The sequence below is a fragment of the Apium graveolens genome, chromosome 9 (assembly GCF_009905375.1).
Source record: "Apium graveolens cultivar Ventura chromosome 9, ASM990537v1, whole genome shotgun sequence".
Taxonomy (NCBI): Eukaryota; Viridiplantae; Streptophyta; class Magnoliopsida; order Apiales; family Apiaceae; genus Apium; species Apium graveolens.
This window is the reverse complement of record NC_133655.1, coordinates 203081191-203153279: the sequence shown is the minus strand read 5'-3', so window position 1 is coordinate 203153279 and position 72089 is coordinate 203081191. Positions and strand designations below refer to the sequence as shown.

At 37.5% G+C, this 72089-nt stretch overlaps 1 non-coding gene and 1 pseudogene across 1 annotated transcript; both read left to right on the top strand.

The window, feature by feature from the left end:
- Positions 1-54874: 54874 nt before the first annotated feature.
- On the top strand, positions 54875-54981 carry LOC141688580 (small nucleolar RNA R71). The gene has a single exon (XR_012562014.1). It is a non-coding gene; the product is annotated as a small nucleolar RNA R71 (small nucleolar RNA).
- Positions 54982-68560: 13579 nt separating this feature from the next.
- Positions 68561-72089, top strand: part of LOC141682834 (chromatin remodeling protein EBS-like) — a 7489-nt pseudogene continuing 3960 nt past the window's right edge.

The following is a 72089-nucleotide window of genomic DNA, read 5'->3' as shown; positions in this document are numbered from 1 at the left end:
AGTAGGATTAAGGTATTAATATTGATTAATGCTCCTTGATGCATGGTAATAATTCGTGGTTATCTTTTATAAAAATGCATATCTTGTTGTTTCAAAAACTTCATGATTTGTGAGTTGTGTAGTGTAGTTTCTTTTGTTTTGCCATAATTGTACCATAGGTAAAGGATGATCTCCACCAAAGTTATTTTGAGAATAAGGGAGTTAGTTCAGTAGATCACCATGTTTAAGTCTTGGTTTGGGTATTTGGTTGTTGGTAGTTGAGTTTGTCAAGTCAAAACCTTGGAGAAAGGAGAGTTATAGTTTCTGCAGAAAATCAGTTTAGTACCCTGAGGTTTGGAGTGAGTTTTTACCATGTCATTGATGTGCACTTTGAGGCCCAAGACACCAGAAGTTATTATTGGGAGTATATAAAAGGTTTTAGGTGTTGGTTGGAAGTTTGCATGTCATTTGGTTAGGTGCACAAGTAGAATAACAAAATCTGTCCAGCAGGGGACAGTTTTGCTGCAACTTAGAAATAGGGAGATTTGACCATGTCATGGGTAGGCCCTCATTAGGCCCTGTTGGGACTTAGTTAGAGGGAGTGTCAGAGAAGTTTTTCCAACCATAGTTCATAGGATATGAGTTAGAACCATGTGTCACAAGTTAATTCAAGTCAGGGCGTTTTCTGCCCAGAAAAATAGGGGAACCTTGGACTTTTAGCTTAGGCCCAAGAAGGCCCAAGCCAGGTCCTTGAGCCAAATCAAGTTTGTGAGATGCCCTTAGGTCAGGAGATTCTTGTGTAAAAGTTTTGAAGGAAAACTTGTAGTTTAAGAGTGTCTAATGCACTCAAGAAACCATAGTTGTCATTCTGAAATTTGCACCAGTGAGCACTTTCACTTATCACATAGTTTTAGAACACTTAGGAGTGAGATTTAGGTTGACCACCATAGTTGTAAGATAGTATTAGGTCAGTAGAGCAAAAGGCGCAAGTGAGGGTCAATAGGTTTTGGATAGTTTAGTAAAGGCACATCGAGTTAGGAAGCCAAAATTTGAAGACTTTGTCTAGTTTAGCGACCAAGTGACTTAAGTTGTGAGTCGAGATCATCCAAGCCTAGTGTTGTATTATGGTGTATATGGTGTTATTTGGTATTAATATATGATATGTGATTATGTGGCTATGTGTGTACAATTTTAATTTAAAGGTGAATATAAAATTAAGTGCATATAGGCCTAAGTGCCATCCGTGTTTAATTTCGGGTTGTAAATAGGTTTAGTTGGTGAGAGTATATTATAATGAAGATTATTATTATTTATGTAGGATCTCGAGTCGAGGGAAAACTTGCCATAAAGGTTGAGTGAAGCTCCAGTTGCTCCTACCAGTCAGACCAGACCAGCCTTTCTCAAGGCAAGTGATTCAACTTGTCCTTCGTATTTACTGCTAATAGTTCATACATTGCTGCAACTATCCTGTGTCATTTGATATATTAAATCAAGCGTATCTTATGTTTATCTTTGAATTATATAGAGATGCCATGAACCCTCGAGTATGTATGGCAAAGTAGTCTTATCATGATTGTATATTAAAGTAATTCGAATGCCTTGATAAAAGAAAATGGCAGTTATAACTCTTGGTTGATTCTCTTGATTAATATGCTGATGATTCCTAAGTATTGATATCTCATCCTGATACTTGAACCCCTATAGAACTTTACCTTGAACCCTGAAAGTCAGATACTTATCAAAGTGATTCCTCATTGATTGATACCCCTCTTTCTTATCCTAAAGCTTGACAATTCTGATATATCCTGAGCTAAAAATCATTTCTTCATACCTTAACACCCTTAGTATTCATGAAGCTTACCTCCTTGATGATCCAGCACTTGAACCTTGATGAGAAACCATTGCTTTAAGCCCAATTTGGCATTTCCCTTCATGATATCCAATAGCTTCACTAAATTCCCTTGTCCAAACTTTGAAATATGAAAACCATTCAGTTACCCTAATAGAGTATAGTTTTGTGACTCATGGCTCTGAGAGTTAGTACCATTTCCCTGTGTTTCGAGTTGATCTATAATCCCTTGATAAAGATGTTTACTGTAAAAAGAGATTTTGTTATAATTCGGCATCAGTTTTTGAAATAAATAAAATGTGGGTTTTCAGTCCCAAAGGGGGATAAATGTTTTCTATGAATAGTGGATCTGGACTGAGACGCGAGTCCTTTCCACACTTATATTAGGCTTAAAAGTTGCCTATGGATTCCCACTAATGTTTTAGAACCCAACGAGGTTCGGGATTACTTCGCGGCTGATCATCGGCTGTAATCCGTAGCGTCATAAAATGATTTTGATTAAACGGTATGATTTTGAAATTGTTTTGATACAAACAAAATGATGCCATCACCCAAAGTTTTATCCCTCATTATCAGTGGTTATGTCTTTCCATTGTCATTCTTTAATGTATATCTTGATTTATGTTTTGTATCATATTGTTTAGCACTTGTTGAGCATTTGGCTCACTCCTTGCTTTACCCTGATATTACAGCTAGCAGCTATGTTTAGATTCAAGCAGACTGCCCGTAAGACCTGTGATGCTGATGCTTATGTTCGAGCTCAGGTAGAATAAGTGATAGTAGTTTGTGTGAGGACTCGGTATTTAAAATCAGATGTAATAGTTGGTAGTGTCGGGCTGTTCCAAACCCTAAACTGTAAGATCTTGGATTTGGTTATGTTATTTCTTTTAAAATGTTGTAATAGCTATATTTAATCTGCTGTTTAAGTTGGGGTGTGACAATTAGACTTTGATGAAACTTTTGCTCCTGTTGCAAGACTTGAAGCCATCATAATTTTCTTAGCCTATGCAGCCTATGCCAATTTCAAAGTCTATCAAATGGAAGTCAAAAGTTCCTTTCTGAATGGAGATTTGGAGAAGGAAGTCTATGTCATTCAGCCTCTTGGTTTTGAAGATCCAAATTTTCCAGAATATGTCTACTATCTTTTGAAAGCACTTTATGGATTGAAGCAAGCACCTAGAGCCTGGTATGATACTTTGTCAAAGTTTCTCTTAGAAAATCACTTCACAAGAGGTACTGTTTACAAAACTTTATTCTTTAGAAATGTTAATGGCTCTAGTATACTTGTTCAAATTTTTGTAGATGATATTATATTTGGCTCTACAGATGCAAAACTTTGCAAAAAGTTTGCCAAATTGATGCAAAGTAAGTATGAAATGAGCATGATGGGAGAACTAACTTACTTTCTTGGTTTACAAGTTAAGCAAGTTAGTGATGGAATATTTATTAGTCAAACCAAATATATTTATGATCTTTTAAAGAAGTTTGATCTAATGGATTACACATCTGCAAAAACTCCCATGGCCACTGCAACTAAACTTGAATTAAACACTATTGAAAAGTCTATGGATATTTCAAGCTATAGAGGCATGGTTGGCTCACTTCTGTACTTAACAGCTAGTAGGCCAGATATAATGTTTGCTACTTGTCTTTGTGCTAGATTTTAGGCCGATCCTAGAGAATCTCAGTTAGTAGCTATTAAGAGAATTTTCAAATATCTCAAAGGCACACCAAAACTTGGCATTTGGTACCCTAAAGATTCTGGTTTTAATCTAACTGGTTATTCAGATGCCGATTATACATTCTGTAAAATAGATAGAAAAAGTACAACATGAAAATGTCAATTTCTAGGAAATAAGCTAGTATCCTAGTTCAGTAAAAAGCAAAATTCAGTTTCTACTCCTATAGCTGAAGCTGAGTATATTGCTGCTGGTAGTTGTTGTGCACAGATTTTATGGTCTACAAGTGGACAGAATTCCTATTTTTTGTGATAACACAAGTGCAATTGTCATCACTGAAAATCCAGTACAGCATTCAAGAACAAAGCGCATAGACCTCAAGTACCACTTCATTAGGGAACATGCGATGAATGGTACTGTGGAACTTCATTTTGTTCTAAGTGAAAAGCAGCTTGCAGATATCTTTACCAAGCCACTTGATGAATCCATCGTTACTAGGTTGGTAAGTGAGTTAGGTATGCTTAATTATTCTTAAATTATTTTTGATAATTTTGCAAGTTGTAATGCAGCCAGAAACTTAATTGACTTCTCTGTTTTAGATGAAATCAATCGACAGATCTTCATTATCCATCGAGTTTGATCATCCGTCGAAATAGAATAACTTGGTAAACGTCAATTACTTTTCTGGATTATTTTAAACCCAACAGATAATTGCTTTATTCTCATCTGTCAAATTGTCTACATCTTAGCCATTAAAAGTACTGAACATTATCCATCAGATATACTTACAGTCTGTAAGTATATCACGACGGATAATTGACATAATTTTGACAGTTTATTTTATTTTTAAAAGGCTATTTTGGGCAATTCTCATTGGGTCTTTAATTTTTATCTTTAATTGTTATCCCATTTTATTTGAGAGTACATAAAAACCTAACTTCAGTTTATTTTTGCTTTTATCTCTCCCTACTATAATTAACTATTCTCTTCTCTCTCAAAGCAAAACCCCCTTCTTTTTGCAATTTCCTTGCTTTAACAATGGCACCAGTAGTAAAAATCATGTCTATGTCTGGATTCATATATGAGAAGAACAACTTTGTGGCACTAGTGAACAAAGAGATTCCAGCATATGAGGATTATCACAAAATGATGGATTTTGTGAAAAGATGCAAGCTTAGCTATTCCATGCTGGAATCACTCACAATCTACTATAAAGTTATGGAAGAGATGTGGACTACTACTGTGTACCAAGCAACTGACAAAACCATCACTCTCTCCATTAAAGGTAAAGAACATTGCATTAACAGTGATATTATCAAAGCATGCTTTAAAATTCTTGATAACACTACTACTAAGCCACACACGAATGTCGATATAGTTAATTTGCTTAAATCTATGGGCTATGCACTTCCTACCACTAAGTTAAGTGAGATTAGGAGACTAGGTCTTAGAAAAGAGTGGAGTTATCTGTGTGATGTAGTTACCAAGGTGTTCTCTGGTAAAATAAGTAACTTTGATTCTGTCAACACTACAATGCTTAACATGCTTCTTACTGATAAGTACTACAATTTCAGTGATGCTATCATGTTTGAGTTAGGATACAAGCTAGGGGAAATTAAGAAGAGAACTAAAAATGTTTAGTATGCTAGATTCTTCATGATTATTGCTAACCATATTTGTGAGAATCTTGTAATTGAGAACCCAACCAACAAACTGAATTGTTGGGTTCAAGAAAAAAGAGTGATTATAGATTTAAACAGGGTTGATCACCACAAAGAGGTGCCCCTTGTCTATTTGCCTATCATGGAGAGCCCTCAGGTAAGTGAGGTAAGCACCACTATCTCTACTATCTCCACTTGTCAAATTTCTTTTCCATTAAGTATGGCTATGGCATCTGTGTCAATGATCCAACAGATGCCTACCCAAGCCACAAAATCTAAAACTGCTAAATCCAAGTCAAAGAAACCACACTCTGGTGTCTCTTAAAAGATGCGAGTTTCAAAATCCACCAAAACCAAAGAGGGGAGTGTGAAGGGTGGTAAGATAGGTTAGGGACAGGGTGAACATAAAAGAATCCCTAAGAATAAGGTTGGAGAGGTGAGTGAATCCCAGCCTAGCCATACTGCAGTTTCCCAACAAACTGTAGTAATTAATAAGGGCAATAGCTCATTGCTAGTTGCATCCTCCCAAAAGGATGTGACTATTGAACAAAACTCTCAGCCAAGAGCACAGGTCAAAAGGGTAAGGGACACAAGTTCACCCCAAACTTATGCCAGAAAGAAGAAATCTAAATACACTGGGGATGCACAGGGATCACACACAGTGCAAACTGCAGCTAAAGACTCAGTCACTGCACCATCTCAAATTCAGGTTAATGTGGCTCCAATAAATGTGGAGTCACAGCCAAAATCTCTAATAATAGAAGCACCACACACACAAAAATATCCACCAACTCTCTAGATGTGGATATGATCAATACATCAATCCCTAATTCTCCTTCTTTAACTCTGTTGGATAAGCCAAAATTTAATGCAACTGAGCATCATCTTTTAGATGATTTGTTGGCTCACTTGCCAATTCTTTCAGAGTCCACAATAGTTTCCACTCAAAACTCTTTCATTTTTTCTATACCGGTCGATATTGTTTATCCGTCGGTTATTGATTGTATCCCGACGGATATGCCTAACAGCAGTCATCCGTCGGCTATTTCAACTACTACCCTGATGGATGTTCCTCATCCGTTGGTACTCACTACACAAGCTGAATTATCAAAAATTGTTTCAAGTGTAGATGAGTTATTGGTTGCACAATCACTCATAGGTTTGGGGGAAGGGAGTGAACAGAGTGAGAGGCTGAGTTGCTCTCAGGTAAAAGGAGAGGAAATGAGAGAAAATATGCAGGCTATTTCTGCCAGCCTAGCAAAAGTGAGTGAGGGGAGTTCCACCATGGTAGGTGAAGGTGAGGGTGTGAGGGTGGTGAGCCAAGGGGAGCCCTTGATGCAAGAACAGAGAGAAAAGAAGGTATAGCAGAATGAGAAGAGCCCATTGTAAGTGAGTTAATGGATGTCAATGAGGATGAAAAGAAACAACTAATTCAGCAAGAATATCAAGTTGTCTTAGATTTTGTTTCTTATGAAGCTGAGGCATTTACTCACCCTGTGGCAGCATATCAAGCTCTAGTTGTACAGGACAATATGGCTGTAGAAAGAATGCTAAATCTGGTGCATACAACAGCCTCCATGCAAAGAGCCAAAGATGCCATCTCAGCCATGCCTCCCACAGCTAGTGATGATGTTGATTATGGAACTGGTGGTTCTGAATACTTCTTTGGAGATGAAGATGATAATGAAGAAGAGCTAATGGACATAAGGGGAGAAGCAGGCCCTAGCTGAAGATCAAACATTCCATCTTGGGTGTTTTCCAAGGAATGTGATGAGCAACACTTCAAGACTACTCTCTTTCATATCATTCAACAAACTCAGACAGCCCTTCAAGCCACCACCAATGCTAACACCAAGAAGCTTCATCAAGCACATCTCAACTCTCTTCAACTACACCAAATTCAATCTCTCCAACACAATCTGGATGTCACTGCACTTAAGACAAAGATTGATCAAGTCAAGAAGGATGTTTCTGAGAGATTGGATGCTAAATTTCCAATCACAACCATGCTTGACATCAACAGACAACTGAAGAAAAACTCTAATATTATACAAGTCAGTCAAGTAATTGTTCCAGAAATTACTTATCATAAGCCACAAGTTTTAGACATCATTGATCTGATCCAGATAGCAGCTGCTAAGTTGAATTTAAAGTCCGATTTCAAAAACTTGATGTTGTAGCAGCTGAAAAGGAATTAGATGATAAATGGAAAAAGATTGATGAAGAATTTTAGAAGAAATTTGGTCAGATAAAGAAACCAGACAAGATCTTTCATCACTACTCTCAAGTCAAGCAAATCTCCGTGAATGAAATGAGTCTGACTTACTTGGAAAAGGGTCAAACTTTATTCATTAAATCTCCAAAAGCCAACCTGGTTTTGAAACCTAAAAGGAATTATCCAAAGTCATCAGACTAGAATCCCTTGGATCTCATATTTGAGACCCCAAAACCAGATGATAAGAAGCTATTGGCAAGGTCCATTGCATTCTTCAAAGATCTAACTAATTCAGCATAAAAGAAAAGAATGGCCAAAATCTACAGGAATGGAAAAGAGATCTGTGTGGTGGCTGGACACCCTCAGTTTGCAGCAGCTAAAAAGGAGGAAAAAGAAGGAATCAAGAAAGAAAAGAGGCAAGCTGCTTTTGATGCTAAGAAGCTCAAACAGAAGAAAGAGCAAGCTGCTATAGTAGCCAAGCTTTAAGCTGTGAAAGTTACAACTGAAATCTCTGAAAAGCAACATGTAGTAGCTAAAGATCAGGATGAGAAAATGCATAAGAAACCTCAACAGAAAAGGAAGTTCAGATACAAGCTCCATTCCAAAAGAAAATTGGACTTCAGTGATGAGGAAATGTAAGATTACATTCCCAAATAGTCTACAACTTCAAATCAAACATCCAAGCCCTCAGTGGTACATGAGGAATTTAAGGTGGATCCAATAAAGAATTTTCATGGTGAGCCTATAGTCCCAAGGATGAGCCTATAGACCGGGAAAGTTTGCCTATACCTGAGTTTAATTTACCAATTTTCAACAAAGCAAAGAAGACAAAGATAAGAGCAATCAAGAAGATCAAGCCTGTGACTCTCAGAACCAAAACCATAGCCAAAGTTCAACCAACTGTCAACAAGAGAGATCTTCAATATATCTATGACATCAAGGAATTTTCAGATATAAATCTCTACTTGGATGAATTGAAAGAAGTAAGAGGGATTGAAGCTCACAGACATCTCCCTGAGAGACTGGTATTCGAATACAAAGGTGGTAGAGAGATCATATGGCCCCTTCACAGAATTATCCAAGAAAGTTGTAATGTTTTGATAAAGATCTTCTCATTCTTCAAGATGAATTTTGGATTCAATGTGACAGCCAAGAAATTGGTTCTAAAGAAGATAGAAGAACTAAGGAGAAGAAAAGCCTCAAATGCACTTCCAAGAACTCTAACCATTCCCTTCACAGGAAGTACAGTGCACTTGAGGCCTTACTGGCTGATGGAATTCATGGATGACAAAGGTGTGAGAAGATTCTTCAGATTGGATGACCAATTGAGCATCTCAAGCAATGAGACTCTACTGGAAATGCAAGAAAAGCTAGATCTATCAAATGCTGAAGAATTTGAATTCCATAGGCAGCTCCAAAATCAAATAGAAGAAAACAACTGGAAACTTGGGAAGAAATCAAGACCTTCAAGGAAATTGAAAACATCTGCTCAGACTAGAGGAGCACCTTGATAATGATTGTGAGAACTCTTTGTACATTTTACTTTGTCTAATTTTCAATAAATTGTAGCACTTACTAGTTTTATATACTTTTATTCAATCTATACATTTAGGGTATTTTGTTATCATCAAGTTTCTCTTAATTTATGGCTACAATTCCAATAGATATAAATTGGGGGAATTGTTAGGAATATATTGTGAACTTGATGATAAGTTAAATAAAACACCTTAGTTTTTTTGTAGCTCTCGACGGATGTTCTAATATAGTCCCGATGGATGATCTTTATAGTCCCGATGGATGACAAGTGAACATCCATCGAGAGTGTAGCTTATGTAACAATAAGTATTGCAGCACATTTCTGCAAACAACAATGGTTAGTCTAGTAGATTATGTAGGATACTCTAAGTCATGTTGACTACTAGATTGATATACAGAATAGGTTGGCTAATTGTAAATATGAGATGTCTTGTAATTCTGTATAAGTGAAATGAAGTCAAGTGACAGAAAGGCTTCCAACGGATAATCTACAAAGACTACCGACGGATAATTAACAAGGCTCCGACGGATGATTAACATAGTCCCGATAGATGATCATAATTCAAAAAGAGCAGTTGATAGTAACAACGTAGTCACATGCGTCAGGTGTTTGCAAATGGAATGTGGCAGCCTAATTACAGGTTTTAGAGATCAAAGAAGCATGACCATTTCCATGCAATTATGAAGATATTCAAAGATGCTGGAATAGAGTAGTGAAACAACATGGAGTTAGACTAGATATACTTTATCTTATTATCTTGTCTTACAGTCATGTAACTTGGTAATATATAAACTAAGTGTAGCAAGTAGAACTAATAACTAAGCATAATTTTCATAGAGTTAGAAAAAGCTATATTTGTTAAGAATTTTTCTGTAAGTTTATAATTTCTCTTATAAGCAGTTGTGTGTTATTCAAGCATCACAGAGTTCTCATACTAATATATATCTCTGGTGGATAAGTTCAAATCCACCAGAAAGTTTTAAAGCTATTCATTGAGATTATTGAAATTGAGATGAGAAAGCTTCTTGTGTCAGTTCTAACTTTCATCTACTGATGCTTTGCTTATCAGACAAGTTTCAGGGCCATCAGCATTTGCATGAAGTTTGGCTTCATAGATGTTTTTTATGTCTATATCCAATCAAAACAAGTTTCTTTGTTATTTTATGAACTACTTCACAATGAGTATCATAAAATACAACATGGTATCCTCTTTCAGTAATTTGACAGATGCCCAACAAATTGTGCTTTAGTCCATCTACTAGAGCTATATCTTGAATGATGACATTTCCAATGATAATATTTCCATATTCTAGTGTTTTTCCTACATTTCCATCATCATAGGAAACCATTGGCCAGCTTTCACCTCATATTCTGATAACATTGATTTATTTCCAGTCATATATGCAGAACAACCACTATCAAGTACTAGCACAGTTTTTCTGTTTCCCTGCAATCAGAAATAATGAGATCAATTAGCATTTTTAAGAACCCACACTTATTGGGTCCTTTTTGACATCTTATGTTTTTGTGCAGCAGGAGACTTCCTGACAGGATTTGGACTATCAGGATTTGATCCATCAGGATTTGCTCCATCATGATTTGTCCTGTCATTTTTAATTCTATAAGATGCATGAGTATATAATTTGGTAGTTCTGTAAAAAATAACATTTTTTTTAAACTTGGGCAAAAGATCATAATAGTTGTAATACATACTATGATACGCATTACAAGTATAGATGGAATGCCAAACACTACCACATCAAAAATAAGGGTTTTGTGGTTTATAAAATACCGATCTACCACTAACATCAGACTCAGAAATAATACCAGCTTTCCTTTTACTCTTCCGACAATCAATAGTAATATGATTAGTATGACCACATTTAAAGCAAGTCGTTCTGGGAGCATCAGGAATATACGTATAATTACTTGATTTATTAATACCCTATTTTTCATTCCTACCTCTTTTTACACCCTGTTTGTGAGACTTATCAGTTACCTCACAAATTTTCTTTTCCAATTGTCCTTTAGAGAAAAGACCGATATTTTTACCTCTCTCTTTATCAAACTTTCAATTCAACTTTCTTTTTATCAAGATATTTAGAGGTCGACTATATTTCATAGACTGGCTTGATTCCATTTTGATTAGTACTAAAAAAATTAACTATTGTTGTGTTGGTGATAATTTTATTAATGTTTTTATCAGTGTATTTATTATAACCTAGACACTCTTTCCAGTTTTTATCATTAATAAAGTTATGAACTTTTCTTTCTGAACTTATTCAAGTTTTATTAACTTCTCTTTCTTTTTCAAGAACTTCCTATAACATGGCATATTTAATATGTATCCGAGTTTCATTGTGCTTAGCTCTATTACATGCACTTTTAGTTTCATGCACAAAAATTAGCTCAACTTCTAAATGATCCTTTCTCTTTCTGAGCTCTCTGTTTTCAATAACTAAACCATCATTTTCAAAAGACTTATTCTTAAAGTTAACATGTAGAGATTTCAAAAATCTTTTTAACTCAGATATATTATCAGTATGTATGGGAAAAATAGTCATTTGTACATTTCCAGTAGAAGACACATCTTCTCCATGATTTTTCATTAGAGCATAGCATTTGTGACGCCCTCCAAACCCGGGGTCTAGATTTGGGGGTCACTCGCCAATAAACCAAAATAAAATAATCACAGCGGAATAATATAATAAATACGACCCCTTTACCTACACTGGATCGATCACAGGTTATAGTATGGAACAGGCACTAATACAAATCAAATGTTATTACAAACCATAGTCTAATTAGTTTTACAACTTATTCAAATTTTATTACAAACCTCTAGACTAATTAAGCATCTCAAACTGTCTACCTGGAAACACACCAACTATTTACAAGCACAAAACCTCTGATCAGACCTGGAACTTAAGCTTGCCCTGGCCTAGCTGAAAGAATCAAGATATGAAACAAGTATGAGCGAAAGAAATGCTCAGCAAGTAATAAATAGCTTATGATTTGGAATAACGACAGTATATCTGATGAACAAAACCAACTACAATAACTGAACAGTATCAAAACTGATATAAATTTGATAATAATCAACATTTGCAATATATTATGTTTTGGGATTGGAATCCTCGAATGACGGTGTGTTGCCGCCGGTGATCAGCCGCGGAGCAACACCGGTATGCCGAAGCATATCCAACTAAACAAAAGGTACCCAAGGCACATATCGGCCTAGCAAGGTGTTATATCCTGTATAACACATAGCTCACACTGGACCGCCGCCACGGTCTCTTACGCAACCATCCAACCCATAAAACCATTTTCCGTCAAAGGAGTCGAATCAAATGACATCCTTAACCACATAACTCCCCATTTCTCATGGTCCGGAGTTTTCTCAACAACCCATGGCGAAATAACCAGAACAATTAGTTATTCGCTAATCTCAATTCAAAGCTTCACTGTATAGAGTAAGTTATAGCGAAATGTAAAAATATTTAACTATTCTGAACTTAGAATAGTAGAGAAATTAAAAGGATAAATTTAGAGTCAATAACACTTGAATGGTAGGTGAACATATAAATATTTGCATAATAAGATTCAAAATAAACGTCACTGGAACAATAAGTGAAGTTAGGGTTACTTGCCTGGTATGCTCAATAACCTCTTACTTTAACTCTGTTTCTAACTGCTGGCTACTATCTCCATCTAACACTTGACTGCGCTCCTTGCTACTCGATTCTATAAACAAAAGGACTATCTTAATTGACAGAACTAAACTCAATCGACGTAACTATACGTTTTGACATCTACCCGACCGTTTATAACTAACATGGCATTTTTAAAACTGTAACAGATAACATATATATCACGTAACACGTAATCATGGTATTCATATAACACGTACTCACATATTTCATGTGACACATAAGTCAGATCATTAAAAGGTATGTCTCAGTGCGTTCAGAATGAAAATTAGGATATTAGCATTTATCGACCAAATACCGACTCCAACTGATACACAAATCAAATGACATTGCAATACAAAAGAAATTAGGTCTCAAAAGTATTTTTATTAGAAGCGCAATATTTTTCTGAGTCTGTACGCGTTCGTTTCATATTAAACGGACGAACGGTTTAATTATTAAGAATAAAATAAGAAATAAATAGATTTAAATCAATTAATAATAATATTGATTGATTTTTATATACCAAAATAAAATTTTTAAAACCTTAAAAAATAATTTTTAGGAATTATTTGAATTAATTATAAATAATTTACATTTATTTAACTATTTATAAATAAAATTAATTGATTAATTCATTTTTAATCAATTAATTAAATTGATAAATAATTAACAAAAATAAACTATAAATAATTAAATCAAATTGTATTTTTGAAAATAATTGAAGGAAATAATTTTAGGAATTTAAAATAATTCAGAAAATAATTTTTTTGTGTTTAAAAATAATTATCAAATGATTTTTGAAAACAAATTAAATGATTTTTAAAATAAGAAAATAAATTTTGAAATAAAAGTAAAAGAAATTAATCAGAAACAGATTATTGGTTTTGCATTTGGGGAAAATCAGATCGAACCCGGGTCAAAAGACCGGGTTGAAATTGGGTAAGAAAATCAACCGGGTCGGGAAGAACCTCCCACCGGTTTCTGGGAAATCCCCAGATTCCGGCGATGGTTCAACCGATTCCGGCGATCAACGGCCCCCCTAAATCGACTTCCTTTCTCTGATTTCTCCCCTTGAATTCATTCAACACCTCTCCAGCCACCCAGAAAACACAACCACGGCCACACACGCCGCTGCAACTCTATACTCCGGCCGAAAGCTTCAGTTTTCCGATGAACACATCAGAAAAACGGAATTCATTCGTTTTCAAACCAAACTCAATCATTCTGGTCTCGAATCAAAGCTGGAATCACTTATAATCTATTCATGTACTTTATACGCATCAAAACAGAGAAACAATCCACAAAATTTGAATCAAAAAAAACTGCTAAACTCAGGACCTCGAGCTTCATCGATACTTGACCAAAATTAACAAAATAAAACACTAAATCACTCCTTAGAACTCCAAAAACAATAATCAATTGACAAAAACATCGAACAATCGTCCTATGATCAAACCGACTTTAAATAACAAAGAAATTAAAAAAAAAATGAAGTTATAGAAGAATCAACCTTAGTTAATGATGTTTATATCGTTAGCTAGAGCTCGAAGAGAGCTTTACATCGACTACTTGAACGTCCCAAACGGATCCCGGAATCACCTTCAACTTTGAGTTTTAATTGCTGCCCTCAAGAACACCCCCAAGAACACTTCCTAATTTTTCTTTTATTATATTATTTTTTTGAATTTTTAATAAAATAAAAATAATAAATAAAACAGGAATCAGCTATTTATACTTACAACAAATTATATCCCCAAAATTATTTAAGGGTGTTTTATCCCTAAATTACAATAATTAAGCCCCAAAATAATAATTACGGGGAATAATTTTAAAAACGATAAAATGCAAAATTAATGTCAAAATTTCCCAAAAATTGCGGATAATTCGAAAATACAAAAATAAAGGGTATTTGAAATACAAAAAATTTTATAAAAATAAAAACATCGATTTTGTGGGGTTTGACGTCCTGGTGGGGTCCCGGTCCGTTGCTTTTTGAAAAACGGAAACGATCCCTAAATTATCAGAAAATCCCGAAAATACGTAAAATACATTCAAACGTGAATAAAATCAAATGAAACAGGTATCTTAATAAAGACGCTAATAAATATGCGTCCCGATTGCAGATAAGTTCATATAATTGCAATTTAAACATATTTTTAATCAATCGAAAAAAAATTCTGACCCGCACAAAAACACACATAACAGTTATAACATCTCATATCATAGCAACAATTACTTTAAATTTATAAAACACATAATATTTATTTATTTAACATATAATATTCACATAATTTTCCCGGATATTACAGCATTCATCATCACTGTTAGATCCTGATGTGTCCATCGAGTCCTTGTTGGAGATTTAGGTGATAAGTGCCTTCCCAGTTGACTTAGGACATTCAGTGGCAAGATGCCCCTTTTCATTTCAGTTGTAGCATGTCACCTTGGCCTTGTCAAACTTTATTCCCTTGGAATACTGACCTTAATTCTTCCTAAACTTTCCCTTTCCATCAACAGAGTACTTCTTATTGAAACCACATTTTCTATAAAGCTTTCTAAATCTCAGTCTTTCGAAATCTTTCACCAACATTGCATCCATCTGAATTACTTGAGGATCATCCAGCTCTATCTTAGAGTCCTCATCAGTATCAGTGGCAGGATCTGATGACTCATCAGTATCTGACATTTCAACAGTGTTCCTTCTTCTTGAATTCTCACTGGTCCTTTCTTTGAACTTGTGAGTTTCAGTATTGAGTGCAATGGATGTCATTTTTTGTCATTTCATATTCTTCCTATATTGAATCTCCAAATCATGGTTCTTCAGCATCCATAAATTTCATTTAGTGAAAATTGATCCAAGTCATATTGGTGCCTAATGATGGATGTCTATGTATCCCATTCTTCAGGTAGAGCTCTCAAAAACTTAGTATTGCGGTCTTCCTTGTCATATTCTTTTCCAACTAATGATAGATCATTCAATAATGTCAAGAATCTGTCATAAGTGTTAGTAATGATTTCATCATATTTTATCTCAAACTGTTAATACTCATGAATAAGAATAGCCCTTCTATTCTATATGATTGGTAGGGCTCCCTGACATTAAGTTTCCAATGCATCCCATATAGCTTTGGCAGTTTTTCAAGCAATCACCTTGTTTGACATAACATTGTCCAAACTACTGTGAAGAATATTCCCGACCTTGACATCCTTAAGCAATGCAGCATTTTCAATATTTGACCATTCAGATTTTTCTTTCCTTATATAGTGTTCGGGAACTGTTGGTGTCATTGGAACAGCCTTCTCAGGATAGGGAGTTCCATTATTGATTATATCAACATAGCTATCATCAATGGATTCAAGAAATATAAAAAATCTTCACTTTTCATGTAGAGTAGTCAGCCTTCTTCAGGATTGAGATCTTCACGCTTTAATACTTACTTTCTGGCATCTTTGATATTTTCTAATTCGTATCAAATTAGTCTACTCTGATACCACTTGTTACCCAGTAAGAAGATAATTATTTGAGGGGGGTTGGATATAATTATCTAAACAAATCGATATCAGGATGTAAGAATAGTAAAATCAATAACATTTAATTAATTCTGGTATAAACTATACAAAACTCTCTTAAAAAATTCTGATGTTCTTAAGAGCTGCTAGGTTACAATGATACTCAAGTAAAAACCTATCAATAATGATAACTGTTATGGATTAAAAACTAAGATATATAATTATTGTATTTATTACTAAGGAACGTGAGCTTCGAGGCTCGATTTGACTGCTCTTGTGTTTCGTGACTCAATCTGCCTTAACAAGATGCCTACATACCTTGCTGATTGCCAAGGATCAAGTCAAAAAATGTAGTTCTGATCTATGGGGCGAGGCCCTTTATATAGATGTTGAGAGTCCTTGAATTAGATTTTGGTTAGGAGACTTGGTGGGCAAGTCTCAGAATTAGAATGGACTTTTGAGTCCTAGGAAGTAGGAAACTGATTCCTTATCCTACCAGATTCCTTGGAGACCAATCTACAAGGATTTATTTCTCCACTAGGACTCATCTTATCAGCTGACTTATCCCTTATTAATTAATTACGAAATTAATTAATATTCAGGGTTTTGGACCTTCTCACATGGGCCTAGTTGTTGGCCCAATTCTGATATGATTAATGCAACATTAATTATATACCCATGCCTTATTTTCTTCCCTATCATTTGCCCCCCAACTTTTGGGAAACAGTGACTAGGTTTCGCAGAAGTTAAGTTCATTCGTTCCCTTACAGGGTGTCATTTTTGCGTAAAGTGTGGAGCGACCTACACATTTACAATGATTTGCTTTCATCCCTATTATTTAGGAATTATCTTAATTTGCAGGAATTTTCCCTGAATTCTGGGATTTTCCTTTCGATTCTGGGATTTATCCTTAATTTTCAGGAATTTTTCCCTTAATTCTGGGATTTTTCCTTGATTTTCTGGATTTTTCCCTTAATTCTGGGATTTATCCCTAATTTCCAAGAATTTTTCCTTTAATTCTGGGATTTTTCCTTGATTTTAAGGATTTTTCCCTTAATTTTGGGATTTATCCTTAATTTCCAGGAATTTTTCCCTTGATTCTAGGATTTTTCCTTGATTTTCTAGATTTTTCCCTTAATTCTGGGATTTATCCTTAATTTCCAGGAGTTTTTCCCTTAATTTTGGGATTTTTCCTTGATTCTCTGGATTTTTCCCTTAATTCTGGGATTTATCCTTAATTTCCAGGAATTTTTCCCTTAATTCTGGAATTTTTCCTTAATTTTCTGGATTTATTTCTCATTTTCTGAAAATATTTATATTTTCTGAAAATATTTATATTTTCTGAAAATATTTATATTTTCAGAAAATATTTTAAGGAATTTCCTCGATTTTCTTTTTTTTCAGGATTTTTCTTCCCTCCTTTTTTTATACCTGGTTCGACCAGGAATCCTGTTCGACCAGGATCCTGGTCGAATTAGCTATCACATTGCCCTGGTCGACAGGATTTTGAGGAGGAGGGGTTCGAGCAGGAATCCTGGTCGAATTTCGGCCAGGATTTTCTTTATTTTTTTTTGGAAAATTTCGATCAGACTTTCAATCCTTTCGGTCAGGATTCCTCGTCTTTTGAACGAATTGGCCCTCTTTTATGTTCAGGTCGACAGATTTTCGGACAGGATCCATTCGATTAGGATCTCGCCTTACTTTCTGGTCGACAAATTTTCTTGGTGTTAGGATTCTTCGATCAGAATCCTGACCTTTTCGGTCAGGAATTAGGATTTTGACCGAATTAACCCTTTCTCTCAGCCTTGGTCGAAGCCTTTTCGACCTCAATTAATTCGACGAGGAATACAACATGAACCCTGATCGAATTGGGTCAAGAATTTGGGATATATCATTTTTTGTGACTCCATATATTTGATTTGGGCCCTAAGTCTGGGCTGGATTCTCTTGGGCCAACCCTTTAGTGGGTTTTAACTTGGGCCCATTTTTTCAACTAGACTTTCTTTGGTCCATCCCTTAATTGGGCTTTAACTTAGGCCCATTTTTTCAACTAGGCTTTCCTTTTTTCAGGCCCAAAAAATTTTCTGGATTTTGTGGATCCTTCCAGAATTTTCTTAAAACACTTATATTTTATATTTTCTCAAAATCCTCTAAACTATTCTAGATCCTTCCAGACTATTATGTTCTTGGGCCCAAATGGGCTTTTCTAGGCCAAATTAGCCTTCCTTGTGGCTATATAAGAGTGAAGTATGGGGGGTGTGATTTCACACTTCTCATTTCCACTCTCTCCAATTTCCTACAACCTTCTACTCTCCTTTCTCTAGCCTTCAAAACACCTCCCTCTCTAGGGATTTTCCGGCCTTCCTCCAGGTCTTCAAGTCTTCCCTACTCTCCGCTAATGGCAGATAAAGGTGTTGAGAGAGCGGCCAAGATTGCCTCAGCTTCAAAACGAGGTAAGGATGTCGAGATCCGCTTTTCTTACATGTCTCTGATAGATATGATCAACGCTAGGGGGGACGAATATCCCTCCACTGCACATCTTGATTCTTTTAATCATTGCAACACTTGGCACAACATAGATTATGATAAGTTAAATGCTCGTTATAACGTTCGTCCTCCCCTTAGGCTAGTTCCTGTTTCTGGTGGCGACCGTACTTGCCACTGGAAACCCGATGCCCTTGATGCTGGGCTTAGGTTTCCTTTTCATCCCTTCATTCCTCACCTTCTAGATGATTTACAAATTAACCCATGTCAACTTCCTCCAAACACTTGGAGGAACATTTTATGTTTTATGGTTTGCTGTCTTAGGGAAGGTTTTCCCCTATCTGTAGCTAATTTTAGGAAAGTTTTTCAATGTTACAACAGTTCTTCTGTTAATTGTGGTTGGGTCTATGTTAAATAAAGGCCCAAGTGTAAGCATATCTTTAACAGCGCCTCCATCCCCGATAATAACCAAAATTGGAGGAACAGTTTTGTCGGGTTAAGGTGGGAGAATGGCGACTGGGGAACACTCTTCAGATCTTCCTTTGGGAAGGTTAGTGATGGTAGCCTCAAATCCATTCACTTAACCCCCGAGGAAACTATCATTTATAATGAGCTTACTCGGGATGACGGTACTACTACCAGCTAGACTCTTTTATAGGAGTTCTCCCTCATCCATGTGGGGCTATCCTTTGTTTCTCAATAGGGTATTTTTATTCCCTTCTCAATTTTATTTTATTTCATGCATTATTGACACCACTTATTTTATTTTTTATCTTATTTTGCAGCTTCTAAGGAGATCAACGAGGATAATGTGCCTCCCATTGAGGAGACTGCTAGGATGAAGAAGGCTCGTCTTGCGGGCCTAGATACTCGAGGAAAGGCTACGGAGCCTAGCTTCCTACGGAAGCAAAAGGAGCCCATGGTGGAGGTTCCAGCCGAGGGAGCTGAGGGCCACAGTGCCCCTATCACTACTGCTGCTCCTGTCCCTGCTGCTACGGGCGCCTTTCAGCCTCTGTAGGGATTCTGCCGAGGGGATACCGTGGTTGGATCCACGAAGCACGCCTGGGATTGGTCTTACCACGGCGTAACTCCCAAGGACTTTACCGATGTGTTGGCTACTCCTGACTTGGAGAGGATCAAGCTCATGGGAGCTCAGTCCTTAGCCTAAGTATGATTATTTCTTGGAATTTATCTTTCTTACTTGTAGCATTCACTTGCATTACACCTTTGTTTATTGTTTCATTTCAGTCTAACGCCTATTTTCAAGGCGCTGTGAGGCAAGTCGAATCATGGAAGAGGGCTTCTGACAAAGCCGACAATACCCTCAAGAGGCAGCAGAAGAAGTATGTTGCTCTAGAGAGGAAGTTCAAGCATAAGGAGGAAGAGCTCGGAGAGTCTAACATCGAGCTGGTGGTGCTTCGGGCCGAGAAAGATAAGGTGATTGATAACTATCTGGACTCGGAGGAGTTTACCCAGTCCATGAGGGTAAGGGACGACTCAGTCTTTCCCGGGTTTTTTAGGACTGGTTGGGACACGGCCCTTGGGACCGTGAATGAGGCTTGTCCTGATATTAACCCAACGGACTATGTCTGCCCTGATGACGAGGCTTTGCTACAGAGGTTTCGTACCCGAGTAGCTGTCTCGGATCATATCCCTCAGGACTCGCTTCTTCTTCCTCCCGAGTCGTCTTTCAGGCCTACTGAGGATGATAGCTCTTCCTCCTTCGAGATGACAGAGACTTCCAGTGAGAGCGGAGGAGATGATGATATGGATGTCGAGGGCACCTCCGCTCCTTAGAGCTTTTTTTAGCCCTGCGTGGCTTATTTATTTTATCTTGTCTTCGAGACTTAGTTTATCAAACTTTGTACTATTTATTCAAACCAGTTTTATTTATCGCACTTTATGCTTGCATTTCATGCACTTAGTTTACTTGCCATGCCATAGAGATTTAAACATATTTTGAAAACTTTCTGAACTTCACAAATTGTTGGGATTCATCCCTTACACATGTCTTAATAAACCTTAAAACAAAACTAAAATATGTAAATCCTAAGTAAGCAAAGCTTCAAGGTGCTTTTCAACCTACTTGTCATCTTGATAAGTGAGAATCATTCTCAATCGTATCATACATAGTACACCTTTAGGTTTTGTACATGCCAAGTCCTCGGGACTTCAAAGCCATCCACAGTCTCGAGCTTATAGGTTCCTCTACCTTGAACACTCCTGACCTTGTATGGCCCTTCCCAATTTGGGGCAAGCTTCCCTTTCTGCCCTACACCAGAAGTTTCCACCTTCCTCAAGACTAAGTCACCCTGTTTGAAGAACCTTTCTTTAACCCTTAGGTTGTAGTAGAACGAAGCCTTTTTCTGATATTCCACTATCTTCGCATGTGCCTCATCTCGCACCTCATCAATCAGATCCAGGGCTAACCTTTGCCCTTCCTCATTTTCCTCAGCATTGAAAGCTTGAATCCTAGGGGAGGAATGTGATATCTCTACAGGAATAACTGCTTCTGCCCCATATGCTAACATGAAGGGAGTTGCTCCAGTCGTGACTCTACATGTAGTCCTATAGGCCCATAGTATTGGGAGTATTTCATCCACCCAATTATTCCTCGACTTCTCGATCCTCTTCTTTAGTCCATCCAGGATTATTCGATTCGCCACTTCTTCTTGCCCATTGGCTTGTGGTGAGCCACAGAGGTGAATCGTAACTCAATTTCATTCTCCTCACAATACTTCTTGAATTCCTCATTGTTGAATTGTATTCCATTGTCAGTGACTAGGATGTGGGAAATTCCATACCTGCACATGATATTTTCCCACAGGAATTGTGCAACCTGCTTAGTTGTGATTTTGGTCAAAGGCTTGGCTTCAATCCACTTAGTAAAATAATGGCTACAATCAGGAACTTCCTTTGTGCCGTGGCCATGGGGAAAGGCCCAAGTATATCCATTCTGCACATAGCAAAGGGGATAGGTGAGTTGATGGAGGTCAGCATCTCGGGGGGTTGCTAACGATAGGTGCATGCTTCTGAAAGCGGTCACACTTTTTTATATACTCTTTGGCATCAGCCATCATTTCTGGCCAATAGAAGCCCAAACGGGTTATCTTATGAACTAGTGCTCTGCCCCCCAAGTGTTGCCCACAGATACCTTCATGCACTTCTTCAAGAGCCAAGCGTGGCTCATCGGGCCTAAGACATCTTAGGTAAGGAATTACATAAGATCTTTTACACAAGATCCCATCTATCAAAGAGTATCTTAGTGCTCGAATAGCCAACTTCCGTGCTTTAATAGCATCATTTGGCAACCAACCGGTTTGAATATGGGTCGTAATGGGATCTATCCATGACGTCCCCAGACCTATAGGAGCTATGAGCTTAACATCAATGCTCCGTATCTTCAGAACACGGAAGTATACACTTCCTGAACTTTCCTCTATCTCGGATGAAGCAAACTTTGATAAGACATCTGCCTTAGCATTTTCCTCCCTTGGAATGTGCTCAACATGGCATTCATCAAATTGGGTCATCACAGCCCTTACTAGGCAGACATACTTAGCCATTATATCATCTCTTGCCTCAAACTCTCCCTTCACCTGGGATATGACCAACTTCGAGTCTCCACAGACCTTCAAGTTCTTGACTCTCAGTGTCTCTGCTAAGCCGAGACCAGCTATCAGAGCTTCGTATTCTGCCTCATTGTTTATGGTCGGGAAATCTAATTTTATAGCATACTCAATCAAGAACCCATCAGGGCTTTGTAAAACCACACCTGCTCCACTTGAATTTGTTTTTGATGCTCCATCAAAATAGAGGACCCAATATTCCTTGTCCTTATCATCCTTTTCTTTGTCTTGAGGTATGGTATCCTCTTGCCCCCCGACTTCTTGGTTGGGTATGGTAATTTCCACCACAAAGTCAGCCAATGCCTGGGCTTTTATTGCCGTTCATGGCTAATACTTGATGTCGAATTCTCCCAGCTCTATTGCCCACTTGATAAACCTCCCACTAGCCTTGGGACTATGAATGATATTTCTCAGGGGCTGATTTGTTAGCACCTCAATTTGATGAGCTTGAAAGTAAGGACGTAACTTTCTTGAAGCCATTACCAAAGCTAAAGCAAACTTCTCAATAGTTGAATAATTCAACTCAGATCCATATAGAATTTTGCTGACATAATATACGGGTTTCTGGATTTTCAGTTCCTCCTTAACCAATACAGCACTCAAGGCACTCTCTGAAACGGCCAAGTACAAGTACAAGACTTCATTCAAAGCTGGATTGGCCAACAACGGGGCCTGGGCCATATATTTCTTTAATTCCTCAAATGCCTTCTTGATTTCCTCACTCCATACAAAATCCTTAACCTTCTTTAAGGACTTATCCCCAGACTTTGAAATGAATCGTCCTAATGCAGCAATCCTTCTGGTGAGCTTTTGAACATCTTTGATAGTTTTTGGGGGCTCCATGTCCAGGATTGCTTTAATTTTATCAAAATTGGCCTCGATTCCTCTCTTGGAGACCATCAATCCCAAAAACTTTCCAGACCCTACTCCGAAAGCACACTTCGTAGGATTTAACATCATCTTATGATATCTCAGGACCTCAAAAGCTTCCCTCAAATGGGTTATATGTTCAGTCTTCACTGGACTCTTGACTGACATGTCATCAACATAAACTTCCATGGTCTTGCCAATAAGATCCTTAAAAATTTTATTTACCAACTTTTGATAGGTGGCTCCTGAATTCTTGAGACCAAATACCATAACAAGATAACAATAAACACCAAAGTCAGTGATGAATGATACCTTTGAGATGTCACCCTTGTGCATCTTGATCTGATTGTATCCACTAAATCCGTCCATGAAGCTCAGCATCTCATGCCCAGCAGTGGCATCTATCAAAGTATCTATCATTGGCAACGAGAAACAGTCCTTAGGGCATGCGTCATTCAGATCAGTGAAGTCCACACACATCCTCCATTTTCTATTGGCCTTCTTCACCATTACAGGGTTTGCTAACCATTCGGGAAATTGTATCTCCACGATGAAACCAACCTCTAAGAGCTTCTCTACTTCCTGTTTTATAGCTTCTTACCTCTCTGAAGTAAAACCTCTTTTCTTTTGCTTCACTGTCTTCCGATTTGGATCCACATTCAGCTTGTGAGTAATTAGTTCCGGGTCTATACCTGGCATATCAGCTGCTGACCTTGCAAATACGTCACTATTTTCTTGCAAAAATTTCACCAACTTCACTCTAAGGGGCTCCTCGAGCGTGGCTCCAATAAAAGTCACCTTCTCAGGATCTTCGGGGGCTAAAGGAATTGAAACCAAGTCTTCTCCCGGCTTTCCTCTTTTCTCATCATTCTCTCGGATATCCGGATCTTCAATAGGAAGAACCTGTCCCCCAACTCCATATGCCCTCAAAGAGGCCACATAACAGCTTCTAGCCATTTTTTGATCTCCTCTCTCTTCTCCGATCCCATCCCGGGTGGGAAACTTCATAACTGAATGGTAGGAAGAAGGGACTGCCTTGAAGGCATGTATCCATGTTCTTCCCATGATAGCATTGTAAGTCGAACTAGCCTTCACCACCACAAAGTCCAACATCTATGTTGATTGCCTTGGTTCTGGACCTATGGTGGTTGACAACTTGATTATCCCTTCCATGGGGCACTCTACTCCAGTAAATCCATATATCGGCATATCGGTCGGGGTTAGTTGAGAATCATTATAACCCATCCTTAAAAAGGTGTCATGGAGCAAGATATCCACCGAAGCACCATTATCTACTAGGACTCTCTTGACCGGGCTATTTCCTATTATCGGTGTTATGACCAGCGGGTCGTCATGAGGAAATTTCACACCCTCTAGGTCAGAATCATCAAAAGCCAATGTTACTTCTGTCCTAGCCCTCTTCGGGGCTTCTCCAACAATATACATAACCTCTCTAGTATATGCTTTCCTGGAGGTCCTGGATAATCCAGCAGCAGTTGGTCCTCTAAAGATTGTGTTTATCACAGGCCCTCGAGGTCGTGGCCCTCCAAAAATTGCATTTATAACCGGTCCTCTAGGCTGGGGATTCCGCCCCTGATCGTCTTGGTCCCTTCTACGATCTTCAAAGTTCTTTCTTCCATTGTTATTTCTATCCCCTCCTTCTCTAGTGTATTTGTTCAATCTTCATTTTCGAATGAGGAACTCAATTTCATCTTTCAGTTATCTACACTCATCGGTATCATGACCAATATCTTTGTGAAATCTGCAATACTTTCTCTTATCTAGCTTGGTAGGATCAGCCTTCAAGGGATTAGGCCAACAAATATCTCGATCTTTCTCGATTTCCATCAAGATCTGGCTTCTAGGAGCATTCAGCTTAGCGAATTCAATGAACTTTTGCCCAGGTCCTCCCTTCTTGGGGGTTAAATCAGGGTTTTGCTCAGTTCTAGGATACTTGTCCTTAGCGATATATTCCAGGTCAGTTTTATGCTTCTTGCCTCCAGTGGGCTCATTACTCACTACGGTCTTCCTCATGCTCTCTTCCACCTTGATGTACTTCCCGGCCCTATCTTGGAGCTACAACATGCTTTCAGGGGGCGCTTAGCCAAGGACATCTTGAAGAACTCATCCCTAGTTCTTTGTTGCAGTGTTATCATGGCTACCTTGTCATCAAGGTCCGAGACTTTTAAAGCCTCCTTTGTGAAATGATTCAGGTAGTCTCTCAAGGATTCCTTTGTTCCCTGCATAATGCTCATGAGGGATGCTGAACTTTTCACATGCACTCTCCCGCTGATGAACTGCTTAATAAAAGCCTGACTTAATTCTCTGAAGGACCCGATAGAGTTCGAGGGCAAACAACTATACCATCTTTGAGCCATACCCGACAGGGTTTGAGGAATGGCCCGACACTTAATAGCGTCATTCACGGGCTGCAACAACAGTGCATTAGAGAATATCCTGACATGATTAGCGGGATCTCCCGTGCCATCATATGTAATATCCGGGATATATCGTGTAATTATTTTTGCTATTATATAATTATTATGTGTGTTCAGTATCTATTCTGTGAGTTAATTGTTAAAGTGTTATCTGTACTTGGTTATTCAAAAATAATATTAATTGAGTATTTTAATTTTTATATGTCCAAAATAAAATATAGATAATTGTCATATCTTCCTAATTATTTTTATGTTGGTTTATGGATTTATAAGAATCATCTGAAATTTCTAAAATCTTTTTCCGGGTAATTAAAATCTATTTTATAAAAACGGGAACCAACCGACGTCACCCGTTGTTACATTTTGGAACCCGAAACTCTTTCGAGAACTCCTTCCTAACCTAATTATAATATTCCGAGCATTTTCCATGTTTCGACTTTTTCGATCCGGCGTACGGTTTGTCCTGCGCGGATCCCGGCGCAACATTTTCGAAACAATATTCGTTTCGGTAAATCAATAAAACCCGTATTTTCGATAAACGGGAGCTTTTTATTAAACTATCATAATTATCACTTCGTAATACTTGTAACCAGGCGCTGAGACCAAGACCGCAGTACAAATTGTACTAATTTGGATAATTATCCCGAAAACCGATACCGTTTGGATCAGTTTTTACAAATAAACGTACCGTTTTATATCCGGAATGATCCAACGGGATACTAATTTTCCATAATTATAAATAGCCTTTTACCGTATTTTATTTCGTATCAAAATCAATTGCAGACAGATAATTATATAATTTTCAGAGAAAAACCCTAATTTCCTAAAACTGTTCTAAGAATCAAACAAGCATTTGGAGGTGTTATTGAATTTGGTTTGGAAAGCTCGAGTAACCAATCTGAAGGTCTTGAAGAGCTCTACCAGATTCTGTAATCCATACACCTGCAGAAATCAAGGTTATTTTTCTAAAAATTTATTTATTTTTGAATTTATTTTATTAAAAATATGAATTTTTGTTCAGATGATTGTTTGTATGATTTGATGATTGCATGTTGTAGAGCTTATTTTCCTGATGATTTTCATATGTCATACGTCTGATTTGGAGTTCAATAACATGTTCAAATTTGAGTTTGATTTTCAAATTTTAAAATTAGGGTTTATAACCCGTATGAATGTTCTTAATTGAAATTTGGGGGTTTCTTATTCTGTGATAGATTGATGTTGTGTTATAGTGGGTTGTGTTCTCTGTGAAATTTGCAATCTAGTCATATAAGTTTCATGAACCAACGAGGTCTGTAGAGAAGGGAGTTGTGTTTTGAAGTTTTCCGATGTTCGCCGGAAACTGGAAAATTTCACGGCCAAATTCCGGCCAACTCAGGGATTGTTAGGTTGTTTTGATTGCATGGTTGTGTTCCTGGTAACCTGTAGATGTGATCTGGAGGTGTTGGCGGGGTGAGGACGCCGGGAACGTGTTCTCCGGCCATCCCCGACTGTTTTCCGGCGACCCCCTGGAAAATTACGTTTAGTACCTATAGTTTTGAAAACGATGCAGTTTGGTCCCTGTAGTTTCCAGACTTTGCAAAAATTGGATTTCTGTTTTAAAAATGTTTAAAAATCATATTTCCTATTTATTTTTATTATAAAAATTCGTTTTTAATTTCTGAAAATTCTAAAAATTATTATTTTAATTCTGAAAATTATTTTTAATTCACAAATAAATCTAAATTAATTAGTTAATTAATTTCAGTTAATTTCTAATTGATTAATTGGTCAATTAATTCGAAAATTAATTGATTAATTGATTTAATTAATTATTAATTGATTTTAATTAATTATTTAATTAGATTTAATTATTTAAAAATGATTTAAAAATTCTGAAAAATAGTTTCGAGCTTTAAAATATTATTCTAAATTATTTCCAAGGCTCGATAATAATTCTAAAATTATTTTGGAGCCAGAATTGGCCAACCGCACCCTGTTTATTAACCCGAAATTGATCCAACAACCCGTTTTAATTCTGAAAAATGTTTTAAAAATCATTTTAAATACCAGAAAGCCTATTTATGACCCGAGACTTCTTTATAAATGATATATCATTGATTACGTGATGTATTATATGCTATATATGACTTGTTAATTGACTATCGGTCTATATATTCTGTGTTTACTTGATTATTGCATAACTTTCAATCCGTTAATCGAATTTGGGTAAAACGAAGGGTAGATAGAAGTATGTTTTGAATAGAATTCCATGAGTGAATTTATTGATAGATGCTTATGATATGTGAGTAGAAGAGGCAAGACGTAGGAAAGGGAAACAGATAGTTTATGAGTAAGACGCTTGTGATTGGAAGCGAGTGCAGTGTAGTAGGCTAATATCAGGCAAGTATTCCGAACTTTCTCGAAATATTGTAATACGCGATAGTCTTGTTGATATTGCAAGTGCTTTGAAGCTCTGAAACCTAAACTCTGATTCTAGTTATTGTTCTTGAGCCATGAACCTTATTCTTTCTAGACCATTGATTGTTGTATACCCAAACACGAACCTCAAGTATACGATACTACTCCACAAATACATGCAAACAAAATCCCAAACACTGAACTAAACTACTTGTACATTCAATCATTGTATCCTATGCATTGAAAGCCCAAATCTTTGAAACCCTGAAATGTTGATTCCTTTGTTATCCAATTCTTTCATTACCCAGCATCCAAGCTTTTAAATTGCCTTATTGATCCTTACAAGGATTGAAACCCTTTCATTGTTAAACATTTATTATTGTTAATGATTTCGGTTATTGTTTATTATTGCATATTCTGTTATTATGTTAGAATTGGATTGTTTTTATAAAATTATGGACCAGATTCGTGGTCAGACCATATAATGGTCAAGTTAGGCCAATGTGTGCCTTGGATCCAGTAGTTAGAGCAATGATGTCTGCCTTGCTCGGGGTTAGTGCGTGACTGATCAGCAGCCTAACCTTGGTTTTTAAATTAAAAGTATAATATCAAATTCTAAATCATAATCCAATGTTCACTTGATATCATAATCATATTCACCTGATGATCATTATTCTCAGTTTTGTCATTGTGACTTGCTGAGCTAGTTAGCTCATTTGTGCGATGTTGTTTATATTATTTCCAGTTAAAAAGGAACCAGTTGGTAGCGAGGATCCCCAGTGCAGCGCGAGAGCTAGGGGTTCAGGTTGAGAAAGCTGAGCTAGTAGGCTTCTTTTGGGATAATTTAAGTTTGTAAAAGTTTGTAATAATGTTTAATACTCAGTTTGAGTTTGAAATAGTTGGGATTTGAACGGTTTGTAATATATTAGTGTGTTTGGCTTGTGTGCATACTTTAACCTGTTGCGGTCCGTGGTGGTTGGTAAGTAGGGTCACTGCATATATTATTATTATCTTTATTATTGTTATAAGCAGGTTATAATTAAGGTGTGTGTGTGGACCCCAAACTTCTGACCCGGGTGTGGAGGACGACAATAAAATACTCCTCAATTACTGGGATTCTGTAAATCAGTAGATCATGATTTATCCTTTGATCTAGTCATGCCCTGATTATCTTCATCCTGATGCAAATCCTGACTATATACAAATACTGATTAGTGACAGATCCTGATCCAAGTAAATCCTGATTCTGACTTAGACAGATTCTTCTAATAGTGGATCTTGTGGTCGTGGAGGTGGCGGTGCTGCCTGATTCTCACCAGGAGGTACAAGTTATTGATTTGTGGCCTAAGCATCTGTCTGACCTCCACCTGGTAACAACGAAATCTCCTTATTTTGACCTTGAGTTTTGTTATGGATAAAAAGCTAAGGTTATTACTTGCTGTATTTATTACTAAGATTCGGGAGCTCAAGGCCTTTAATGGCTGCTCTCGTGTTTCGTAGCTTAATTTTGCCTTTACGAGATGCCTACGTATCTCTGTGAGTTAGAGAATCAAGCCAAAAAACGTAGTTCTGATTTGTGGGGTGAGGCCCCTTATATAGATGTTGGGAGTCCTTGAATTGGACTTGGTATAGGAGACTTGGTGGGCAAGTCTCATAGTTAGAATGGACTTTGGAGTCCTAGATAGTAGGAAACTGATTCCTTATCCTTTTAGGTCCCCTTGAGGCTAATCTCCAAGGATTTATATCCTTATCGGGACTCTTTTCAACATCTGTTTTGTCCCTTATTAATTAATTACGAAATTAATTAATAATCAGGGCTTTTGGGCCTTTTTTATTCCATCAGGCCTGATCTGGTCCATCAGGCTTAACCTTTCTGGTCTGAGTATCATATACCTTTTTATTGGGCCTAGCAGCCCACAGCTTGTACAATTAATGCAGTATTTAATAATACAATCATAATTTATTTATCCCTATCATTTGCCCCCCAACTTTTGGGAAACATTGATTAGGTTTCGCAGAAGTTAAGTCTATTCGTTCCCTTACAGGGTTTCATTTTTCCGTAAAGTGTGGAGCGACCTACACATTTACAATGAATTTTCCCTTTTATTCAGGAATTATCTTAATTTCCAGGAATTTTTCCCTTATTTCCGGGATTCTTCCCTTATTTTCTGGATTTTTCCCTAATTTTCTGGGATTTTCCCTAATTTCTGGGATTTTCCCTAATTTTCTGGATTTTTCCCTAATTTTCTGGGATTTTCCCTAATTTCTGGGATTTTCCCTAATTTTCTGGGATTTCCCTAATTTTCTGGGATTTTCCCTAACTTTCTGGGATTTTTCCCTATTTTCTGAAAATATTTAAGGAATTTCTGGATTTTTTCCCTAATTTCTGGGATTTATCCTTTAATTTTTCTGGATTTATTCCTAATTTCTGGGATTTATCCTTTAATTTTCTGGATTTATTCCTTATCTCTGAAAATATTAACATTTTTCAGAAAATATTTAAGGAATTTTCCTATTTTTCTAATTAAATAATCAGAAAAACAGAATTTTTGTTGCTCAATACATCCTAGGCGTTGTTGATCCACGCCTAGGAGACAGTTTCCTAACAACGTCTAGGAAAACTTGCGTCCTGGGCGTTGTTGGAGGCTGATGCTTCCTGGGCGTTGTTGATCCACGCCTAGGAGACGGTTTCCTAACAACGTCTAGGAAACTTGCGTCCTGGGCGTTGTTGGAGACAGATGCTTTCATAGATCCTAGACGTTGTGCACCCCCGCCTAGGAGACAGTTTTCTAACAACGTCTAGGAAACTTGCGTCCTGGGCGTTGTCGAATACAGATGCTTCCTGGGCGTTGTTGTACCACGCCTAGGAGCCACACTTCTAACAACGGCTAGGGACGATGTATCCTGAGCGTTGTTGAATACAGATGCTTCCTGGGCGTTGTTGTACCACGCCTAGGAGCCACACTTCTAACAACGGCTAGGGACGATGTATCCTGAGCGTTGTTGAATACAGATGCTTCCTGGGCGTTGTTGTACCACGCCTAGGAGCCACACTTCTAACAACGGCTAGGGACGATGTATCCTGAGCGTTGTTGAGGCTGTTCGAGCCTTGATTCATTCATTGAACTTTGATTTTAAATCTTTTCAAAATTCAAATCTTATGGGCTTCCCGCCTTTTTATTAGGCCCAGGCCCGTTTGTGCATCTTTGAGCTCCTCTATATAAGAGGTGGAGTGTGAGTTCATTTCTCACACTTCACTTTCATAAAAATTTCTAAATTTCAACTCTGCAATTAGTCTCTCAAGAATCGCCACCTCCAAGCGATTTCCGGCTTTCTACTCCGCCGCTTTCTGGGCTTATTTTGAAGATTCCGTTTGAATCTTCATCTTCTTTACTTACTTTCAAGAGCTTCCTGGGTTTTTGTCTTCATCCATGGCGGATTCCGATTCATCTCACTCCCATGTCCCCCAAGCTGTTGCCCGTCCCTCTAGGGCCAGCCGAGGTAAAAAATCTCTTGTACATTCCTCAGTTATTTCTCTTAGGGATCTTTTAACCGAATTTGGGCAAGCCTTTCCTAACATGTTACACTTAGATGCATATAATTATCCTTCTAGATTTGGTCCAGATCAAGTAGGTACAATAGCCCGCCTTTTTGGCATTTCCCATCCTTATAGGGCCGAGGCTCCAGGCCCAAATGATAGGGCCTGCTACCCAAAACCTGGGGCCATTCGGGTCTATAAGGAAACCTTCTATGCTGGTTTTCGCCTACCTCCTCATCCTTTTGTTTTTCTCCTTTTGGCTGAGGCCCGAGTCTGTCCGACCCAACTCACTCCCAACTCTTGGCGTTTTATTCACTGTTATATGGCCAAATCTCGTAAACACGGTTTTGAGCCAAATGTTTGTGTCTTTCGTTATTTATTTAAATTTGTAAATGCTTCTGAGGACCAAGGATGGGTCAAAATAGTTCATAGATCCTTGGCTCGTTCCTGCTTTATTTCTGGCACCAATCCCGACTCGTATCCAACATGGAAGAGTGAGTGGTTTTATATATTTCTGGATTCCGAGGAGGGTTGGGACCATTTTTTCAGGCCCAACTTCTCAAAAAGTATAGACGGGTCTTTAAGAGACCTAAAATTGGGGATAGATGAGGATGCGGCCATCAAGGCCATTACTGCTGATAACTTGCACCATTGCGCTCTCATCCTTTCAGAGGGTAATTTGCAAGGTGTAGGTCTAAGTGACCTTGGTCCCGAGGGTATTTCTTTCCCCTTTTTGTTCCATTTCCTCCATTTTCTATTTGTCCTTTTTCTTACGTGCTTGTATTTGCATGCAGCTAGGGCCGCTTTGGACACGATCTTCAAGAAGCGGGAGGCCCGTGCCGCCAAGGGCTCTGCTGTTGAGAGCCACCGCGACAAGCGGGTTAGGATTGGTGACGGCCCTTCAGTCACGGTTCAGGAGGCCGTCCCTACTTTTTTATCCCAGAGGCCTCCTAGCCTTGATGAAGATAACTCTCCCTTCACCGTCACTTGGGGCCTTCAGAGGAGGGACACGGTGGTAGGGAGTTCCGAGGCTGCCGCCGTTTGGTCTCAGAGTGTGATCACGCCTCGTGACAGGGCTGAGATCGTCGAGTCTTCTGATGACCTACAGATTGAACGTCTGGGTGCTCAGGCCGTGGCTTCTGTAAGCCTCTTCCTTTTTTAACTGTTTTTTTTTTTGTTTATTATTACTTACTGTACTTTGATATGTTCGTGCAGATGAATACCTATCTCCAGGCTGCCCTTCACAATTTGAAGGATGTGAGGACCAGCCTAACTATTGCTGAGAGGGACAGGGATAGGTACCTCAAGGCTTCCGAGGCCAACTTCACTCGTTTTCGTGAGGTAGAGAAGGAGCTGGCGGACGAGAAGGAGAAAGTTCGTAAGCTGGAGCTGGATGCTCAAAGGGCCCGAGCTGAGGTGATAGCTGAGTATAAGGCATCTCAGGACTTTCAGGATGTCCTAAATGCTGAGTACGATGCTAACTTCCCGGAGACCTTTTCTAGCTGTTGGGAGCAGATAGTAGAGGAGATTGGGAAGAAGATTCCGGAGGTGACTCTTACTGCCTATCCAGTCCCTGATATTCCTGGGAAAGAGCCTCTTCTTGATGACATCCCTCTTTCTCCTATTCTTGCTTCTTCTGCTGAGGCCGAAGCTGTTTCTCCTCGAGGTGCTGATCATGTTCCAGTTCCTTCTTCTGCTGCCAATGAAGGAAACATCGATGATGACTTCTTCAAGGATCTTTGAGTATTTTGTTTTTCTTGTTTGGCCCATTGTGGCTTTCTATGTATTGACTTAATCGCATTCAGAACTTATTACCCTTCGGGGCTTGTATTCTATATGTTGCTTTTCTTGCCTTTTTCTGTTTTATCTTTACAATCTTAATATGCATTTGAACCTTAAACATCCTTAGATAGAAATAATTTCAAACTCTTTAATATGAAGTCTGGTTTTCCAAAACCTTACATAGCATGGGTTCGACCCTAATCAACAATAACTAGATAATGTAAATTCTACTGGAATATAAAATCCTATGCAAGCAAAGCTTCAAGGTGCTTTTAAACCTACTTGTCAATGACAAGTGAGAATCGTACTTCTCCTATCTTACACATAGTAAACCTTCAGGTTTTGTGCGTGCCAGGTCCTCGGGACTTCAAAACCTTCCATAGTTTCCAGCTTGTAGGTTCCTCTACCCTGAACGCTCTTGACTCTGTACGGCCCTTCCCAATTCGGGGCAAGCTTCCCTTTTTGTCCTACACCAGATGCTTCTATCTTCCTCAAGATTAGATCGCCTTGTTTAAAAAACCTTTTTTTAACCCTTAGGTTGTAGTAGAATGAAGCTTTTTTCTGATATTCTACTATCTTTGCATGTGCTTTATCTCGCACTTCATCAATTAAATCCAGGGCTAATCTCTGCCCTTCCTCATTTTCTTTCTCATCGAAAGCCTGAATCCTTGGAGAGGAATGTGATATCTCCACGGGAACTACTGCTTCCGCCCCATATGCCAACATGAAAGGAGTTGCATCTGTCGTGACTCTACAAGTAGTCATGTAGGCCCATAATATTGGAAGTATCTCATCTACCCAATTATTTCTTGACTTCTCGATCCTCTTCTTTAGTCCATCCAGGATTATCCGATTTGCTACCTCCGCTTGCCCATTGGCTTGCGGGTGAGCCACAGAGGTGAACCGTAGCTCAATTTCATTTTCTTCGCAATACTTCTTGAATTCCTCGTTGTTGAATTGTGTTCCATTGTCAGTGACGAGGATACGGGGAATTCCATACCGGCACATAATGTTTTCCCACAGGAATTGTGCAACCTGCTTAGTTGTGATTTTGGCCAAAGGCTTGGCTTCGATCCACTTGGTGAAATAATCAATGGCTACAATCAGAAACTTCCTTTGTGCTGTGGCCACAGGAAAAGGCCCTAGAATATCCATCCCCCACATAGCAAAGGGGATTGGGGAGTTGATAGAGGTCAGCATCTCGGGGGGTAGTCTAACAACTGGTGCGTGCTTCTGACAGCGATCACACTTCTTCACATATTCTTTGGCATCAGCCATCATTTCTGGCCAATAGAAACCTAAACGAGTTATCTTATGAGCCAAGGCCCTGCCCCCCAAGTGTTGTCCACAAACACCTTCATGCACTTCTTCAAGAGCTAAGCGTGCCTCATCGGGCCTGAGGCACCTCAAGTAAGGAACCACGAAAGATCTTTTATATAAGATCCCATCTATCAAAGAGTACCTTAGTGCTCGAACAGTTAACTTCCGTGCCTCAATCGCATCGCTTGGCAACCAACCGGTCTGAATGTGAGCCTTGATGGGATCAATCCATGACGTTCCCAAGCCTACGGGAGCCACAAGCTTAACATCTATGCTTCGTGTCTTCAAAACACGGAAGTACACACTTCCTGAACTTTCTTCAATCTCAGATGAAGCAAACTTTGATAGCGCATCCGCTTTAGCATTTTCTTCCCTTGGAATGTGTTCAACATGGCATTCATTAAATTGGGTCATCACAGCCCTTACTAGGCGAACATACTTTGCCATCGTATCATCCCTTGCTTCAAATTCTCCCTTTACCTGGGATATGATCAACTTCGAGTCTCCACGGACCTTTAAGTTTTTGACTCTAAGTGTCCCAGCTAGACCAAGGCCAGCAATCAGGGCTTCATACTCTGCCTCATTGTTTGTGGTTGGGAAGTCTAGCTTCATGGCATACTCAATTAAGAATCCATCAGGGCTTTGCAAAACCAACCCTGCTCCACTGGAATTTGTTTTTGATGCTCCATCAAAATAGAGAACCCAATATTCTTTCTCCTTGTCCCCATTGTCGACTCCCTTGTCTTGAGGTGTGGTATCTTCCTGCCCCCCGACTTCTTGGTTGGGTATGGTACAGTCCACCACGAAGTCAGCTAGTGCCTGGGCTTTTATGGCCATACGTGGCTTATACTTGAGATCGAACTCTCCCAACTCTATTGCCCACTTAATCAGTCTCCCACTTGCCTTGGGACTGTGAATGATATTTCTCAGTGGCTGATTTGTTAGCACTTCAATTTGGTGAGCTTGAAAATAAGGACGCAGCTTTCTTGAAGCCATTACCAAGGCTAAAGCGAATTTCTCAATGGCTGAATAATTCAACTCAGCACCATGCAAAATTTTGCTGACATAGTATACGGGTTTCTGGACTTTCAGTTCCTCCTTAACCAACACCGCGCTCAAGGCGCTTTCTGAAACAGCCAAGTACAAGAATAAAACTTCACCCAGAACTGGCTTGGCCAACAACGGGGCCTGGCCCATATACTTCTTTAACTCTTCAAATGCCTTCTGATTTTCCTCACTCCATACAAAGTCTTTAATGTTCTTTAATGACTTGAAGAATGACAAGCACTTGTCTCCTGACTTGGAGATGAATCGTCCTAGCGCAGCAACCCTTCCTGTGAGTTTCTGAACATCCTTGACAGTTTTTGGGGGTTCCATGTCCAGGATTGCCTTTATTTTATCGGGGTTAGCCTCAATTCCCCTCTTTGAGACCATCAATCCCAAGAATTTTCCAGATCCTACTCCGAAAGCACACTTCGTGGGATTCAACATCATCTTGTGGTACCTCAGGACCTCAAAAGCTTCCCTCAAATGGGTTATATGATCAGTCTTTACTAGACTCTTGACTAGCATGTCATCAACATAGACTTCCATAGTCTTCCCAATAAGATCCTTAAAAATTTTATTCACCAACCTTTGATAGGTGGCTCCTGCATTCTTGAGACCAAACGCCATAACAAGATAACAATAAACACCAAAGTCAGTGATAAATGATACCTTTGGAATGTCATCCTTATGCATTTTGATCTGGTTGTATCCGCTAAACCCATCCATGAAACTCAGCATCTCATGTCCAGCGATGGCATCAATCAAAGTATCAATTCTAGGCAGCGGAAAACAGTCTTTGGGGCATGCATCATTCAGATCGGTGAAGTCTATACACATCCTCCACTTTCCATTAGCCTTCTTTACCATTACAGGGTTTGCTAACCACTCCGAAATTGAATCTCCTCAATGAAACCAGCCTCTAAGAGCTTTTCCACTTCCTGCTTTATAGCCTCTTGTCTTTCCGGGGCAAAATTTCTTTTCTTTTGTTTCACTGTCTTCCGGCTTGGATCCACGTTTAATTTGTGAGTAATTAACTCCGGGTCTATGCCTGGCATATCAGCTGCTGACCATACAAACACATCACTATTTTCTTGCAAAAATTTCACTAACTTCCCTCTAAGGGGCTCCTCTAATGTGGCTCCAATGAAAGTCATCCTCTCAGGATTCTTGGGATCTAAAGGAACCGAAACCAGTTCTTCTGCTGGCCTTCCTCTATTCTCATCATCTTCTCGAACATCCATATCTTCAATAGGAAGAACCTGCCCCCCGACTCCATCTGCCCTCAAAGAGGCCACATAACAGCTTCTAGCCATTTTTTGATCTCCTCTCTCTTCTCCAATCCCGTTTCGGGTGGGAAACTTCATGACTGAATGGTAGGAAGAGGGGACTGCCTTGAAGGCATGTATCCCTGTTCTCCCCATGATAGCATTATAAGTTGAACTAGCCTTTACCACCACAAAATCCAGCATCTGCGTTGCTTGCCTTGGCTCCGTACCTATGGTGGTTGGCAATTTGATTATCCCTTCCACAGGACATTCTACTCCAGCAAATCCATATATCGGCATGTCGGTTGGTGTTAACTGGGAGTCGTTATACCCCATCCTTAGAAAGGTGTCGTGGAGCAAGATATCCACAGAAGCACCATTATCCACAAGGACCCTCTTAACTGGGCTATTTCCTATTATTGGTGTTATGACCAGCGGGTCGTCATGGGGAAACTTCACACCCTCTAGGTCGGAATCATCAAAAGCCAATGTTACTTCTGTCCTGGCCCTCTTCGGGGCTTCTCCAACAATATGCATAACCTCTCTAGTATATGCCTTTCTGGAATTTTTGGACAATCCAGCAGCAGTTGGACCTCCAAAGATCGTGTTTATCACAGGCCCTCGAGGTCTCGGCCCTCCATAAATGGTGTTTATAACTGGTCCTCTAGGCTGGGGGTTTCGCCCCTGATCGTCTTGGTCCCTCCTACGATCTTCAAAGTTCTTCCTTCCATTATTATTTCTGTCCCCTCCATCTCCAGTATACTTGTTCAATCTTCCTTTTCGAATCAAAAACTCAATTTCATCTTTCAATTGCCTACACTCATCGGTGTCATGGCCAACATCTTTGTGAAACCTGCAATACTTGCCCTTATCTAGCTTGGCGGGATCAGCCTTCAAGGGCTTAGGCCAGCGAATATCTCTGTCTTTCTCAATCTCCATCAAAATCTGACTTCTGGGAGCATTCAACTTAGCGTATTCAGTGAACTTTTGGCCAGGTCCTCCCTTCTTGGGGGTTGAATCAGGGTTTTGTTCGGTTCTAGGATATTTGTCCTTAGCGATATACTCCAAATCAGTTTTTCGTTTCTTGCCTCCAGTGGGCTCATTACTTACTACGGTCTTCCTCATACTTTCTTCAACCTTGATATACTTCCCTGCCCTCTCTTGGAGCTGCAACATGCTCTCAGGGGGTCGTTTGGCCAAAGACATCTTGAAAAACTCATCCCTAGTTCCTTGTTGCAGTGCTATCATGGCTACCTTATCATCAAGGTCTGGGACTTTTAAAGCCTCCTTTGTAAAACGATTCAGGTAATCTCTTAAGGATTCCTTAGCTCCCTGCACAAGACTCATAAGAGATGCTGAACTTTTCTCATGGACTCTTCCACTGATGAATTGTTTAATAAAAGCCTGACTTAATTCTCTGAATGACCCAATAGAATTTGGGGGTAGGCGACTGTACCATCTTTGAGCCATACCCGACAGGGTTTGAGGAAAGGCCCGACATTTTATAGCATCGTTCACGGGTTGCAGCAACAGTGCATTAGAGAATGTCCTAACATGATTAGCGGGGTCTCCCGTGCCATCATAGGCTTTGATAGTGGGCATCTTGAATTTCCTTGAGATATGGGCATTCATTATCTCTTCTGTGAAGGGTGGAGTTGGATCATCAGGATCTCCAAGGGGAAGGAGATTGCTTGGATCAGTTCTTGGGACAGCAGCCCTTCTTTTTACCGGACCATCCAGGTCTATGATGGGAGGAGGATTTCTCCCCCTAGGAGGTATGTGGGTTCTGGTGGCTTGGTGAGCCTCCAAATCACGCCTCAGCCTTTGGATTTCAGCCTCATGAGCCCTGATCTTTTCCTGCACTTCTTGGGGATTCGCCCCTGGGGTGCTTTGGGGGCGTTGCCTTCCATCGGCCATTGGCTCTTTTCCAGGACGCCTCCTTCTCGGGGCCACTTCATCATCCGAAGATTCGGAGTCTCTCTCAGTGTATGGACCAGAAAATTCCCGATCCTCAGGGATAGGATCCAAACCTCGTATATAGGGGGGCGACCGCCCTCGTGCTTCGCTTCGCCCAGCATATCCGCTTCCTCCAACCTCAGGATGAAGGGGCATCCCATAAGGGGGGTTAGTAGTAACAATAGTTGAATATTCATACCCGACGGGTCGAGAATTCACAGGTATATGTATTTGTTGAACTTGAGGATTCGTACCTTGAATAGTCGGGGGAGTTGTCCCTTGTGGCTGAGGATGAGTTGCCCCTGTCTGGGCTTCCCCCTGAGTAGATGCATAAGTTGAATGGGGAGGAACCTCCACGGTTGATGAAATCACCTGGGTTGCCTCTAATGGTGTTCCTTCCTCTAGAGCTCCAATTGTTCTCCGTGTTCTCGCCATGGTTGTTGTTGTGCGTCCCACAGACGGCGCCAAATGTTATGGATAAAAAGCTAAGGTTATTACTTGCTGTATTTATTACTAAGATTCGGGAGCTCAAGGCCTTTAATGGCTGCTCTCGTGTTTCGTAGCTTAATTTTGCCTTTACGAGATGCCTACGTATCTCTGTGAGTTAGAGAATCAAGCCAAAAAACGTAGTTCTGATTTGTGGGGTGAGGCCTCTTATATAGATGTTGGGAGTCCTTGAATTGGACTTGGTATAGGAGACTTGGTGGGCAAGTCTCATAGTTAGAATGGACTTTGGAGTCCTAGATAGTAGGAAACTGATTCCTTATCCTTTTAGGTCCCCTTGAGGCTAATCTCCAAGGATTTATATCCTTATCGGGACTCTTTTCAACATCTGTTTTGTCCCTTATTAATTAATTACGAAATTAATTAATAATCAGGGCTTTTGGGCCTTTTTTATTCCATCAGGCCTGATCTGGTCCATCAGGCTTAACCTTTCTGGTCTGAGTATCATATACCTTTTTATTGGGCCTAGCAGCCCACAGCTTGTACAATTAATGCAGTATTTAATAATACAATCATAATTTATTTATCCCTATCAAGTTTCATCTTGAGTTTCTCCTTGAACCCGACCATTTACCTAAGGAGTTCCACGATCATGTGTATGGGTTTGCGTATCCCTCTAATCGTTGTTCCATGCACGGTTATCTCTTCCATCCCGGTGATAGATACATGCATCACTATTATCCTGATTATAAGTATGCCAGATTCCTTCTAGATATCCGCCATATCTTCCACCTCTTCCACGCCATTGAAACCTTCTTTGAAGGTCACTGCCATAATCCCGACCATATATATCCATTGAACCACGCGGGGGAGCTGTCTGATGGTCGTGTTTCCGCTCCTGATTTCCCAAGGGATTCAGGGGCAAACACGTTGAACCTCGAGGAATCGCATCTCCTTGATTAGCTTCTTTCTACCACTCTAGAAGCAATATCCTCGGATCATCATCTCCCAAACGGATATCCAAATGAGTCTTTAAAGCAATGAAATCTTGCTACTCGTTGGTAGGCAAAGCTTCCACCTGGCGTCGTTCATCCAAAGTCTGTACAGACCGATATGGGTGTGTAGTTATCCGATTTTCCACTCAAGGTACCTCTCGTCCATTAGTGTCTTCATCAACAAGTTCAACAATTAGAGTAATGTCATCAGAGTAATTCAACCGTCATGGAGTGATTGGCACATGCCCACCGTTGGTCTGACCATGGCCAACCGGAGCACCCCTTTCAACCTTCGGGGCTTTCTCGGGTGCATAAGCAGAACGAGTATGACAGTATCCTCTCCTTATTTTATGTAGGTCCACCGCATTCAGCCTTGAATCAGAGCCATTTGGTGCATCAACCATGCAGTACAACTGCTCCAGTAGATATGTGTTGCTAATAAGAACTGGTGGTTGGCCCCCAACATCAGGAGTTGGGCGGTCAACCACTGTTCAAATGTAAGGTTCATGGCGGACATAGTCATGTCCGAAACTTTTTTCAAAACTTTCTTCTTCGTAAGAACTTCCATCATGATTGTGAGACATCTTTCCTCCTAGACACAGATCATGATTAGCTCTCCTTCTAGCGCCAATTTATTGATGAAGGTATTTGGGAGCAACAAAATTTGAGGTACGTTGCCGGAATCAAGATCAATGATGGTGGTTCTTCGCTGAAAAAATTAAACAGGGTATGGTGCTTTTGTTTAATGGCGACTAAGATGACTTAGGGTTAGTGGTGGCTCCTTTACAATCTCAATGTCCGACCCCTTATAATTTCTTATGTATCCCTATTTATAGGAAATCAAGCCAATGTAGTTCTTGGGGAACAAGAAATCTAATGGGCTTAGATTTCTAATCCTGAGGTCCAATGGGAAACCTATTGGAAACCGTTCACTACTAGCTTCAGGAATATCCGCCGATGGGGACTAACCACAAAGGCCCAAAACTCGTATATGGCTTTGAGACTTCACAAATAAGGCATCTCTCTGGTCGAGGATAACCCGCCACTACTAGTTGTTTCTCTAATTTGTGGACGCAGGTATAACCGTGGTTTACCCCAAATTTTGGGTGCATCCTTGTCCCCCGAATAAGGAGCCCCTACTATATTACAGGACAAGTGATCCGAAACTTTTGGGTACAAAGTGCAGGATACTCTAAAGTCTTCCAACAAGAACACCCGTTGACTATAGAGATAGAGTTCCCAAAGCACACATTGGAGTTTTACCCCACATCCCCAATTAGGACACTCATTGACTTCAGGGGGAGGCCTTCCGTCTAGGCATACCCTTGGAGGTCTCTGACCATGGACACCAATTTCTTGTGATTGCATTAAAGGAAGGAGTTCTTCAATAGAATATCTGCAACGAATATGTTAGTAGTAATCATTTGTCTTCCTCCTGGAGCATCCAAAGAATACGTCCAAATTGTATGTTTAAGTCTCATTTATGCCAAGTTGAATACCAGGGTGTGCCTAATCATTTCTATGCGCCACCCTTGGTTATTAACCCATGATATTTCCTACCCTTTTTACGAAGGGCACGCCCTATAGGACTGGCAAAAATAGTCAACATCTCTTTATCCAATCCAACCTGGTCCATATATTAAACCGGGTCAAACAAATATCACATAGTTTTAAATGGGTTTGGACAAGGTAAACATCACACTTTTATTAACATTAAATGGGCCAAATACATGATGACCCAGATTATCCATATCACCCATATTCTTTTTATGCCTCTTAGTCTTTTGTTACGTATCTTCAGAACTTCATGCAATTGTATAACCTAAAAGTCTAAAGTTAGGCTTCGATACGTATTTGGACGATTTCAACTACGAAATATCAAAATAATGCAATTTTGATATAGAGAATTACAAGTTCAGTTATATCTATATGTACTTACATATATATATATATATAGATTATATGTAACAGATTTGTTTTTAGGTTAAAAATCTTAAAAATTCTAAGTGATATGGGATTTGTTTGTTACTATTTTATATTTTATTTTCCCAATATTAGAAGTAGTATAGCCTAAAAGTTTTTGTGTATGTGCTTAATAGATGTAGTGTAGTAGAATTGTTTGATGGAATGTGACAACTAACTTATATAATTTTTATTTATCTTTTGAATATTATAGGTTCTGAGTTTTTCGAGAATTAAGTGGCAGGTTCTTTTAAGCACTGTTGGCCTCTATTTTTGTTCTATTGTGTCATTTATTTCTTTGTTTGTGTGCATTTAATGGAAGAAGAACAAAGTTGTTATAATATTAGTAGGAGTGCGAAAAGATATAAAAAGCCTCCATAAAAAATTTGGAATTTATTTATAAAATTTATAGATGATGGAATAACTAAATGGAGGTGTAAGGAATGTGGTCAGATTTATATTTATGAGCACGACACTAGTAATATGTGAATACATATGTTGTCAAAAGATGAACAAAATATAGCGAGTAATGAATTAGAAAATGCTCCATTTGATTAAAAAAAATACAGTGACTTAATGGGCAAAGCAATTATAAGATATTGTTAGGACGAAAACACGCGCTAATATTTACGCAAGTATACGCGATCGCAAGTAATATAGAATTATTTCTAGTTCTTTCCCACAGAGACTGGTTTAGGTTAATTTCAATTAATGTACTTATGCAACACTGGTATGGTTATTATTCAATGCTAAAATGATAACAAGTTGAGAGTATTTATAACTACAATTAACTAAGAGATTATACTAATTAATATTAACTAAAAGAATTAAGGTTGATTAACTTATATAACACAAACATGGGATTCTAACTTCATTAAATACTTCATTCAATAGCCCTTTTGTTCTTAAACTTAGCATGCAATAGTGATGACACTAATCAGATAACACGAAACTAGTAAACGCCAACTTTCATTGTACGAATACCCTACAACCAGACATCCACAAAAGAGAAAGAAGCTTAATAGACACCAATTATATTGAGACCCTATATATCTATAGAATTTGACAACATAACGATTTAATGTGCAAGTTATCTATCGTGATTACATAGGGCAAGTAAGATGGTTAAAATTACCTACGAATCATGTATATTAAATACATAAACCTATGCTAGCATGGCAAGTTCTAAACTCCTATATTCATTTTCGCTTCAATAGAGATTAACACGCTATCTTATAAGTTCGCGACGTCATAAGACGAATCAACACAACCAATACTAGGATATCATACAATTACCACACACTAAGGTATCGAAACAAATTAAATAAAGAAATCTATAATTAAATCTACTAGAACCCCACGATAACGATTAGCCCATAACCGAACTCATCATCACCGTGGGTTCCGATAAAATCATGGTATAATAAACTAGGTCTTTATAAAACGAATAATAAACAAAGTATGAATTCAAGAGTATAGGTTCAACGAACCAAGAAACTAGCATCCAAGATTACAACTTAAAACAAAGAATCACAAGAATAAACTAGATCCTCTTCGCCTTGGTTGTATTTGTGCTATAGGTCTTCTCGCTGTCTTCTCCTTAAGCTCTCTTCTTGAAAAATGACTTTAAGTTCTCATTATATAGCAACCCAATCAGAAGAGAAGTCCAGCTGATCAAAATTGTAGTAGAAACAGGATTCTGTGATCGGGTGTGCTGACATTCTGCTTCTCTGGAGCGGCCGCACGCTAGCACAGCGCGGGCGCGCCGACCTTCTTGAAAAAATTATTCTGCTTATTTTATTCAGCTGGTTCTTGACAGCTTTGCACGAGCAATCTTCATGACACCTTCCAAACACCATTTTAGCATCAAAGCAATACTAAATCACCTCGATCCCTGTTATATGCCTGAGATGCAAAAACACTACAAAACACATCAAAAACATAAATAACTTGAGTACAATACACCAATTCAAGCCTTTATAAATCATTCTAAGTAGACATAATGCCACTTAACACACCCTCAAACTTGAACCGATGCTTTTCCTCAAGCATAAACAGACTCAAAGAACAAGAAATAAAAATGCATGAATACAACGATCCCCTCGGAATAACTAAACCAACCGATGAGCAACATCTCAACAAATGCAGTTATTCATGCAAAGATCAATCAAATCCCACAATTCAACTTACAAGCCAGAAACGTGCGTGTGTGCAGATGCTTAAAAGATATACTATCACAACTAGATCAATAATCATGAATCACTACTCATCAAGGGTATCACAAGTTTATAAATAGAAGAAAAGCTAAACTCAAAATGATTAATAACACTTCAATTTTTATATCGGATTTATTACATGGATTCATGCTTTTATTCACAATACATAACAACACAAATATTCTTATTTGATCGTGCAATGAGTGAGGTCCACAAAAGACTTATGCAATAATATCATGTAGCGAGCGTTAGGTTAGTAGATCCCAGACTATGAAAGCCTTATGTCACTAGGCACAAAGTCCCCTAAGAACTTAATAACTCGAGTACTAAAGAGCCCACTCGTGATAAATTATGCATAAACACATTTTTTTTCCTTTTTTTAATATTTTTTCTCTTTTTTCCACATGATTTTTGAACGAGTGCATTTCGCTCCATCTCGCTCAACCCTAGACTACTCATATAAAATGAGCCGGCTACTAGCCATTTGACACCTAGCCATAACGACTAGCAATAAAATCCATTTTTTTTTCTTTTTTTCCAAATTTTAAATATCCATGTTATATTGCCATTAAGAGAATATCCTAAATTCTAAATATAAACAAGTGATTAAACATCGACAAACAACAATACATGACCATGATCTAGCACTTAAGCAACCTCTAAGACTTAGTGAAATTTTTATTTATTTCTAGCATGCAAATCTACTTGATAGGAATTAACATCACCATATACGACATCACTACACTAGCATCAATATCACAAATCAATAAGTAAAGCAAACTTAAGGGATCATGAAACTATATGCAACATACTAACACGCAAAATAAATAAAAAAACTACTACATGGCAAATATGAAACTATATGAACTAAACTACCATGAATATGTAAACTATATGAAACTCACACATAACATATATTCCTTAACTATCACCCCCAAGCTTAAAATATTCACTGTCCATAGTGAAGGTAATAGTAAGGAATCAGGCATATCTACTCAGACTCAGGGTCATCACCCTCATGGGGTGGCGTTCCAGGAGTGTCAGGAGGCGGGTACACAGAATCCTCACCAAATACTGGCCACTGGATATCAACTCCTGTGGCTCTGAATGCAGTCCCCAATGCCTGGGTGAGATCATGTGCAAACCTACTATGGATGTCATGCATCACATCCATCCTCCTCATTAAGCGCCTATACTGCACTGAACCCAAACCAACACTGCTCTCAACATCCTGATGCTGCTCTTATGAACGCGAAGGACCAGCGTCACCCAACCGAGCTCTCCATGCAGCCTTGTTCACCTGAGCTGTACCACCAGCATACATCAGACCTGCTGGATGACCACCCAAAAAATGATCATATGAGTAACCAAGCCCCTTCAGATCAGGCTTACCTCCAACCGGGGGACTAGGTAGCTACAGCTGCTCGTGTGCAGGCCAATGAACTCCAACTGCCACACAAAGCTTCGTCACAATGGATGCACAGTGAATAGCCCCCGTAGTGCTCCCTCGCAAAAACCGCAAAATACCCTGATAAATCACCATCCCGATATCCAAATAATCTCCTTGAAGAATGTCCCCCAACAACCGTGCATGCTCTACAGTAACATCATGCACGTGAGAAGATGGCATAATGTTGGCACAAATAAAAGAATTCCATGCATGTGCAAACCTGTTCATGCACGAGGCAGGGAAAGTGGCATACTTGTCTGTGCCCTTCTTGAACTCCCAGTGAGTCTCAGGAACATACAATGTAGTAACAATCAAATCTAAGTCAAAATCCTCGCTGATCTTCACATTCCAATCCTCTTACTCAGGCTATCTCTCAGGCTAATTAATCACCCGACGACTGGCCTCCGCACTGTATCCACAGTCAACCCCCTCACCACGGTAAAACCATTCTTATCCACCTTCGCATTCGCGTAAAACTCGCGAACCACACTCATTGGCACCGTAACTGGTGCCTCACATAAAGCAATCCAACCCATCTGCACAATCATCTCCAACAACTTACCATCCGTCCCCGATGGCAGAAAACCTCGCACCTTGGCTGTAGGCTTCGAAAGCAGCCTCGTATACTCCGCCTCAGCCTCCAGACTTCAAAACCTAGGCCTCACACCCCCAATACTTGAAGAATCGGTGGTGCTGCTACTAACTTGGGTTCGTTATCTTTTAGGTGCCATTAAGATTGAACAAGTTGAGAGAAAAGATGTTTATATAAGAGAGATTTGTGTTTGAGAATTTTAGAAGTGATGGAGAAGTTTGTGTATAAGTGTTTGTATATATAGGAGATTAGGAATTAGTTATGAAAAAGAAGTGGGATTAATGGGAGTAATGGAATTAATTTGGAATAAAAATTATGGGAAGTGGAGGAGGGAAAATCGGGTACAACTGATTTTGTTTTTGATTTTTTTTCAACTTCAGGGACCAGTGTGGCCGCCCCGCCTGGCAACGCGGGTGCGCCGTGCTTCTGGAAAACTAGCGCGGCCGCCCCGCATACCAGTGCGGGTGCGCCGTGCTACTGTAGTTGGCACTAAATTTTTTTTCTTTTCTGATTTTTTTGTATTGTTCTCCTTGCTTTCTTCTTCCTCTATCTACTAATGTACAACAAACTTGGGTTGCCTCCCAGGAAGCGCTTGGTTTAAGTCGTTAGCTTGACGTAGAATCCCGAGATCAAGTGGACGATAAAACGGCACTAACCACCTCACGGTTTACTGTATCCCCATAGTAATGCTTCAACCTCTATCCATTCACCTTGAATACTTGTCCTGGATCATTCTAAAAACTCCCCACCGCTCCATGTGGAAACACAGGTTTGACAACAAATGGCCCTGACCACCTTGACTTCAATTTCCCAGGAAAAAGACGGAGACGAGATTTGAACAAAAGAACTTGTTGCCCCGACACAAATGATTTGAGCACTAGACCCCTATCATGCCACCTCTTGACTTTCTCCTTATAAATTTTGTTGTTCTCATACGCTTGAAGCCGAAACTCATTAAGTTCGTTCAATTGAAGTATCCTTTTATTACCGGCTGCATCCATATCAAGGTTCAACTTCTTCAAAGCCCAATACGCTTTATTCTTGAGCTCCACAGGCAAATGACAACCCTTACCATAAACCAACTGAAATGGCGACATGCCTAGTGGAGTCTTGTATGGTGTTCTATACGCCCAAACAGCTTTATCTAGCTTCAAAGACCAATCCTTCCTTGATGGACACACAACTTTCTCTAGAATACACTTGATCTCTATGTTAGATACCTCTGCTTGACCATTTGTCTGAGGATGGTAGGCTGCAGCAATGCGATAATTCATATTATATCTTTGCGTCATGGCAGTGAACTTGTAATTGCAGAAATACAATCCCTTGTCACTGATAATGACTTTTAGAGTCCCAAATCTTGTGAATGTCTGCTAATGAAGAAAATTAAGCACTACCTTAGCATCATTTGTCGGTAAAGCCTTGAATTCAACCCATTTTGAGACATAATCAACCGCCAACAAGATATACTGATTATTAAAAGATGAGACAAATGGCCCCATGAAGTCAATTCCCCAAACATCGAAGACTTCAACCTCGAGAAGCACATTAAGAGGCATCTCATCCCTCTTGGACATATTAACTGACACACTGGCAGCGATCATACTTTAAAACAAACTGATGCACATCCTTAAACAATGTAGGCCAGAAGAATCCCGCTTAAAGGATACGAGCTGTTGTCTTCTCTCCACCATAGTGGCCTCCATATATAATTGAATGACAGTCTCGCAAGATCCCCCCGTTTTGTTTTATGGAATATATCTCCTGATGATTTGGTCAGCTCCTTGCCTAAACAGATATGGCTCATCCCACATGTACCACTTCACCTCATGAAGAAACTTCTTCCTTTAAGCAGAAGACAAGTCTGAAGGCATAATATTGCTCACAAGATAGTTCACAATGTCTGCGAACTACGGTTCTTCCTCTTGCACCCCAAACAACTGCTCATCGGGAAAAGACTCATTAATCAATGTCTTTTCCTATGAAGTTGTACTTGGATCTTCTAAATGAGAGAGATGATCGGTGACTTGATTCTCAATACCCTTTCTGTCCTTAATCTCTAACTCAAATTCCTGAAGTAAAAGAACCCATCGAATCAGTCTAGGCTTCGAGTCCTTCTTCGAGATGAGATAGCGAATCACAGTGTGATCAGTGAAAACTGTCACCTTCGTCCCAAGCTAATAAGATCGAAACTTCTCAAAATCGTAGACAATAGCCAAAAGCTCTTTCTCAGTAGTAGTATAGTTCATTTGAGCACCATTGAGGGTCTTACTAGCATAGTAGACTACATGAAATATGTTGTTCTTTCTCTTTCCAAGAACTGGTCCAACTGCATAGTCACTTGCATCGCATATCATTTCAAAAGGTTCATCCCAATTAGGTGCAGTTATTGAAAGGAATATGTCCTAAGTCCAATCATGTATTAGGATTTAGGAATAAATTCCTGTGTAATCTGTTTTGATTTCATTGATATTAATAAAAGACTTGTTTTGTTTTTATTACGGGCTCTATCTATTTAAGTGTTTAAATAAGATATACCATAGTTTAGAGTAAAGCTTTTATGGATTATGATGAGATCATAATAGTGAGACCTAAAAGATGATAACTCTAAACTTAAATAGTTCCTGGTCATAGGATTACTAACTGGTAATTAATAATCCGCAAAGATCGGTACATACTATGCTTGCTTCATTATGAAGGATGTATGTTCTCATAGACATTTGTGTGGTGACACTATAGCTAGTATGTAGGTGCTTATTATAGAATAAGTTCACTGAACATGACTCGCATAGCTGAACAACTGATGGAGTTTACTCACGTGTCAGTAGTTGTTCACATAGTGATAGTTGTACAAGTATCCTTAGACTTGAGGTCTTCATAGTAATCTTGTGTACACTGAACTATACTTTGGTTTAGTTCTTAGTCTCCAGGGACAATTATTAGGGCTCTACTGGGTATAGGAATTTGTACACGAAGATAGTGTATGATCAATAAAGGATCTACCCTTTTTGGTGAAGGAAGCGAATGTTCAAGGCGGAACCACTTATGCTAGTTCAGGAATCTCTGGCCAGAGTGAATGAAATTAGAAAGAAGTTTCTAATTTGCATAGAACTAAGCATAGTAAATGGTAAGCAAGTGATTAGATTAGATAGGCTTGACACGAGATCCATGCCTTGTATTTAATCGGGACATTGTAGGGTAGAAGGAGTTTATTGTACGGTAATTATTCACTGAATGGGTTCTTGGTATTCTAAGCAGTGAATTCGTATTATCCGGATAGTCGCGATATGCTGAGAAGTATCCCTCACGATGTAGAATAAATATGATTAATTAATTAATCATATTTAATAAATTAGAAAATTTATATAAATAATGATAAAATAGTTTTATTATTATTTATTTCTACTACCGGTTTAATATTGAACCTATAGGGTCACACCATAAAAAGAGAATGATTTAATGGTGGAGGAATTAATTAATAATGGCTAATAATTATTTATTTGTGAAATAAATAATTAATTGGCAAATTTAATAATTGATTAAATGAGATTTAATTGATTATAAATTAATTAAGAAAAGTTCTTAATATTATTAACTAAGAATTTAATTTTTGGAAATTAAATCAAGAGAGAGAATTATTTCTAAAGTATTTAAAAAAAGGATTAATAATTAAAAAGTGTTTTAATTATTAATGAGAATAATAAATGGGATCATAATAATAATATTTATGGGAAAATTTCAGCTAAAAATTTTGCCTAAGTCCAATCATGTATTAGGATTTAGGAATAAATTCCTGTGTAATCTGTTTTGATTTCATTGATATTAATAAAAGACTTGTTTTGTTTTTATTACGGGCTCTCTCTATTTAAGTGTTTAAATAAGATATACCATAGTTTAGAGTAAAGCTTTTATGGATTATGATGAGATCATAATAGTGAGACCTAAAAGATGATAACTCTAAACTTAAATAGTTCCTGGTCATAGGATTACTAACTGGTAATTAATAATCCGCAAAGATCGGTACATACTATGCTTGCTTCATTATGAAGGATGTCTGTTCTCATAGACATTTGTGTGGTGACACTATAGCTAGTATGTAGGTGCCTATTATAGAATAAGTTCACTGAACATGACTCGCACAGCTGAACAACTGATGGAGTTCACTCACGTGTCAGTAGTTGTTCACATAGTGATAGTTGTACAAGTATCCTTAGACTTGAGGTCTTCATAGTAATCTTGTGTACACTGAACTATACTTTGGTTTAGTTCTTAGTCTCCAGGGACAATTATTAGGGCTCTACTGGGTATAGGAATTTGTACACGAAGATAGTGTATGATCAATAAAGGATCTACCCTTTCCAGTGAAGGAAGCGAATGTTCAAGGCCGATCCACTTATGCTAGTTCAGGAATCTCTGGCCAGAGTGAATGAAATTAGAAAGGAGTTTCTAATTTGCATAGAACTAAGCATAGTAAATGGTAAGCAAGTGATTAGATTAGATAGGCTTGACACGAGATCCATGCCTTGTATTTAATCGGGACATTGTAGGGTAGAAGGAGTTTATTGTACGGTAACTATTCACTGAATAGGTTCTTGGTATTCTAAGCAGTGAATTCGTATTATTCGGATAGTCACGATATGCTGAGAAGTATCCCTCACGATGTAGAATAAATATGATTAATTAATTAATCATATTTAATAAATTAGAAAATTTATATAAATAATGATAAAATAGTTTTATTATTATTTATTTCTACTACCGGCTTAATATTGAACCTACAGGGTCACACCATAAAAAGAGAATGATTTAATGGTGGAGGAATTAATTAATAATGGCTAATAATTATTTATTTGTGAAATAAATAATTAATTGGCAAATTTAATAATTGATTAAATGAGATTTAATTGATTATAAATTAATTAAGAAAAGTTCTGAATATTATTAATTAAGAATTTAATTTTTGGAAATTAAATCAAGAGAGAGAATTATTTCTAAAGTGTTTAGAAAAAGGATTAATAATTAAAAGGTGTTTTAATTATTAATGAGAATAATAAATGGGATAATAATAATAATATTTATGGGAAAATTTCAGCTTAAAATTTTGCCTATAAATATACTATTATAAACCCTATTTTTATTCTAACCCAAAAACCCCAAAATTTTATAAAACCTAATTCTCTCCACCTCCTCCTCCTCCTTAACGTCGTTTTCTTGGTGGATACCGGTGGAGTGCTTCACGTTTGAGGAGCAGCTACTAAGGATCTCCGATCGTTGCTTTTGGATATCATATTAAAGGTTAGTAATCGATCCCTATATTTTTATCACGATTTATATGCTTTTATTTAGATTTAGTATGTGTAAAAGTGTTTTATCATGTCCCCGCTGTGTTTAAAATCCAACAGTTATGATCAGTGCCGTTATTAAAGTCTTCTTTAAGATCTTAAATGCAGCTCGATACTCATCATCAAACTTGAAAGGAACATCTTTCTCTAGAAGATTGCACAAGAGTTTAGAGATTTTAGAGAAGTCCTAGATGAAACGCCTATAGAAACCCGCTTGACCAAGAAAGTTGCGGACTCCCTTAACAGAAATTGGTGGAGGAAGGTTTTCAACCACCCCTACCTTGGCTTTGTCCAACTCAAGACCCTTACTAGAGACCTTGTGCCCAAGAATAATGCCCTATTGTACCATGAAGTGACATTTCTCCCAGTTGAGAAATAAATTGGTCTCAACACACTTTTTAAGCACGACGCCAAGATTTTGCAAGCACTCATCAAAAGAATCACCGAACACAGAGAAATCATCCATAAACATCTCCACATTCTAACCAATCATGTTAGAGAAGATAGCCATCATGCATCTCTGAAATATGGCAGGTGCACCACACAATCCAAAAGAAACTCTTCTGAAGCTAAAAGTACCAAACAGACAAGTAAAGGTAGTCTTTTCCTGATCCTCTATAGCGATGCAAATCTGATTATAACCTGAATAGCCATCCAAAACACAATAGTACTCAAGCTCGGCCAACCTCTCAAGCATCTTATCAATAAAAGGAAGAGGGAAGTGATCTTTCCTTGTGGCTTTGTTCAGCTTCCTGTAATCCATGTAAACTCTCCACCCCGTGACTGTTCGAGTAGGAATGGGCTCATTTTTCTCATTAGCAACAACTGTGATGCCGTCTTTTTTCGGCACACACTAAACTGGACTCACCCACGAACTGTCAGAAATGGGATAAATGATCCCTGCATCTAGCCACTTGATAATTTCCTTCTTCACAACTTCTTTCATTATCGGATTAAGCCTTCTCTATTTCTCACTATTGGCTTACTTCCTTCCTCTAGCAGAATTTTATGCATGTAATAAGAAGGGCTAATTCCCTTGATATCTTCTATAGTCCAACCAAATGCCAATTTGAACTCTCTCAGAATTCTTAAGAGCTTTTTCTCATCACTTCCTGAAAGGTCAGATGCAATAATAACAGGCAAAGTAGATGCATCACCTAAAAAATCATACCTTAAGTGTTCAGGCAATGGTTTAAGCTCGAGTTTTGGAGCTTCATCAATAGATCGATTAAGGGGCTTTGGAGATTTGTTCAACTCCTCCAATCCAAGATATTCAAAAGGCATATCTAGCATTTGCTTCCAAGGAGAAGCATTTAAATATTGCAACTGCTCATCACCTTCGTCATCTTCACTATATGAATTTCCCAAGAAGGCTTTCTCTAAGGCATCAGACCTTAGAATTTAGTCAAGTTCTGAAGTAACCACAGAATCTACCAACTCCACTTTTAAACACTCCTCATTATCAGTAGGGAATTCATGGCATTGAACACATTAAAAGTCATATCCTGATCCAGTACTCGCGTAGTGAGTTCACCCTTCTGCACATCAATCAAGGTTCGGCATGTAGCCAAAAAAGGTCTTCCCAAGATTATGGGAATCTTCTTATCCTCCTCAAAATCAAGAATTATAAAGTCCGCAGGAAAGATGAGTTTGTCCACCTTGACCAAGACATCCTCCAAAATGCCTCGTGAATATGTAATAGAGCGATCAGCCAACTGCAAAGTCATATAAGTAGGGTTTGGATCAGGTAGATCCAACTTCTTGAAGATAAAAAAAGGTATCAAATTTATGCTAGCCCCCAAGTCACATAAACATTTGTCAAATAACACTTTTCCAATGGTACAAGGAATAGTGAAGCTTCCAGGATCTTTAAGCTTCGGAGGCAACTTCTGTTGCAGCAGAACACTACATTCCTCTGTGAGAGCAACTATCTCTATTTCATCAAGCTTCACTTTTAGAGAGAGGATATCTTTCATAAACTTCACATAACTAGGCATCTGTTCAAGAGCTTCCGCGAAAGGTATGCTGATATGAAGTTTCTTGAACACCTCCAGAAACTTCTCAAACTGCTTATCCAACCTTTTCTTCTACAACCTCTTAGGAAAAGGAAGTGGAGGATAGATTTGTTTCTCCCTTGTATTAACCTCAGGAGGAGTGTGTCCCACTGTAGTCTTCCTTGGTTCCACTTCTGCTTCCTTCTGCACTTCTTCCTCAGCCACAGCTTCATCTTCCAAAGCTTGATATTTTTCGGGATTTGCAACCTTCCCAGACCTCAATATAATTGCCTTAACCTACTCTTTTGCTTCCTTCTTGCCTGGAACTTTCGTGTCACTAGGTAGTGAACCAGGTTGATGATTCAGCAAGGCATTGGTAATCTGACCAATTTGATTCTCCAAGTCTTTATAGATACCGCTTGGCTCTTGGACATGAGCCTCAACTCCTCCAATTCAGATTTTTCATTAGATTGCTACAGCTGGAGTTGTTGTCATGGTGCATATTGTGGTTGCTGAAAACCAGGGGGTTGTATTGCTTTGCAACATATTGCTGATAAGGCTGTTGCACCGCATTCTGAGTATTGCTCCAGCTGAAGTTAGGATGATTGCAGTTGTTGGGATGATAGGTGGCTGGAACCGGTTGTTGCGACCTCTGAAAGTTGCTCATGAACTGAGCTAATTCACTAGAAATAGCACACTTCTCCGTCTCATGTGCACCAGCACAAAGCTCACAGACACTAGTAATCTGATTAACTCCATAATTAGCCAAAAAATCCACCTTCATCGTCAAATCCTTAAGCTGAGCAGCTATAGCAATAGCTGCATCTCCTTCCAGAATTCCTGCTACCTTGCCCTGAGGTAGCCTCTAAGTTGGGTTCTGGTATACATTAGCAGCCATCAGTTCAATCAACTCATAAGCTTCATCGTAGCTCTTAGCCCATAAGGCTCCACTTGATGTTGCATCAAGCATGGGTCTAGAAGTTGCACCCAACCCGTTGTAAAAATAGTTAATGATCATCCAGTCAGGCAACCCATGATGAGGACACTTTCGAAGCATCTCCTTATATCGCTCCCAAGTCTCACACAAAGACTCTCCACATTGCTATACAAATTGAGTAAGAGCATTCCTGATTGCAACAGTCTTTGCCATAGGAAAGAACTTAGTAAGAAACTTTTGAGCAAGATCTTCCCACTTAGTAATAGAGCCTGGTGGTAGAGAATGCAACCAACACTTAGCTTTATCCTGCAAAGAGAATGGGAAAAGCCTTAGCTTTATAGCATCTTCAGACACATAGTTGAATTTGAAAGTGTCGCAGATCTTGATGAAATCTCTAATATGCATATATGGGTCTTCGGTCGGAGAACCCCCAAACTGAACCGAGTTCTACACCAACTGAATCGTGCTAGCCTTGATTTCAAAAGTGTTAGCCGCGATGGCTGGTCTGACAATGCCAGACTGAATATCATTGATCTTTGGCTGAGAATAGTCCATCAAAGACTTTGTATTCGCTTCTGGTTCACCCATTGCAACAAGAGCATCTTCTTCTTTCTCAACTAAGATTTCTTCTTCAACTCTCTCCTCTGCTTTTTCGAGTGTTCTTTTTCGAAGTTGAGAATGCGTTAGCATACACGCTCTCTAGAGTACCTGAAAAAGAAACAAACAAACAAGTAAGTAAACTATCTGAGTCAATGAAATTTAACGACCACTGATGTCAAGCACATAAACTAAAAATTAACACCGAGTCCCCGGCAGCGGCGCCAAAAACTTGTTAGGATGAAAACATGCGCTAATATTCACGCAAGTATACGTGATCGCAAGTAATATAGAATTATTTCTAGTTCATTCCCACAGAGACTAGTTTAGGTTAATTTCAATTTATGTACTTATGCAACACCAGTATGGTTATTATTCAATGTTAAGATGATAACAAGTTCAGAGTGTTTATAACTACGATTAACTAAGAGATTACACTAATTAATATTAACTAAGAGAATTAAGGTTGATTAACTTATATAACACAAATATGGGATTCTAACTTCATAAAATACTTCATTCAATAGCCTTTTTCTTCTTAACCTTAGCATGCAATGGTGATGACATTAATAAGATAACACGAAACTAGTAAATGCCAACTTTCGTTGTACGAATATCCTACTACCAGACATCCACAAAAGAGATAGAAGCTCAATGGACACCAATTATATTGAGACCCTATATGTCTATAGAATTTGACAACATAACGGTTTGATGTGCAAGTTATCTATCATGATTACATAGGGCAAGTAAGATGGTTAAAATTACCTACGAATCATGCATATCAAATACATGAACCTATACTAGCATAAAAAGTTTTAAACCCTATATTCACTTTCGCTTCAATAGAGATTAACACGTTATCTTATAAGTCTGCGACGCTCATAAGACGAATAAGCACAACCAATACTAGGATATCATACAATCACCACACACTAAGGTATCGAAACAAATTAAGTAAAGAAATCCATAAGTAAATCCGTTAGAACCCCACGATAACGATTAGCCCATAACCGAACTCATCATCACCGTGGGTTCCGATGAAAGCATGGTATAATAAACTGAAAGGAATATGTCCTAAGTCCAATCATGTATAAGGATTTAGGAATAACTTTTATGTAATCTGTTTTGATTTCATTGATATTAATAAAAGACTTGTTTTGTTTTTATTACGGGCTTTATCTATTTAAGTGTTTAAATAAGATATACCATAGTTTAGAGTAAAGCTTTTTATGGATTATGATGAGATCATAATAGTGAGACCTAAAAAGATGATAACTCTAAACTTAAATAGTTCCTGGTCATAGGATTACTAACTGGTAATTAATAATCCGCAAAGATCAGTACATACTATGCTTGCTTCATTATGAAGGATGTCTGTTCTCATAGACATTTGTGTGGTGACACTATAGCTAGTATGTAGGTGCTTATTATAGAATAAGTTCACTGAACATGACTCGCACAACTGAACAACTGATGGAGTTCACTCACGTGTCAACAGTTGTTCACATAGTGATAGTTGTACAAGTATCCTTAGACTTGTGGTCATCATAGTCATCTTGTGTACACTGAACTATGCTTTGGTTTAGTTCTTAGTCTCCAGGGACAATTATTAGGGCTCTTCTGGGTATAGGAATTTATACACGAAGATAGTGTATGATCAATAAAGGATCTACCCCTTCCAGTGAAGGAAGCGAATGTTCAAGGCTGATCCACTTATGCTAGTTCAGGAATCTCTGGCCAGAGTGAATGAAATTAGAAAGGAGTTTCTAATTTGCATAAAACTACGCATAGTAAATGGTAAGCAAGTGATTGAATTAGATAGGCTTGACACGAGATCCATGCTTTGTATTTAATCGGGACATTGTAGGGTAGAAGGAGTTTATTGTACGGTAACTATTCACTGAATAGGTTCTTGGTATTCTAAGCAGTGAATTCATATTATCCGGATAGTCGCGATATGCTGAGAAGTATCCCTCACGATGTAGAATAAATGTGATTAATTAATTAATCATATTTAATAAATTAGAGAATTTATATAAATAATGATAAAATAGTTTTATTTTTATTTATTTCTACTATCGGCTTAATATTGAACCTACAGGGTCACACCATAAAAAGAGAATAATTTAATGGTGGAGGAATTAATTAATAATGGCTAATAATTATTTATTTATGAAATAAATAATTAATTGGAAAATTTAATAATTGATTAAATGAGATTTAATTAATTATAAATTAATTAAGAAAAGTTCTTAATATTATTAATTAAAGGATTTAATTTTTGGAAATTAAATCAAGAGAGAGAATTATTTCTAAAGTGTTTAGAAAAAAGATTAATGATTAAAAGGTGTTTTAATTATTAATAAGAATAATAAATGGGATAATAATAATAATATTTATGAGAAAATTTCAGCTGAAAATTTTGCCTATAAATACACTATTATAGACCCTAATTTTATTCTAACCCGAAAACCCAAAAAGTTTGGAAAACCCAATTCTCTCCACGTCCTTCCTCCTCCTTAACATCGTTTTCTTGGCGGATACCGGTGGAGTGCTTCACACTTGAGGAGCAACTGCTAAGGATCTCTGATCGTTGTCTCCGAATTAATTTTAAAGGTTAGATTAGATCCCTCAAATTTTTATTCATGATCTGTATGCTTTTATTTGGATTTTATATGTGTAAAAGTGTTTTTCCATGCCCCCGCTACGTTAAAAATCCAACAATGGTATCAGAGCATAGGTTGTATGCATATAGATCTGTGGTAAAAATTTCAGAATTTTATGTGCTTGTATGAATTAATTATGATTTTTACAAGTTATATGATGAATTAATTTTGTCTGATGAGAAATTGTTTCTAAAAATAATTTTGAATGTTGATCTGGGTTCTACAAGTGTTGTAGATCGTCTGGGTATTTTTTTCATAATTTTATGATGTATAGATTTTTTATTATGAATTTTTGAAGATCTTGCAATTAAATTCATAATTAAATAAATCATATATATATATATATTATTTGTTAGTATATATAAATACATCTGTGGCTGTTTTGCACCTGCTGCTTGTCTATTATTGTACTGATGTTGCACGGAGAAAGAAACAGAAAAGAACAAACGGCTGTGAGGCGCGGAGTTCGAGGAACGGCGGCTGCTGCAGAAAAATAAAAAAAAATAATAGGGGTGTCACGCATTCTGGGAATGCGTTACACACCTATGACGCATTCACGGAATACGTTACACCCTTAAATGGCTTAAAAGTTGTGTAACGCATCACCGGAACGCGTTACAGGGCTTGTAACGCGTTCCTGTAATGCGTTACAGCCCGTCTGTTGATTTTAAAATTGATTTTCTGGGAGTTCCGTAACTCCGTTTTGGGCGTGCAATGTACCGTTGGATTCGTTTTTCCGAGACAGATCTAATGGAGTGATCAATTTTAGTTTATATAAAAGTTTTGAACTGTTTATATTCCATGAAGTGTTTTAAAGCAATTTTTGATCGTTTGAATTGATTTTAAATGCTTCTTGTGATACATAGAGATGTATATTGCTTGTTCTAATATGCTAGATGATGTAACATGCCTACCTTGATGTTTATTCATGTTGATATATGTGATATATGCTTAGTTTATCATGCGATGATAGATTTAGGTGAAAATAAATAAACATAAGGCATTTGTTAGACAACCTAGTATAGTGAAATTGTTTCATAACCTTAATAATAATATTATGAATACAATCATGAGATTCTTGTGTTTATGAAACACGTAAATGAATATGAATTTTCGATATGAGAGAAAGGATGATTCTGTCAACAACAGATTTCTATCTGTAAGAAAGGGTTATTAAGTGACGCCTCTTGACAATGCTCCACCCGATCTGGGAATCATCTGATTATTGATTATTAATTTGAAATATTTAATTTAAAAGGAAGAATCTCTTTATAATATGATTATGATTGTAACGTAATATAATCCCTCTAAAATTAAATAATATCAAGTAGTAATTGGCCAATGACACAACGGGCTTGTGTCGGTCATAGCCTTCCAACATGATAGAAAGTAGTTCTTATTTTTGAATCATTGTCGTTTCGTGCCACAGCCGAGGGCTTTGATTTCGAAATAAGAAATACTTGTCTATTACATAGAGATGTGTACATTGAATAAGAATCTAAAGGTCGTTACGTGCCACAGCTGTGGGCCTTTGGGGCCTGATTCAATTGTACGGAATGTTGGGTTAGACTTGACTTAGAATATTGAGTTTGTCGTGCCGCAGTCGTGACTCAATTATTCAAGAGGCTAAAGTTTGATTAGGGAATAACATAAGATGTAATTGACAAGAGTTGTCTGCCTATTGAACATTACATGGCGTTTCGTGCTACAGCCGGGGTTGTGTAATGGAATGTAGGATCCCTATTCCCACAAGCATTATGAATGCTTAATTTTTCACGTAGGGGGTTGAATAAATTAGGAAAACTAGTGGGAGCCACTTATGAATAAAGACCCGATTCATATAGTGTTTTGAAATGAAATCGAATATTTGCTAAGTGTTGTTATGTGTTTATCATTTATAGATTTACTTTGTACGTTATGTCTTCTGCACTATCACTCAGGAGCATACTAGATGCTCACAAATTGACTGGTCCTAATTATGCTGACTGGCTTCGAAACTTGAGAATTGTTCTCAGGATTGAGAAGCTGGAATACGTGATTGACTCACCTAAGCCTAATGAACCTGCTAGTGATGCACATAATGATGAACATGTTGTGTATCGTAAGTGGTTAGATGATACAAATGTTGCTCAATGCATCATGCTAGCTTCCATGAACATTGAGCTATAGAAGCAACATGAGCATATGGATGCTCACACTATCCTCATGCATCTACAAGAGTTGTATGATGTGGAGGGGAGGACAGCTCGATATGAGATATCGAAGGAGTTGTTCGGTTGTAGGATGTCTGAGGGATCATCTGTGAATGACCATGTACTTAAGATGATCAATTTGATTGAACGTCTTGGACAACTTGGTTTTGCCATGGATGGGGAGCTGAGTTAAGACTTGGTCTTGCAATCGCTTCCGAGTTTGTTCTCGCAGTTTGTTGTGAACTTTCACATGAATAAGTTGGATGTCAGCCTGCCTGAACTCCACAACATGTTGAAAACTGCGGAATCGAATTTTCCCCCCAAGAAGAGTTCTATTCTTCTAATTGGTTAAGGTTCCAATCCTAAGAAAAGGAAGAGGAACCCTTCCAAGAAGAAGAAAGTAGGTGAGAAAATGCCGATTCTACCAAAAGCTGAAGACCCCAAGAGCAAAGTTGTTTGCTTTCACTGTAACAAGGTGGGGCACTGGAAGAGGAACTGCAAGATTTACCTTGCAGAATTGAAGAAGAAGAAGGGTAATGAGACTACCGCTTCTGATTCAGGTATGTTCATGATAGAAATGAATATGTCATTAAATCAAATTTCTACTTGGGTATTAGATACCGCCTGTGGTTCTCAAATCTGTAATTTGTTGCAGAGACCAAGGAGAAGTAGGACTCTTGAGGAAGAGGAGGTGATTCTACTGATGGAAATGGAGCAAGAGTTGCTGCTGAAGATATAGAATCATTTCATTTACATAGGCCTACGGGCAAGACTATTGTTTGAAATAATTGTTATTTTGTTGCCTCGATTGTGAGGAATATTATTCCCATGTTAGACTTGGCTGGATTTTCATTTATTATTGAGAATAATGAATGTTCTATTCTTAGAGATAATATTCTTTATGGACGTGGTGCTTTAAATAATGGTCTGTATGTATGTGACATAATTTATTTCAGATTGAACAAACTAATAAAAGAAAAGGGATGATGAAAATCTCACTTTATAGTGGCATTGCAGTCTCCATTTAGTAGACATGGAGAGAGGGCTGCAAATTTGCTAGGAATGGTACACACAGATGTATGTGGACCAATGTCTACGCAAGCCATGGGTGGATTTTCATACTTCATTACTTTCATAGATGATAGATCTGGATTCGGATATGTGTTTGATAAAACACAAGTCTGAGGCCTTTGAAAAGTTCAAAGAATGTAAGTATGAAGTGGAGAAACAACCAAACATAGTATTATAACTCTTTGATTAGATCGAGGTGGTGAATACTTGAACGGAGAGTTTCTGGATTATCTCAAAGTAAATGGTATAGTCTCCCAGTGGACTCCTCCAGATTAGTATCTGAAAGGAGAAATCAAACTTTGTTAGACATAGTTCGGTCCATGATGAGCTATGCAAATCTTCCAGTATTCCTATAGGGTTATGCATTGGAAACCTCAGCATATTTATTGAATATGGTGCCTTCCAAAATCTGTTCCTCAAACTTCGTATGAGATATGGAAAGAAAGGAAACCGAGTCTTAAATACGTTAAGATTTGGGGATGTCCAGCTTATGTCAAGAAAGTTGACCCAGATAAGCTGGAATATCGATCCGGAAAATGTAGTTTTGTGGGATATCCTAAAGAGACTTTAGGGTATTACTTTTGCACCGATCATCGGGTGTTTGTCTCCAGACATGCTACCTTCTTGGAAAAGGAGTTTATCCTTGAAGGAAACGGTGGGAGCAAAATTGAACTTGATGAAGTTCAAGAAGCACAAACTACTACAGATCGAGTGGAAACACCTGTTCTGACTGAACAACCTTTTGTGGAACAGCCCATTCATAGATCATGAAGAGTGTATCGCCAACCTGAGAGGTAATATGGCCTTGTCATTGAGAATGACAATGAGTTGTCGATTATTGATGATGATGACCCTGTGACCTATAATGAGGCTATGAGTAGTGTTGACTCAGAAAAATGGCATAGTGCCATGAAATCCAAAATGAAATCTATGTATACGGTATACAAAAGATAGATTATAGCAGATGGCCAGGTGGAGACCTTTAAGGCCAGGCTTTTGGGAAAAGGATTCAAACAAAGGCAATGGATTGACTTTGATGAAACCTTTTACCTGTAGCCCTGTTAAAATCAGTTCGGATTTTGCTTGCGAATGCTGCTTACTACGACTATGTGATCTGGCAAATAGCCAGATGGTTTTCTTTCCAAGGGAAATGAAAACCTAGTGTGTAAGCTGCTGCGAACCATATGTGGTTTAAAGCAAGTTTCTCGAAAGATGGAACATTCGTTTTGATGAGATAATCAAAGAGTTTGATTTTATCAAAAAACGTAGATGAACCATGCGTCTACAAAAGGGTTAGTGGGAGCGCGGTAACATTTCTTGTATTGTATTGAATTAGAGTTGACACACATAACAACATAGCAGACCCACTCACAAAGCTACTTTATGAAAGTCACTTTGATCGTCATAAAGACAAGATGGGTATTAGATACTAGAGTGATTGGCTTTAGTACAAGTGGGAGATTAAAAGGAATATGTCCTAAGTCCAATCATGTATAAGGATTTAGGAATAACTTTTATGTAATCTGTTTTGATTTCATTGATATTAATAAAAGACTTGTTTTATTTTTATTACGGGCTTTATCTATTTAAGTGTTTAAATAAGATATACCATAGTTTAGAGTAAAGCTTTGTATGGATTATGATGAGATCATAATAGTGAGACCTAAAAAGATGATAACTCTAAACTTAAATAGTTCCTGGTCATAGGATTACTAACTGGTAATTAATAATCCGCAAAGATCGGTACATACTATGTTTGCTTCATTATGAAGGATGTCTGTTCTCATAGACATTTGTGTGGTGACACTATAGCTAGTATGTAGGTGCTTATTATAGAATAAGTTCACTGAACATGACTCGCACAGCTGAACAACTGATGGAGTTCACTCACGTGTCAACAGTTGTTCACATAGTGATAGTTGTACAAGTATCCTTAGACTTGAGGTCATCATAGTCATCTTGTGTACACTGAACTATGCTTTGGTTTAGTTCTTAGTCTCCAGGGACAATTATTAGGGCTCTTCTGGGTATAGGAATTTGTACACGAAGATAGTGTATGATCAATAAAGGATCTACCCCTTCCAGTGAAGGAAGTGAATGTTCAAGGCTGATCCACTTATGCTAGTTCAGGAATCTCTGGCCAGAGTGAATGAAATTAGAAAGGAGTTTTTAATTTGCATAGAACTACGCATAGTAAATGGTAAGCAAGTGATTGAATTAGATAGGCTTGACACGAGATCCATGCCTTGTATTTAATCGGGACATTGTAGTGTAGAAGGAGTTTATTGTACGGTAACTATTCACTGAATAGGTTCTTGGTATTCTAAGCAGTGAATTCATATTATCCGGATAGTCGCGATATGCTGAGAAGTATCCCTCACGATGTAGAATAAATGTGATTAATTAATTAATCATATTTAATAAATTAGAGAATTTATATAAATAATGATAAAATAGTTTTATTATTATTTATTTCTACTACCGGCTTAATATTGAACCTACAGGGTCACACCATAAAAAGAGAATGATTTAATGGTGGAGGATTTAATTAATAATGGCTAATAATTATTTATTTATGAAATAAATAATTAATTGGCAAATTTAATAATTGATTAAATGAGATTTAATTGATTATAAATTAATTAAGAAAAGTTCTTAATATTATTAATTAAAGGATTTAATTTTTGGAAATTAAATCAAGAGAGAGAATTATTTCTAAAGTGTTTAGAAAAAGGATTAATGATTAAAAGGTGTTTTAATTATTAATAAGAATAATAAATGGGATAATAATAATAATATTTATGGGAAAATTTCAGCTGAAAATTTTGCCTATAAATACACTATTATAGACCCTAATTTTATTCTAACCCGAAAACCCAAAAAGTTTGGAAAACTCAATTCTCTCCACCTCCTTCCTCCTCCTTAACATCGTTTTCTTGGTGGATACCGGTGGAGTGCTTCACACTTGAGGAGCAACTGCTAAGGATCTCTGATCGTTGTCTCCGAATTAATTTTAAAGGATAGATTAGATCCCTCGAATTTTTATTCATGATCTGTATGCTTTTATTTGGATTTTATATGTATAAAAGTGTTTTGCCATGCCCCCGCTGCGTTAAAAATCCAACATAAACTAGGTCTTTACAAAATGAATAATAAGCAAAGTACAAATTCAAGAGTATACGTTCAACAAACCAAGAAACTAGCATCCAAGATTACAAATTAAAACAAAAAATCACAAGAATAAACTAGATCCTCTTCGCCTAGGCTGTATTTGTGCTATAGGTCTTCTCGCTGTCTTTTCCTTAAGTTCTCTTATTTAAAAATGTCTTTAAGTTGTCATTATATATCAGCCCAATCAGAAGAGAAGTCCAGCAGATCAAAATTGTAGTAGAAACAGGATTCTGTAATCCGGACCTGGCACGGCTGTGCACTTCACCAGCGCGGGCGCACTGACATTCTACTTCTCTGGCACAGCCGTGCGCTAGCACAGCGCGGGCGCGCCAACCTTCTGGAAAAAATTCTTTTATTTGTTTTATTCAATTGGTTCTTGACGGCTTTGCGCGAGCAATCTTCATGACACCTTCCTAACACCATTTTAGCATCTAACCAATACTAAATCACCTCGATCCCTGTTATATGCCTGAGATGCAAAAACACTACAAAACACATTAAAAACATAAATAACTTGAGTACAATACACCAATTCAAGCCTTTATAGAGCATTCTAAGTGGACATAAATCCACTTAACAGATATAATCTACCATTTATTTATGTTGAGTATGAAGATGTACGGGATGTACATGTTTACTTAAATCCCAAGGTAGAACACATATCAAGAAATACTATCAAAAATGATATTTTGGATGCATATAGGATTGAGAAAAGTGAAATGAAAAATACATTACAATCCTTCCCTAGAAAAGTATGTCTTAATCCTTCCCTGCCATTTTGTAGATGGTAATAGGGAACCACATTCAAGGATTTTAAATTTTAGATTTATGCTTCCACCACACAATCTATAACTATTTTGCTGAAAAAGTTATTAATTTGCTAAAAGATTGGGGAATTGAGAAAAAGGTTTTCACATTAACTATAGATAATGTTTTTGCAAATAATGGTTTGATAGAGGTTTTAAGAAGTCATTTAAATTTGAATTATACATTTCTTTGTGATAAAAAGTATTTGATTGTACGTTGTAGTGCTCATATCTTAAATTTTATTGTTCAAAAAGGTCTCACAGTGATTGATGAGTGTGTGAGCAAAGTTAGAGAAATTGTGAAATATGTTAAAGCATCAAATGTGCGGATGATAAAATTTGCAGAATTTGTTAGCAAAATTTTAATAGATTGTAAGAAAAAGCTTTCCCAAGATGTTTCAATAAGATGGAATACTACTTACCCCATGCTTGATGGTGCTTGAGAATATCAGGTTTCCCTATCTCAGTATGCCATGATAGAAAATAATTTGACTAATCTTATAGAAGATGAATGGGTCCAAATTCATAAGATTTGTCAATTTCTAAAACCATTTTATGATATAACAGTTCTCTTTCGGGATGTGAATACTCAACTTCTATTCTTTATTTTCATGGAGTGTACAAGATACAATCACATATCACTTTGGCACTGCAAGATGATAATAGTATTTTACATGCAGTGGAATTTGAAATAAATTTTAAAAAAAAATCATTTGTCATAATATTAGATCATCGGTACAAGTTAAAGTTTGTGGAGTATGTCTTTCGGAAACTATATCCAACAAACTTCACTGATAAAGTTTGGGAAGTTCGTGACCCGTTCGAGGAATTTTACTCGGATTATTGTAGAATATTACCTGATATTTCTACAAGTGTCACATTATGTCCAGATCCTAGAAGGAGAGATTTTAGCGAACCAATGGATGAAATAGACATGAGTAATATATTTTCAGTTTTTGTTTTATTTCATTTAGATAATGGACATAATGGGTTTCTTCTTTAACTTATTCATATTTTGCAGTTATTTGTACTTTATTTTAGCCAAGAAAATACACGTGATGAGAGTAAATCACAATAGCAATTGTACTTAAAAGAAAGTAAGTCAGATGCTAGAGTGCATATTGACATTCTCACGTACTGGAAATGAAATAAGAGCAAGTTCACGGTGTTACCAGTCATGGCACGAGATATATTAAGCATACCTATAACTACAGTTGCTTCGGAGTCTTGTTTTAGTATCGCATGTAATATTATTAGCAAGTATCATAGTTGTATTACTCCCAAAATGTAGAGGCATTATTATGTACACGCAATTAGTTGCATGGGGTCGAAGGTAGATTTTAGTGATTAACTGTATCTTCTTTTCTTTCTTTCTTTCTTGTTTTTGTTTGTAAATGACCGATGTTGTTTTACACTAATATGTATATATTATTATTATTATTATATGTAGTCATTGGAGATGAAGAGGATGGAATCAAGATTGTCATGGGTGATGTTGATCACTTTATTTTTCGCCTTAAGGTAGACTATTATTATTAAGTTGAATTTATTTGACTAGCTTGATAAGGGGATGGTGAATAATCATTATTCAATTGTATGTTGCTAAGCACCTCCCTATCTATCCTTTTTTTGAAGTACCTTACGGAAATCCTACTTTAAGTTAATAAGTATCATACAATCAAAGTGGCACTGACAAATGTTATACTCGCTGTAACAAGTGCTGGATATTAGGCTTACAAATTTAGTTAGTATTAAAACAAAGAGAAATGTATTATAAATACCTTGATAAAACTAAGATTGTTCAATATTTAGCAAAAAAAAAGATTGTTCAAATTACATTATACTAGCTCCATAGCTTCCCCTTCCTTGAGCTTCCACAAGGCTGACTTTAAAAATTACTATGGTGCTGCTATTTTGAAATCTAGAATATGCCTACTTTAAGATATTAAACAGATAGATAACTATATTATAAAGCAGTCCGTGTCTCTATAATGGATGTATATTTATTAATTAATATACAAAAATATGACTGATTTTAACTATAATTCTTCATTTTTTATTAACTTGTTCTAAAGTGCATTTTCTCAAAAAAAAGAGGAAGCAAATATTATGGAGGGGAAAGATAGGAACATACATTTATGTGTAGTAGATTTAATTTATATGTTAGTATTTTAACTTGTTCGTATTTTTGTGTTCTATGTGCAGAATGGACACACGACTGCTAAAACATGCTAATTATATGGCCCAGAGGATTTTATCTACTAAAAGCCTGAGCAACCTGTTTTGTTCTTGTTTTTGTATTTCAGTAGTGTTAAATCCTTTCATTATTCTGAATATGAACTTTATGACACAAGATAGTTAGTTACATGTTGAATGACACATTTTTGGAAGGGTAAAAATATTCAAAATGACTTGGAAGAGGCTGGTTGTTGTTTCTTTTACTGTGGGTTTTAAAGGCAGATTAATAAGATTATAATATCAGTTGCTTGTACTATTTTTTTTGCATTTTTTTCAAGGTTGAGGGAGGTTGTGCTATCATAAAAATACAGGATTATAATTAAATAAAATCTAATTTGACTTCGTTTTAATATTTTGTTTATAATGGTAAAACTGAGTTTTTGTGGTACTAATTTGATATAAGCTATAAAGCAATCAGTAAGAACATTCAAATATTTAAAAAATAATGAAAAAAATGGTTAACCCCATAATTGACTCGGAACCATTATAATCTGAATCAAATTTTACCTATGTATTATTTAAATTTGGGTTATATTTATTTTGGGTCAAGACCCGGTCCAAACCCAAATTTATTGACCCAACTCTAACCCCAATCTGACCCAAATCCATTTTATGTCACCCTTGGGCGGGTGCCTTTATGGTGCATTTTGGGAAAGCGCACCTTTTCTTTTGAGAAAAGAGGGCTTGACCCAAGTCTGGCCCCAATCTGGCCCAAATTCATTTTCTGCCACCCTAAATAAGGTGTTTTTATGGTGCATTTTGGAAAATCATGCCTTTATTTTCATAAAAGAAGGCAAACCCTAATTTTGATGGGGTTTTAGTATTTTTTACTCTAATTTCATTTAATTAAATCCATCTTGGCTCGCATAATTCTTGCACCAAATTTTGGACATAACAATTATCTTAATCATAATAAATATTATCACTGATGTCTAGTTCATTAAAGATTAATTGTTGGAGCCAAAATTGACTACGTTAATCTTTATGAAGAAATATACAGTTGGCATAAAGTTTGGTGGGGAACAGTGAGACATTAGACCCCGGCTTTTCGAATTCCAACTATTTCTCTCACTCAGACTTAGCCGCTTATACTTATTTGTATATTACACGCCATTTTTTCTATCCCAAAAAAAATAGGGTTTACAGAACAATCTTGAAATTTTACATTCTTTTTGAAGAAAAGAAAAGCCCATTTTGTGGAGTTGAAAGCTTGTTTGAATGGCAAAGACTAGACCAGGCAAACGGTACTTGGACTTTTACACTATCAGAGGCACCGACAAAGTTGTAAGAGGTAGTGTGTGTATTTTTAGTATGTGTATATAGTGATTAAAGTTTGATTTTTGGTTCTTGAACATGATATTTTTAGACTTTAATGGATATGTTTGCTCTACATGCATTTAATGTTTATTTTTTAGTTAATACATGCTTTCTTTTATTATGTTTTGTGAATTTAAAAAATGTGCTTTATTTTGGGTTGTAATTTGAGGTTTTTGAAGATGGGTTGTTCTTGATTTAAAGCAATAGACTCTGTTTGTTGACCCCATTACAACTTACAAGACTGTCTGTTTACTTTATATCAGATATAGATATTTGAAATTGTTGTGGGGTATTAATGGTTTGGAAACAGGGGTAAGCTTATTGTTATCCAAATCAGTAGTTTGTAAAGAGGGGTAAACTTCATACATGCATAGAGCATAGTTCTGTTTTTGTAATTTTTTTGAGAAACTTTAGAGACTCTTTTGTTCATGGCTAGAAGGAATATGCCTTGTTATCTTGCTGCTTGGATACTTCAGTTTGGGTTGTCAAAGTGTCGTGGCTTTCTTTTCTTTGTGTATTGACTTGAGTAGATTTTCTAGTAATGGAAATGTGTGGGCATAAATTCATTTTAAAACAAAATATTATGTGTTTGGGAAGGATAAAGACAGTACTTAATAGCAGATTAGCTTGTCAATATAATCTACAAGTCAAAAAATCCCTTTTAAATCGTATTTCTCAGATTTTCTTTCGCGCAATGTTCAGTGTCTCTTTCCGGCAACACTTATAAAGTAAGAGTACACTAAATTGATAGCAAAATTATTTCTTTTAAATCTTTAGTGTTCTTAAGAAACTCTTTTCATGTTTTTGCTATTTGTTTCATATACTATCCCCAAATTCTTAGGGTTTGCTACACAATCTGGAATTTTTTAGACACTTGATTCCTCTACAAACTACAAATACCCATTTTCACTCTATTACACAATCAAATTTCATCAATTTCACAAACCGCTGTATTTTAAAGATTGATGACGAATCTTTCACTATCAAATACTAGAAAGCGGAAATGGGACGTGGATTTTGCCACAATCAGTGAAACCGGTGAAATTGTTAGGGGTAATGCGTGTGTGTGCGGGGGTGTGTGTGTCTTTGTACAGGTAAATGCAAAGATTTTGCATATAGAGGCATTATGTGTCTTTGTGTGTGTTGAGATTAGATTTGATTTTTCATTTTTAAAGATGGGATTGGGATTGATGACCTAATTGTGTTTCAGTATCTCATTTTTTTAGGGAAACACACTAAGCTTAAGGATAGACCGGCCTTGATGAACCATTTTAACATGAATTTCATTTTGTTTCTATTTTTCAGGTCGTATGTTATATATGTTATTCTTTTTCTATTTATTTTAATGGGTGGGTTATATAGTTTCACGTTAATTTATCAAAAGATGGTTTATTTCCTATATTTTACCTTTGGGATTCTATTGGTTGGCAGCACCTCTATGTTAATTTGAGGCTTTCTAAGATAGGAAGTTAGTAATTGGTGATTTTTCCTGAATTATATACATGTACAATTCTGTTATGAAAAGGGATATATGAAGACCCTTAATGCAATGGTTGCCGGTAAATATATGCTTCAAATTACACTAATTGAGTTGTTAAAAAATTATTATCATATTGTTGAGTTACTTGAACTGAACTTTAAGGTGATGGGAATGCCTATATGTATAAATGTTTTCTATGCATTTTAGGGCTGAAAAATGGTTTTATTATCACTTAAATTGATTATATTGTTAATGTTTTGTAGCTGGAGATTGCGTTCTTATGAAATCATCTGAACCTGATAAACAACCCTATGTTGCTCGTGTCGAAAAAATTGAAGCTGATACCGGAGGTAACGTTATAGTTAAAGTAAGATGGTACTATAGGCCATAGGAGGCAAGTGGTTAGAGGAGACAATTCCATGGGGCCTAGGAATTGTTTTTGTCTGATCACTATGACACTCAGAGTGCTAACACAATTGAAGGAAAGTGTATTGTGCACTCATTTAAAGACTACACAAAGCTTGAAGATGTAGGTGTTGAGGATTACTACTCTCGCTTCGAGTACAAAGCTGGTACTAAAGAATTCACACCCGATCGTGTTACAGTGTGAGTACTGTTTCACTCCTTTTTGTTAAGTATATGTATACTGGACTACATGGGTCATAATTTTGCTGCATATTTTAAATTGTAGGTACTGCAAATGTGAGATGCCTTACAATCCAAATGATTTGATGATTCAGTGTGATGACTGCAAAGACTGGTATGAGCATCTATATTTTGTTTTTGAAGTCAATTTCCTTATATATATGCCATATTTTCATTTTGAACCGTTGGGGAATCGATATCTTCATGTGCATACTTGCAACCCTATATATATATACTAAAGTTGAATCAAAAAAATAAAATATCAAGATGAAACATGCTTCTACCATGAGCTAGCTTTAAAGAATGACTATTGTTTCTCTTTCTATGAAATATCAGACTTTTGTTCAAGTTTCTCTCTTCTGCTAATCTTGGTTTATGTTCTCCTCGTAGGTTCCATCCTGGCTGTGTGAAAATGACTACTGCATAAGCAAAGCAGTTACGTAACTATCTATGTGATGAATGTTCTGCTGAACAAGATGGGAAGGACTCTCAGGGCCAGGTAAGAGAACACTTTGTCTATTTTGCATCTTATTGTTACTTTGATGTGCCTTTTTTTCATTTCTTCTCTCTGTAATCCAGTTTGTGTTCTGTTGTATACTATAAATTTCGCCCAACATAGTATCTTGTCACACCGCAACTTAAACAGCAAATTAAATATAACTATTACAACAAATAAATAAACATACCCAAATCCAAGATCTTACAGTTTAGGGTTTGGAACAGCCCAACACTACCATCTATTACAACTGATTTTAAATACCGAGTCCTCACACAAACTACTATCACTTATTCTACCTGAACTCGAACGTAAGCATCAGCATCACAGGTCTTACGGGCAGTCTGCTTGAATCTAACCGTAGCTGCTAGCTGTAATATCAGGGTAAAGCAAGGAGTGAGCCAAATGCTCAACAAGTGCTAAACAATACGATACAAATCATAAATCGAGATATATATTAAAGAATGTCAATGGGAAGATATAACTAGTGATAACGAGAGATAAAACTTTGGGTGATGGCATCATTCCGTTTGTATCAAAACAATTTCAAAATCATATCTTAATCAAAATTATTTTATGACGCTACGGATTACAGCCGGTGATCAGCCGTGAAGTAATCCAGAA